At 45.6% G+C, this 60,999-nt stretch overlaps 5 protein-coding genes across 10 annotated transcripts in view; 4 read left to right on the forward strand and 1 right to left on the reverse strand.

The window, feature by feature from the left end:
- The window catches only part of LOC134448500 (NADH dehydrogenase [ubiquinone] flavoprotein 1, mitochondrial-like), a 13,954-nt gene extending 12,535 nt beyond the window's left edge, over positions 1-1,419 (forward strand). For both annotated transcript variants that reach the window (XM_063198172.1, XM_063198171.1), the window contains exon 11: positions 938-1,419. In XM_063198172.1, the coding sequence (XP_063054242.1) occupies positions 938-1,039 (102 nt within the window). In that variant the 3' untranslated portion in view covers positions 1,040-1,419. The remainder of the gene's footprint in view (positions 1-937) is intronic.
- A 1,611-nt stretch (positions 1,420-3,030) lies between these two features.
- khdc4 (KH domain containing 4, pre-mRNA splicing factor) lies at positions 3,031-15,241 on the forward strand. Of its 2 annotated transcripts, none has more exons than XM_063199196.1 (14): positions 3,031-3,194; positions 3,858-4,029; positions 4,218-4,343; positions 4,644-4,723; positions 6,246-6,298; positions 6,432-6,580; positions 6,824-7,035; positions 7,854-7,914; positions 8,664-8,721; positions 9,058-9,308; positions 9,666-9,806; positions 11,915-12,024; positions 12,282-12,376; positions 14,151-15,241. In XM_063199196.1, the coding sequence occupies exons 1-14, from the start codon at positions 3,166-3,168 to the stop codon at positions 14,411-14,413; spliced, it is 1,800 nt and encodes a 599-aa protein (XP_063055266.1). In that variant the 5' UTR covers positions 3,031-3,165; the 3' UTR covers positions 14,414-15,241. The 2 variants fall into 2 exon arrangements, with proteins under 2 accessions (XP_063055266.1, XP_063055267.1); XM_063199197.1 differs by having other exon boundaries at positions 14,316-15,241.
- Positions 15,242-17,382: 2,141 nt separating this feature from the next.
- On the forward strand, positions 17,383-25,251 carry LOC134448504 (uncharacterized). 4 transcript variants are annotated; one of them, XM_063198175.1, is made up of 7 exons: positions 17,383-17,467; positions 18,466-18,765; positions 19,122-19,433; positions 22,116-22,415; positions 22,870-22,950; positions 25,042-25,084; positions 25,205-25,251. In XM_063198175.1, exons 1-7 carry the CDS (start codon positions 17,386-17,388, stop codon positions 25,227-25,229), a joined length of 1,143 nt encoding a protein of 380 aa, XP_063054245.1. In that variant the 5' UTR covers positions 17,383-17,385; the 3' UTR covers positions 25,230-25,251. The 4 variants fall into 4 exon arrangements, with proteins under 4 accessions (XP_063054245.1, XP_063054246.1, XP_063054247.1 ...); XM_063198176.1 differs by lacking the exon at positions 17,383-17,467 and adding an exon at positions 18,141-18,349; XM_063198177.1 differs by lacking the exon at positions 17,383-17,467 and adding an exon at positions 18,141-18,349 and having other exon boundaries at positions 18,556-18,765.
- Positions 25,252-40,297: 15,046 nt separating this feature from the next.
- Positions 40,298-42,087, reverse strand: uts2r3 (urotensin-2 receptor 3). Its single transcript, XM_063198173.1, has one exon. It carries the CDS (start codon positions 41,555-41,557, stop codon positions 40,298-40,300), a length of 1,260 nt encoding a protein of 419 aa, XP_063054243.1. The 5' UTR covers positions 41,558-42,087.
- A 15,249-nt stretch (positions 42,088-57,336) lies between these two features.
- On the forward strand, positions 57,337-59,317 carry LOC134448502 (uncharacterized). The gene is made up of 3 exons (XM_063198174.1): positions 57,337-57,418; positions 57,528-57,893; positions 57,984-59,317. The coding sequence occupies exons 1-3, from the start codon at positions 57,404-57,406 to the stop codon at positions 59,193-59,195; spliced, it is 1,593 nt and encodes a 530-aa protein (XP_063054244.1). The 5' UTR covers positions 57,337-57,403; the 3' UTR covers positions 59,196-59,317.
- Positions 59,318-60,999: the final 1,682 nt, after the last annotated feature.

Consider the following 60,999-nt stretch of genomic DNA (forward strand, 5'->3'; position numbering starts at 1 on the left):
GGGTCCTTTTGGGTTGATTGAATATCAACCGTGCCGCCGCATTCTGGATCATCTGCAGAGGCTTTAGCGCACAAGCAGGTAGACCTGTCATGAGTGAGTTGCAGTAGTCAACGCGGGACAGGACCGTGGCCTTGACCAGTCGTTGTGTAGAATATTGTGTCAGCACAGGTCTGATATTCCGTACGTTGGACATCTGGAGTCGACAGGTCCGGGTGACCGAGTTGATGTAGTTGGAGCATGACAGCTCATCATCAATCATGACGCCAAGGTTTTTGGCGACTTTGTTTGGGGTCACGATGGTGGAGCCTATCTTGAGGTTGATGTTGTGACTGAGCGACTCTTTAGCTGGGATCACCAGGAGCTCTGTCTTGGCCAGACAGAATAAGTTATGCTTAGGTGAGGGGTCGAAGCTGCCTGGCCTGCACAGTTTGGGACGGGGACGAGAACTTGAGAAGGTGATGGTACACAAGTGCAGCAGGCAGGGGACGACAGGTTACAGGGTGTAGATTTGAGGTAGGCAGGTAGGTGAAAAGATGGGGGATGTGGGCTCAGTGTAGAGCAGATTGAGGGCATCTGTGCCCTGGGCTGCAGCTGCCTTTCCTGTTCAGGTGAAGGGACAGGGGGAAGGTCACATGAGGTTGGCAGATACCCAGGTGAGGGGATAGGGGGTGGTCAGGTGAGGAGATAAGGGGTTGTGAGGCGATGTGGGCAGGTATACAGCTTGGGGTAGAGGATAAGGGGTGTTGATGTAGGACCACACCATCTGTGCCCCGGAGGATGAAGCCACATGGCCCGTGATACACCAGTATACTGTATATAGACAGTATAGTACTGTATATTATAGTGTGCTATTGTATACTATACTTGTGCTTCACAGGTTGGTCATGATGTAATATACAGTTTTCACAATATGTCTTCCCCATGCGATGTGTTCCAGGGTCTGATCAGACACTTTAGGCCGGTGATGGAGGAGCGCATGGCCCAGTTCAGAGCTGCAGAGCCAGAGGCGGCCGAGCAGAGGAGACAGATTACTGTCTAACGCTTATGTGATGCAATATACTGCATTTAGAGTACTACTGTTATGCCATCTACTGTAGTACAATACTGCTGTAATGAACCCTACTGTATTTACAATACTACTGCAACTCAGTACAATTGTACTGCAATAATACTTTACTTCAGCAGTACTTCTGCTCTCCACACACGCACAAGCTCACATGTCCTTATTTCTGTTTAGATCATTATTAAATAAATTAATAGCAAATGAAATAGTAGAGTTATGTCTAAATTACAGGAACTGAAATGTATTGAACTCCTCTCTGTGTGGTTTATTTTTTGAAGGCTTCTAATATTACCTACTTACGATGTTTATTTTTGATGACTATTACCATTATAATTAAAAACCTGTGTAAAAAGGGATTGGCAAGGTTTTGTCTCTAATGTCTCTAATGGTCATTGAACTGCCATGGAGTTGTTGATAACTTGTAAAACATACAATGTTTATATCGAGGGCTTAGAGCCAGAGGGCGTAAGTGGCATTTTTGACAAAAATGAGTTCTATATATCAAATTAAAGGTCTTGATGAGCTCTATCTAACTGTACCAAAAAGACACATCAGAACTCAACCTATATTGGATAAAACAACAAAGACCTAACACAGAAGTGGCCATTGGTGTTGGAGGCAAAAGGGCGTATCTCCATTCACAACTATGGCTTAGATTAGGGATACAACGATATACATTTTTTCACTTCCGATCCGATCCCGGTATCTAAATTTGGATATCTGCCGATACTACTCCGATCCAATCGCAAAACCACATATATGCATGGGTGTCAACTTGAGGTCGACCCAAGTAGACTATGTGGTCAGAAAAGGAAGTCAGAAGAACAAGAAACCAAATAATAAGTAAAAAGTAGCGAGTAAAACATGAACAATCCCATCCTGAAAACTAATATGCAAGTGTTATGATTTCAAATTAACATTGCACCTGGCTATCAGGAAAATTCCGATACTTTGGGTAAATTCCGATCCGATCCGATCTCTGAATTATGTTGATATCTGAACCCGATACCGATACACCGATACCGATATCCCATCCCTAGCTTAGATAGGCTCAGAAGGCCTATGCTAAAGTGAAGTGCATACAAACTATAAAATTGAAATTGAACTGCTTGTAAGTACAGTAAATGTTACACTGTTCAAGTGTTTGACATTAAAAACATGAATGTGAGAAGTAATAAATGAAATTGGAGCACTAAATGGATGCAAAAACAGGGGTGAGCATTAAATTGTGTACTTGTATAGGATGGAAATGGCCAGGGTACATTGCATTTACACTAAATTGAGAAGTGGATGTACTGACACATCAGAATGTCTTTGTTGTATACAGTAGGGCCTATTTGAAATAAAAGGAAGAAATCATGACTTATTCATCACATTGTTTTTAACCAAGAATGAGCAGATACGTCATTTTCCCTCTCTTAACATTCAAAATGTTTGGTGCTCAAACGGCGTAGCGTGCATTTTTGGCCATATTTTTCAGTATTTTTAGCAATTTTCAAGATTTTAGAATATATTCAGTATGTCAATATGACATCATATTGTTAATTAATGACTGCCTCATTTAAGTATGTTCATGGCTATGATGTTGTGGATAAATAAATATAAATAAATATAGTAGATTAAATAGTGGTCAAATTTTTTTCAAGTTGGTCAAATGCCACCTACGCCCCTCTGGCTCCAAACCCTATGTAGGCATAGTTGATTATAAAATCTTGGCCTAAATCAGGGGGTGGGGATACTGGTAGGGCCTAGTGGCCTTTCAGATGACCGATGACAAAGTTGTTAGGGGCACTGCTTACATGAACACTTCAGAACTGATGAAAGAAGTGTAGAAGACTAAGAAGACAATGTTTGTAGGGAGTGCTCATATTTTTTTTCTGAGATGGGCACAAATAGGCCTACATCAATCTGTATTGTGTGTGCGTGCGCTGGCGCGCGCATGTGTTAGTTGCTGACCCGGAAGAAGAAGAGCCGCGATGTTTGACCTCAGCGGCTGGCTCTGCAGTCAGCGAACAAGATAGCGCCGATGTGAAGGATAAACCTCATATTTAGGAGTAGCTTATATTTTCTGCAGACCCTGAAGTGGAAAGAAGTTGACATTGATGTCATTTGGTGGGATGCCAAACGGCGGGTGAGTGTAGTAGCAGCGTTAACTTGTCAATCATCGTTAAATATCGCACCAGTGCTGTCAGTGAAAATCAACGCATAATGGCGGAGATAGCATTAGCTTATCTGCTAATACATAAACACTGGCAAATATTTCAGTGCTTGGCCACAAAAATGGCAAAGCGCAGAACGGATTTGTTAAATTGAATGTTCTTCATTGCCATGCATTATGCGTTATTTCAGTTATGCCTATTGAAGTCAGAATAATCTGTCTCGTATTCAGTTAAGAGTTAGCTGTTTTTAGCCAAACAGTGGGTTAGCCTCCAACACACAACAATAGCTAAACTAATCTGGGATTTTTTTATACAGCTGAGTCCTGTATCGTCACGCACATTTCCAGCTTTCTATTTCAGAACCGACAGCCGGTATCTAGCTACGCTTACCACTAGGTTGGGTTTTATGCAGAGTTCTGTAAAATACACTAAACCACACATTAAATCCATAACGTTAGAAAAAATGTTTCACATCTGTCCTCACACTGTTACATTATATTTCAGTGGAGCGTGTCACTATCAAAATGTAGCTAGCCGTCCCAATCCCATTGTCTGAGCGGCGTGAGTTGCAAGAGTTTTGAGTATTTATTTGGACTAGGGAATTTCTCATCTTCTGTCCTGTCCTACCACCCCAGTCGCCGCAGTAAGTGGGACCAGCCGGGACCCGGCTCCATGGGGGATGCCGAGGCAGCGCCAACCGGAGCGCTTGATGCAGCTGCCGCCGTTGCGGCCAAGATCAATGCCATGCTGGTGGCCAAGGGCAAACTGAAGCCCTCTCAGATCGGGGGACCAGGCCCGGTGGAAAAGGTAAGGGAGAGCATGCCATGCTTGCTGACTGGATGACATCATGGTCTAACAAACTGCTGGTTATTACCTGCTCTTCAACATTGCCAAAAGTGAAGGAAAAAAGTACCTTTAGGTTTATTGCCAGTATGATTGGATATCTATCGCCTTATTTATAGTTAAATGATTGTGTGTGTGTGCACGTGTGGCAGACTGTGCCTGGTAAGCCTCCCCCGCCTGCGAAGGCCAAGGATGACCTGGTGGTGGCTGAGGTGGAGATCAATGACGTGCCCCTCACCTGCCGGAACCTCCTGACGCGTGGACAGACTCAAGACGAGGTGCGTGTCTGTGGCATGCTCCTACTTGTCCACGCTCTTACCCTTCTACCTGGGACTCTAGGAGTGGACTTGCCCTCATGATAACTCCCTTGCATCTGTGAATTTGTACTAGCTGATTTATTATGTACTTTTCTTGAAATTGAGACGAGCAACGATGCTGGTCTGTTAGCCCAGGGTTTTATTCTACAAAATCTACAGCTATATGCGCTGTGTGCTGGTGTATGCTTCCATTGAGTGCATGGCATGAACCTGAGAGAGCCCTGTAATGACGTCCTTCTCTACTGAATTTTATTTTCACAGATCAGTAAAGTGAGTGGTGCAGCAGTGTCCACTAGGGGGCGTTATATGACAGTGGAGGAGAAAAACAAGGCCCTGCCAAGGTAGGTGTATGCGCGTGTGTGTGGTTGATCGCCCAGCAGCGTGGCTTGATGCATGACATGCACACAGGTGCAGCAGCCAATAACGGAAACAATGGCATATGATCAAACCCGTTGCTGCATCCGTAGAAATTACTTAATTGGCTGACACACGCATCATCTGCCAGAAGTCAATGTTCAAATCTTGGTGGATCCGCCACAACGCAAGTAAGACCACAGTTCAGTGCGGCAGAAAGTGGTGTAATCCAATGAAAAGTGAATGGAATGGAATGTGCGAGTTGACGAACGTGCGTGAATCCACCGTACCCAAGGCGGCCAATCTTGACGCTCTTAACTACATGTCCTGAAGGCATTGGCGAATCCTATTGCTGTTTACTCCATGCCCTAGCCCTGGGGCTGTGGGCAGGATCACACGGGTCTGCCAGCTACAGAGATAATATGGGAGTGCAAAGGACGAGCTGAAAGGATTTGGGGTAGATGATGAGTTGAATCGATAAAGAGGGTGTTGCATTTGTGTATTAGGTACATAACCGTACATTACATTTAGGTGTTTTGTTTAGTTTTGTCCAAAGCGACTTAGTTATTTAGGTTCTACAGGGTGTTGGTTACAGTCCCTGCAGTAGTGTGAGGTTCGGTGCCTCATGATGTCACTGACAACAGAAAATAATTTCAATATTGTGCAAAAGCGCAATTCTAATGTCATTTTCTCATTTGCAATTGGGATGTTGAATGAAAAACAGTCCCCCAAAAGTTGTTTTGGCCAGGCTGACAGCTGGGAAACATTGTTTTCTCCATGGAAGCAGGGCGAGGCAACAAGCACAAGTGGAGGACGAGAGTGTGCATATTGGAAGGCACAGGGTGTTGCATACATCAGATGACTGTGGATACATCTTATTTGCACCCATCCCTACCCAAATAAATTGCTCAATCACTGTCTGAGGGGGAATGAATGGCTAATCCTCTTACTTGTTTTCTATTAATGTGTTGCTTTTGCTGTTCGTTTGTTTGTGTTGCTTTTGCTGGGTGGTTGGTTTGTGGTTCTGCTGTCTGCAATGGTTACGTATGTGGGGGTTGCTGCTATGAGTCAGAACATCCGAGCTGGAAACCACCACACCAGAATGATAAAAGACGAGCAAGGGAGACTTAAAAGAGTACAGTGTTTCCCGCAGAGGGTTTGTTAGTCATGGTGGCAGGGGCTTACTCGTTTCAGAGGCACTGTCACTGCAATGATGACGGCCATGATTCGGAAGGCTATGTTGTGCAGTTTCATGTGGAATATATGAAACCCCTCAAAGAATAAAGCGCTTACGGTATACAATTTCTGCAAAGCAACTTTTAGAGTTTTTGTACGTGTGAAGGAATGCAATTTCTGAAGACTTTAGAAATTGCATTCGTTTTACATGTACAAAACATTCAAGTGACCTAGTCAAGGTTGGAGGTGGTTATTGTTTGTTGGTGTTTTGTTGTACTGCACTAATTTAGCACAGTAAAGTCTGGAGTAATTTGTTTGTTTCTTTCTTTGCAGTGAACGTCCACTTTACCTGCACGTCCAAGGCCAGACCAGGGAAATAGTGGACCGTAAGTAGACACACTTCTGTGTTTATCAGCTTATGTGTGTGTTGTGCAGTGGTGAAACCGTGTGTGTTGTGCAGCAATGAGACCACCGGCATAGAATATAAATAGAATGTGTGTTATGCGTGTGTGTCCACAGGAGCGGTGAATAAGATAAAGGAGATCATCACTAACGGAGTGGTGAAGGCTGCCACCAGCTCCAGTGCTCCAGTACCTCCAGTGTTCCAACAGCCTCCGCCCCCTGCACTGCCCCCTATGCCTCAGAAACCACACTACCCATCAGGAGGGGTAAGCACACACACACACACACACACACACACACACACACACACACACACACACACTGCCCCCCCCCGACCCAGACGCACGCACACACTCTTAATCTCAGTCGCACACAAAGGCACTATATATACTGTATGCTTATGCTTTTGTATCACATATATTTGTGTGCTATGTGCAGGACAAGTTGTTTCTGCAGGGCTTCATTCGTCTGTCTGTCTGTCTGTCTGTTTGTTCTCTCTCTCTCTCTAGATGCACTATGTGCAGGACAAGTTGTTTGTAGGCCTGGAGCATGCGCTGCAGGGCTTCACTGTGAAGGAGAAGGTGGAGGGTCCCGGCTGTTCCTTCTTACATCACATCCAGACGGAGACGGGGGCTAAGGTTTTCCTCCGGGGCAAGGGATCGGGATGCCTGGAGCCCGCATCGGGCAGAGAGGCCTTCGAACCCATGTACATCTACATTAGGTTAGTTATATGAGCTCTAAAACCATTTACATCTACATTAGGATTGGTATTGAAGCCATGTACATCTGCATCATGTTAGTATGGGTATTGAAATCCCAATCAAAAAACACACACATCCGGGTGCAGGTTCAAAAAAGTCATTCCATAAGTAATGAAGAAAACCGCACACCAATGAACTCCCATTTAAGCCATTTTTAATGCGTGACGTTTCGGGCCACCTTGTCCTGTCTGAGGAACGGCCAGGGTGGCCCGAATCGTCGCACATTAAAAATGGCTGAACTGGGCGTTCATCGGTGTGCGGTTTTCTTCATTACTTATAGTATGGGTATTGAACCCATGTCTTGGTTTAGCATGGGTATTAAAACATGTACATCTACAAAAAGTAAGTATGGGCTATAAAACCATCAGATCAGTATGGGTATTGAACCCATGTACATCGGCATTGGGTTAGTATGGGTATTTAACCCATGTATACTTTTTGGGTATTCAACCCACGTCCACGTATCTGTACCAGGGTAGAATGAGCATTAAACCCACCCATGTACATCACTGGGACCAAGGTCTTCCACAGAGATGAGGGATCTGGAACCTGCATCAGGAAGAGAGGCGTTTGAACTCCAGGTAGATTGACCAGGGTTTAATACCTATGCTAACCTGATGCAGATCTACAGAAGTTAGTATGGGGTATATTTACATTAGTAATGTATGGGTATTAAACAAGGGTGCATGGTTAGTGTAAGTGTTAATCACATACTGTACTGTTCTGTACAGCTCGTATGTGGACTAAATTCACATATTACTCTGTGTTCTATTTGCAGTCACCCCAAACCTGAAGGCCTTGCAGCAGCTAAGACTCTCTGTGAGAACCTGCTACAGACAGTGAGTACCTCCACAGCAGTGGTTCTCAACCTTTTTTGAAGAACACCCCCTTGTTCTCATCATAACGCTGCCAACACCCCCTTGATCTCATCATAGTCATCATCTTAGTATGAAATAATAAAATGGATTAATGCCTCCCAAGTGGCAACTAAACACCGCCAGGGACTGTATAAGAGATGGAACACTCAAAAAAACGTCCATAGGAATGAACGGGAGCATTTGGTTACGCGAACATGCCGTTTGCCGCCGTCCCTCCCACCTGTCCGGTAACGAGAGCCAATTGCTTGCTGAGCTGCGCTGTCTCTTATCCAATCATCTCGACACAACCTTTTACGACTGCTCGTAGTCAAGCAGCATGCCCTGAGAATCTGCTTCAGCCGGTCGGTCGCTGATGACCATGTGCGTTTCATATCGGGTAGCTACTCGCATTGGGTGGCAACAGAGTCCGCGGCCACTTCATCTCACAGACCGTGAAGCAGAACGTATGTCGTGAAATTCCGCGCATGACAAATCTGAAATAGTATCCCAAATAGTAACCCGGAAGCGTAGCCAAGATGGCTGCCGAGTGAAAGGACTTTAACTAAATGACTTTGACACCGGCCCCTCTCAGCTTTATCTTTCTCAACGCCCCCCTCTGGCTCCCCAACGCCCCCAGGGGGGGCTGTAGAGCCACTGTTGAGAAACATTTACTGTATTCTATTTCCATCTCTGGTTGTGGTGCTCACCACTCTCCTGTCTCCTCTCCTCAGGTGCATGCGGAGTACTCTCGCTTCCTCACACAGATGACGGCCATGGTGCCCACACAAGGTACACTACTCAGCTCTGTACGCTCTCTACTCACAAACCACAAACACTGATGCCGCCGGTCACATGAGCTTACCACACACCGAGGATGCACAGCGCATACCAGACGCATTGCTTTACACACGCTACAGAGAAGGATACACATGCCCAATGCACAAGATGCTCAATTAATCCCTGTTTCAAGTCATAGATATTCCAGTTGGTGTAATTTCAAAGTTGTCTTGCACACGTAGATCAAAGTTTAGTTGCTGATCCCCTCGTGAGGTTTCATAACTGCTAATCTTCAGCGTGAGGTTTAATAATCTGTCCACCTCCTCTCTCTCTCCCGCCCCCCTTCAGGTTTCATGCAGCCTCCGCCGATGAACGGGCTGCCTCCCCACCCCCACCCCCACCCCCACCCCCCCTACTGCCCGCCTGCACCAGGCTTCCAGCCGCCGGGCTACCCCATGCCCATGCCCCCTCCTCACCCGCAGCCCATCCCCCCTCCCTACATGGTTCCACCGCAGATGCCCGCCGTACCACCGGCCCCCGTGCCGCCACCGCCTGGCGCCCAGTTCTCCATCAACCCCGCGCCACCCGTCATGCCACAGGTAAGTAAGCACTGCAATGTGGACAACACATCTTAGTCGTGCGTATAGATCATTCTGTGGTTGACGCTGGGTAAAGTTAAAAGGTTAAAGAGCTGTTAAGATTAATAATCAGAATGGTCATAATCGGATGCAGATCATAGTATTGTGTTCTGTAAGAGTGATGATGCTGTAACATGTAACAGGTCGGTAATAATCGATCGTACCAGAAAACTTTTTTTTTAAATCATCAAATATATATTCCATTCATGATTTTGAAAGTAATATGAATGATATTTGATCAATTTCTTTCGTCCTTAACCCTGTTGCGACCAATAACCTTCTCTCTTGTGTTTTTCTCCCTCTTCTCCCAACATCCAGGCTCTGCCCCCGGCTCCTTTCCCTCCGATGGTCCCCGTGCCCCCTAAGCCCCCTCCCCCTGTCTCCATGGCCAACCCGCCCCAGAAGCGCCGCTTCACTGAGGAGGTCCCTGAGGACAACGGAGGACTGCTGGGGTACCAGGTGATCATGCGCACACACACACACACACACACACACACACACACACACACACACACACACACACACACACACACACACACACACACACACACACACACACACACACACGAACAGACATGCACCCTCTCTTTATGGAGTAACAGGTGATAACCATACACGCACACAGCCCTTCTGTGGGTACCAAGGTTATCAGCACAAACACGGATAATCCTTCCAAAATACCAGGGGAGGATGCCAAGAACCTGGCTAAATACTAATCCAGGTTGAGTTAACCTTGAGGAAGTGGTATATCATCTGAACCTGGAGTCCTTTTTATCTTAACCACCAGTAGATGGCACCTGAGGACTATCTAGAACAGTGGTTTTCAAAGTGGGGGGCGGGGACCCCTGAGGGGCCGCGAGGAGGTACTAGGGGGGCTGCGGCAGGATGGCAGGAAAAATATAGCACAACAAAAATTAAATAATCGAATAAACTGAATAACATACAACAAAATAAAACAAAAATAAGCTAAACAATATTCCTATTCGCATTCCTATTGATATTTTATATCCCAGTGGAACACTGCCTCACAGGCCCTCCACTATGGTTGTGAAAGGGGGTCCACAGAAAAAAATATTATGGCGGGACCCATGAAAGGGTGGCCTTGACTAGAATGCACCGGTATATGGGGGGCCTTGTCATGGTAAAGTTTGGGAACCCCTGATCTAGAAGTATTATCGTATTTACCAAGTTTAACTCAGCCAGGTTTATGACTTAACTATGATCTTGGAATATCCCTCAGGTGATTCACCAACAACTTTTTCTCTGCGAAAAACAGGGATATTTTGAACCTATGAACTAGTGACCCATGAATTCATGTATTCTCTTTCACAGCCGCACGTTATCTGCATCCCTGCTTCAGGGGCTGGGATGGGGGCTTCAGATAATGTCACACTGACAAAGAAAACTTTTTCATATATGTAAGAAGTAGAAGTATATAAGCATTTATATTTGTGTATACGGTATAACTGCAGTGCCTGCTTTGGGAAGAGAGAGTGTAAAGGTAGATATTTAGAGGTATGGCTGTCAAACAGCCTTTTTATTATTATTTTTTTGTAGATAAGACAATGGAGAAAGGATAGGAATTGGATAGGAGTGAGTGGGGACATCGGGCTGCATGGGGACCAGTGGCGTAACGGTTAAGGAGAGTTACAGGTTCAAATCCCACCCTTCCACTCCCCACCACACTCCATGACTGAGGTTTCGTTGAGCAAGGTACCTTTACCCCATACTGATCCAGGGACTGTAACCAATACCCTGTAAATTATGTAAGTCGGTTTGGATAAAAGTGTAATGTAATAATGTATCAGAAAATGAACTTGGGCCAGAATTGAATCGCCGTTTCCTGGCATAAAAAGGAAAGGCGTCTTACCAGTTTGAGTCACCACCAAAGCCAACAGTCTGCTGTATACCTGTATGTATGAACACAGAACACCTGACTGTGGGCCAGATTTGGCCTGCTGTTTGTTTGGCCTGGTGTATAGGGTTACTTCTGGTATGAGCATCAGTGATTAACCCGGATTGGTACACTTGGAAGCAAGCAGAAGCAGTGGCCAGCCCCCTAATAACAAAGTGACATGGCTTAAGGCTTCTGGGGGAAAACAAAGTTCTGTTTGTTTTACCCAGAAACGGTTAACAATTTTGTAACTGTCAGAAATAGAACAACAAGTACACTATGGCCTCCCAGTGGCTGATTGCAGTATAACAGTTATGCATTTCCATTCTCAAGAATCTCCATATAGCAGAACTCCAAATTGGCTGTGTGAGCTAATATGTTTGTTTTCATACTTAGAGCCAAACAAAGTCATATAGTGGGCATCTGAAATGTTTGCTCTTAGTTGATTAACCTAGGTACGTATGTATGTCCTTGAACTTGCTCTGGGTTTTATCCCCCTGGTTTCTCTGCGGGTTAGACAAGGAAGAACAGAATGTCAGGGGTACCGACAACCAGGGTAGCTGAAGGTAACGCCAGGGCAGCAGGGCACCTGTTGAGGGGGTATAGCTTAAGGATAGCGAGGGCCTCTAGACAAGGGTGTGTGCTAATGGCGTCTGTGTTTTTCTGCTCATAGCATGGACCCATTCATATGACTAATTTAGGTGCAGGCATCTCTGTGGCCACCCCCGAGCCTTCAGGACCCCTGCCGCCTGGTCCCTCCGGGCCCCCTAAAGAGAGGGACTGGTAAGTGCCAACACGTTTTCTCAAAATGTATTTCTTTAGCACATGTACATTTACTTTGTCAGAATGTTCAAAGTTTACAATGGAAAAAATGGCTACACTTAAAACTTTGCCACGTGTTGCTTTTGTAATGAAACGTCCTGATGCGTGGTCTTAAGTAGACAGCTAATGTAAAGGCTGCTTTAAAGTCAAGTGTCGTCTTGTAGACAGCTAATGTGTAGGTTGCATTAAAGACACGTGTCCTGTTCTGTGCCCTCCAGTAGGCAGCTAATGCCCCCGCCCCCCATGCCCGTGAACGGAGGAGTGCCAAGGCCGCCCAGGATGGAGGAGAGGAGGCCACCAGTCTGCAGCGTGGGTAAGCACCTCAGATAGGCTACAGTCTGCTAACGAGCCAAGCCCTGCCTATACTCTTCTAACGAGCCAAGTGCTGTCTATACTCTTCTAACGAGCCAAGCCCTGTCTAGATACATACTCTTCTAACGAGCCAAGCCCTGTCTAGATACACACTCCTAATTACCTCACACACGCACTCCCAACCCACCTTAGGTAGATCCCAATCCATCCCCCCCCTCTCTCGCTTCTAAATGGACCCAGACCCTCTCCCTGCACCACTGTTACTAAGCGCTGCAGATAGACACACACACTCTCCTAATCAGTCAAGCCCTTTCTAGATACAAGCTCCAACCCCTTCTCTAAATGCCCCTGTCCTTAGCCTGGTGAACCAGCGCCACCCGCTGGACGGCAAAATGTTTTGTCTACGGGTGGGTCTGGCCTCGCATAATGATTCAATGAAGCCAGAATGCCATGAATCTGGCAAACCAATTACAACGCAAATATGTGTTTTGAATCAAAGCGGGCAGGGTTTTGAGGGAAGGTTGTTCTCATCAACAGTCTTCGGATGTATTATGCATCGAGGCCAGACTAAATTAGACATCCACATTTAGTCTGGTTTATCAGGCTACCCTGTCCTGCCTCAGCCAACTCCTCCCAAGACATACAGCCACCCCTTCTCTAGATCTCCTCTTCAGGAAGCTACTTGCTTTCTCCAGTTTTAAGCCACACTTCGTGCCACCCCTACCCAGACTATTTGAGCGCCCTTCTTGAAGTCCATTAGCCTCCCCAAACACATGAACCACTCTCCTGATGGAGTAAAGTGATCAAATCGATGCAGCACACATGAAAAAATACAATTCCGTCTCGTTAGAAATTAGTCATTTGTGCATGTGCACACTACATTTTTGCTCCATCATGAACGCGGCCAGATCTTGTCCAGATCTGTGACGTCAACCAGTGCTCTAGTCTTGTCTTACGTAATTGCAGACTCTAGAAGCAGGTCGGCTTCTGCTTGTTCGAACCCAAAGCTAGTTGTGGTCCTGGCGCTTCTGTTACACAGAGCTTTTTTTGCAAAGTGGTACATGTCATTTGTACATGTCTCACTCTGACACTCCTAAAAAGATTACTCGTATGTTCCAGACTCGGCAGATTCAGGTGGCGAAATCTGGACGTCATCCTAAGCACCGTAGTAGACTTCTCCTCTGTGTTGGCTTGCAAAAGCCTTAGCAGCCAGCTGTGTCCCCCTCTGATGAGGTCATCATGAGGCGCGTCTCCTCTGTAGCAGCAGTGTTCTCTTTGTTGCTAACGAGCCTCTCTCCTCTGTTCTGTGTTTCTCTTTCTCTCTGTGTTTCTTCTCCTCTCTTCCATGTCTCTTGCTGCTGGCTGGCGCACGCTGGGTGGGGGGTTGGGTCCTCGGACGTCAATCACTCTCGTTCCGCTTCATGATTGGATGATTGACACTTGCTGTCCGCCTGCTGCTGACCAATGGCAAATCAACCAACCAACCAACCTCTGCATCCCCCCCGCCCGCCCGCCTGTCGCCAACCACCCACGTCATCAAACGTCTGTGCTCCTCAACCTGATTGATTAACTCTGTTTCTCTGTTCACCTACCTGCCTATTGGCCACACATGGGTCTTGGATGAGTATTGGCCGCTTGTTTTGGTGGTCTTGTATTCCTGTTTGTTCCCCTCTCTGTTTTTATGTCTCTGTCCGTCTGTCTCTTTCTCTGTTTGTCCGTATGTCTCTCTGTCTCTGTCTGTCTGTGTGTGTCCCGTCGTCCCCTTTCTCTTCCAGAGCCCTCAGTGAAACGCATGAAGACAGGCCTGGTGGCCTACGCTGGAGACTCGTCTGATGAAGAGGAGGACCACTCTGTTTCTAAAGCCCTCGGGGGGGCAGGTAACTCCCCAGCCCTCTTCACCTCCTCCTCCCTCACCATCCCCTCATCCTCTTCCTCCACAGGGTGGACGTTAGGGGGCCCGTACCGCACCCCAGCTCCCCCACCCCCACGCCCCAAAACGCAGCCGCCCCAATCGATACCTTTCTGGATGGCTCCATGAGGTGGGGGATGGGATGGAGTGCTGGTGAAGAGGGGGCGGGAGGAGGTAAAATGTATAATGTCCCGCTACAGCTGAACCCTAATTTTCCTTCTTCTACTGAGGCATCGGCCATTCAAACCACTGCATACCAAACCCCGTCCTGTACAAAAAAACACCTTGCAACACACACACACACACACACACACACACACACACACACACACACACCCCACTCACACACACACACACACACACACACACACACACACACACACACACACACACACACACACACACACACACACACACACACACACACTTTTATTACAGTGTGGGGGCCTGACATAGTTGTGAGGGCTCATTAGCAAAGAGTGAGATGAGAGTCCCTACCACACACACACACACACACACACACACACACACACACACACACACACACACACACACACACACACACACACACACAAAGAGGATTGAAGTGAAGTGTGGAGGGCTTGTTTCAGCTCTGGGCTGTGGTCATGAAATGGCTGTGGACTCTTCCTTGGCAGGAGACAAAAAAAAAGACTTGAGACAAAAAGACTGGAGAGACGAGACTGGATCTAGACATGGATAATAAAGGATTAAAAGGCTCTGGTGAAGAAGGCATGGATGGCGTGATTATGCCGTATCATGGACAAGGTGTTTCTGCTCCGTGCTGTACCGTATGTGCGGTTGGCACGCAGTCTCGTAAGGTGGTGACTAGCTCACCGGCTTAAACTGGAAAGTGAACTTTGGTAACTTTCTCAAGAACTGTTTTGGAGTTTAAGTGCGTAGACAACAATAAACAGTGAATCATTGTTTCTAATTGTATTGGTGTCTTTGTTGTGATTTGTGTACACTGTGTTTGGTTAGTTACACTTTTACACTGTGCAATGCACTGTAGGCAAAAGATGATTATCAAGACAATAGAGACGATTATGGCAGTGGTTCCCAGGAACCCACTGTGAAAAAAGGTTTGCTACCAATGTAATACACAGAATTGCTACAGAAACTATTTACCACAAACTGTTCCTACACAGCCCCCACTTTATTGCATTAAAATGTCTATCTAAAACAATTTTGGTCATTGTAAGTTGATGTGTGGTTATAAGGGGGTCCTTAGCAAATGTTCTGTTCCATTAGAGATCCCCTGCCCCCCAAAAGTTTAACAATCCCTGATTCATGGTGTCAGAATAGCATGATTGTTTCATGAACCCCTAATCAGAAAAAGTTTATGTTTTCGTAAATGTAAATAAATAAATAAAAAAATCGTAGGCCTACTACCCGTCCAAATTAAAAAAAAAAAAAAAATGAAGTCACCACCAAAAACATTACATGCTCTGTGTGTGTTGTTGGAACATCTTTGATTTTGGCACACACTTTTTCTGTGGTATTGTTTTGATAAGTGTCTGCAGTGACGCAAGATTTATTTCCATCCAGTGTTGCACTCATTTTGCAATAATGTTTGGTGGTGTTGATGTTAAGAGTCTGACCGCTTTGCAAAACCTTCTCCAGCATATGCCACGCTGTCTTTACAGGGTTAAGGTTTGGACTCTGTGGTTAAAAGGATGCCTCATGCTCCCTCCCTCAAACTTTAAAGAGTGAATCCTGGCATTGTAATCTTGGAATATGCCTGTGCCATCAGCAAAGAAAAATCCACTGATGGAATAAACCTGGTCATTCACTGTATTCAGGTAGTCAGCTGACCTTTCTGTGTGAGCAGACTGAGCACATAGACCTACTTGCTGAACCTAAAGCTGGCACCAAGTCGCTGCAGATGCCAATGGTTTCACCCTTCTTGGACTGACTAACTTGTGTTCTTCACATGGCTTATGACATGGTTTGGTCAAGAAATTAAACAAGTCATTGCAGTAGGTTGGTTCAAGGACCACGAGACATCATTTGCACTTGGGCCATCACAGAGTCTAGACCATACAGTAACTATTGAGAATCTTTGGCATGAGCTTGAGGAGGCCTTGCACAGCATTCTGATTCCATGCTCGTCAATACAATAGTGAAAAATGCATGCATCACTCACTGGATGGAAATAGATAATTTGACATTGCAGACATCAAAACATCAAGACTTCATGGGCAGTCATGGGTGAGCGGTTAGTGCGTCAGACTTGCATCCCAGAGGTTGCCGGTTTGACTCCCGACCCGCCAGCTTGGTGGGGAGTAATCAACCAGTGCTCTCCCCCATCCTCCTCCATGACTGAGGTACCCTGAGCATGGTACCGTCAGGGGCGGTTCCAGACATTTATTCTTGGGGTGGGAAAGGGGTGGCGAAGTGTATTTCAGGGGGGCATGCTCCTACACTAAGGGTAAATTATAAACACTATATAATCGACACACACACTTTTGTGATACAGTGAATCCCTTAAAGTGAAACCCTGAAGCCTAAAGTTCTATGTCTGAAATGATGTCAAGCATTAAGGCTATTGGTCACAATCAGGGCTCTTAATTGGGGTGGCAAATCATATTTCTGGGGGGGCAAATGCCACCCCTTAGAACCGCCCCTGGGTACCGTCCCACGCTGCTCCCCATGGGGCGCCACTGAGGGCTGCCCCCTTGCACGGGTGAGGCATAAATGCAATTTCGTTGTGTGCAGTGTTCACTTGTGTGCTGTGGAGTGCTGTGTCACAATGACAATGGGAGTTGGAGTTTCCCAATGGGCTTTCACTTGCTCTTCGCTTTCACTTCAAAATGCAGGGTAGCCTACAGCCACTGTGTGCCACGATTAAAAAAAAAAAAAACTTCTTTCACGCTTTCAACAACATTAGCGTGTGAAATATTTTGTTTGTTTTGTTTTTTAAACGTGCACTATGGTGGGAGTGGACAGGGACAGTTAGGCCTGTGAGGAGGGCCAAGACACTGGCAGTCAACCCCGTGAGCTTTTTTTTTTCCTTTTCATCAGATGGTAAGTTGTGCGCAGCTAGTGTCGCGCCGCCAGGAGGAAACAAACATTTTGAACCCATGTTTTGCAGACATCCCAAGTTGCAAAAACTCATTTCAGGGAGATGCTTACCGAGCCTCGACACCCCCGACCAACAAAACGGTAGTGTTTAAACATTTGTATGTTCATGTTTCTATCATCCAGTCTACCTACTATTTTTCCTGGGACTTTTGCAGGGCTTCCTGAAGTGGGCTCGTGCAGTCTATTTGAAGTAGGCCTATTCCACCCATGCCGCACTAGTTATAGCCTATCTTTCTCTGTCCTGCATCGCCCAAAAAAACCCTTTCTTTCTTTTTTTAAAAACCCTGCTGCTAACTTCCTAAAATCAGATTTGATCTGACTCGCGGTCATCAGGGAGCCACTATCAATATCAGGGAGACTCGAGACTTGATGTCTGTGTAGTGTAGGCTATACGCCTATGCCTACTGAGAACAGGGAGAATTTGGTGGGAAATAATTTAAAACCATCTTCCAAATCTTCTGAATATTTGTATGATTATTTGCCTCAGTGCCAATTGACAAGAAAGGACATTTTTGGGTTGGTCATTATCAAACCTGATGAGCATCCTAAAATGTCTGTTAAGCCTACAACAGCCAAAAACGGTAGCCTACATACATTGTCACTATAGGGCTACATTTTAACACGTTTTAAATGGCTATCCGACGGCATGCTTTGACGAAGCTGATGTAACAGGCGCGCATATTTTCTGCTGAACTAGGCATTCGTCACGCTACTTGAAATTAGGCCTACGTCACTTTAGCGGGCGTCCGTTGACGTTAGAACCCACGCAGTTGGTGTTGAAAAGATTGCCGTTGATACAATGTTTATTGTTTCGCCAGATCTACTTTAGTGTTTGCATGTGAATCACGTTGTTCGTCAGAACTCAGAGAGACATTGTTGACTAAGTCGACATGTCCTCGTCGGTCAGACTGATGCCAAAATGGCTTGTTTTTGCAGCTGCTACTGTACTTTGCCTCTCCAGAGGTGGGTAAGGATTCATTTTTACACGAGAAAACTCACTAAATTTGCCTGAATTTAACATGAGCCTGTGTGTGTGTGTGTGTGTGTGTGTGTGTGTGTGTGTGTGTGTGATGCTGTAGTGTTTGCTGAAGTATCCTCCACAGTGCTCCTGTCAGCCTACCCAGCAAACAACCTCATAGTGGGAGAGACACTTACTATAACCTGCACAGTAGTTACAGATGGCGGCTCTTCCCCTGTGCTGACCTATGAAGTCTGGAGAGGGAACTCCACCGTATCCACTACACCTCCTACACAAGCAACATCCCAGACACTCTCTCTGGGCGTAGTGTCCACTGAACATTCTGGAACGTACAAATGTGTGGTAACTCTACCACCAAGCCAGCAGTGGGAAAGTGCCGGCTCGCAGATCACAGTGCAAGGTGAGGGTCATTACCCGACCAATACCACTTCTGCTGCTAGTAGTGCCAGCAAATTATTTATGACCTAAATGAATTACCCCCGTTAGGGTGAGGCCAATCTGGTTGGTACAGGTAGGTCCTACTACCAGATGATCTGCCGAGGCTAGGTGCGCCATCTGAAACCTAACGGTGACCCCTTGACCCCAAGTGTCTGATGTCGAGACATGGGACATGCATTGGCTGCCTGCTGCTGTGCCCTCTCCTCCTGCACTGTTTGATTGCCAGCATCGTCTTCTGTGCTGTACTACACTGGGCTGGGCTGGGCTGGGCTGTGTTGCACTATACTGTACTGTGCTGTGCTGTGTTGTGTATCGCAGATCAAAAGCCCACCCTGAGCGTGAGTCCAGCAGGAGGGCAGGCGTACACTGAGGACACCGTGCTCCTCCCCTGTGGACTGCAATCCAACCAGAGCCAGAACCAGAACCACGAACGATGGAAGTACTACTGGTACCGGGGGTCTCAGAGCGCGTACCCACTGGAGCAGATATGGGATGGCGGGGGAGGGGAGGCCGTGCTCAGGCTGTGGAGGTCCAGGGCGTCTGATACGGGCCAGTACTGGTGTCGAGCGGGCCGCGGGCAGCCCACCTTCTACACAGAGTTCAGCGACCCGGTCTATGTGAATATTACAGGTGAGTCTGTGTGTGTGGAAGAATAGCTTTTATGAGGGGTGGAGAGAGGGGAGGAGCAGAAGAGAGGGGTGGAAGGAAGGGCACAGAAGGAGGTGTAAAGAGGGGGTGGGGGGGTTTGGTGAAAGAGAGATGGTGAGTAGGGGGCAGAGGAGTGGATAGGAATGTATCGGGAGTTCAACGACCTGATCTATGTGAATAGAGTATCACAGATGAGTGTCATGGACTGGTTTTTAATGATGAACATGTGCATTCCATGCAATGACCAGAGACGTTCTAAATGCATTAGAATTAAAGAATCTTTGCAATGACCATGTGCAATTGACATAGTCCCTGATTCAACCCCCCTGTAGTGAAGAGGAGTAGCGTTGAAACCCAGACCTTCTCTTGTGGCTCTGACCACTGTGTCTAAAAGCCACGCTTGTTGGTAAGGCAGGCAGAGCACGCCCACAACCCTAGTGATGGTCACACCATCACAACGCCTTTACAGGCGATGTTTGAGAACATTATGTGTTGTATACTGTATCTCAGGTGAGCGAGTGTGATAATCAGGGGCATCAGCTGACCTAATTCTATAGAGGGGAACAGTAGGGCACCGGAAAACAATGCAAGCATGCAAAGCGTGCAAGCAAAAAAAAATCCGGTTATTTATTTTTTAAAAAGCACAACACATACAGTAGCAAATACATAATAAAAAGCATACAAAGCACAATAAAGCCCATGGCACTAACTAGAAGGAGCACTCAGTCATTCAACTGCCCCTCACTGAACATCTTGGAAGCCAATAGCCTTTCTAACACTTAAATAGCTGCATGTATGGCTACTTTCGATTGCGATTTCGTGAATAAATAACTACATATTGAGTAGCCATGTGGCATTATGGACCAAATACAGTAGGGAAATGAATTACAGTACTGTTGCAAGTAGTGCATGTGCACTATTTTGTGCCCATTCTGATTACTCCTTATGCTAAAAAGGTTGTTTTTTTGTGTGTGTGAAACTCATACTGGGGCACAGCAGGTCAATACCCAGGCATGTGCCCCTGTAAAATAGGTCTAGTGACGCCCCTGGTGATGATTTTAATCAAATAGGAGTATGGCTGTGCCTTTCATTGCCATCACAAGTACAGTAATGTTACAAGCAGCTCCCAGTTCAGACATGCAGCGTGTGGAATAATTAATGATGGCCGTGTGGACATTGACCCTTCAGGGAGGATGGAGTGCATTCTGAAATGTGGTCTAGAAGTAATGTATTTACTGTCATATTGTCGCTGTCCAGCAGACACCTCATAGTATCTCTTCTTTTTATTATTTTATATTCATTCTTTATTCAGTACAAAATATATTCTCACTCTCCACAAGTATATACTGTGTTTGTGACTGGGGTGTTCCTGGGGTGCTCCTGCGCTGTCCGCCGCTCGTGGCTCGAACCCGCCACCTCCTAGTCAACACATCGGTTCGGGCATGGGAGGCACAGCACAAAGGACCAGTCCGATAGCTCAGCCCTACCGATACTTTATGAGGATTCGGGAGGGAGGTTTGCTAACGTTCCACACCACACTCTGCTAGTTGGCCTCTGTTACACTCACCCCTCTAAACCTCACTCCCATCCCGGGTCAACGGCACGAATGTGACTGAGTTGTTCCTGGCAGTCCGCCCCTCGGGTCTCAAACTCTCCAACTCCTAGTCAATGGATTGGTTCTGGCATAGGAGGCACAGCACGATACCGCTGACCTTAAGGACCAGTCCGAGAGCTCAGCTCTACCGATACTGTATGAGGGAGGGAGGTTTACTAACATCCAACTCCACACTCTGCTAATTGGCCTCCGTTACATATGTAGTGTATGTAAAAGTATTTAATTACCAACTTCAATGCTGAAATGTGGATTTATTCAGAAAATAGTGATTTAAGAAAAGTGGACACACAAGGTTTCTGCTGGACAGCCACGATATGAGATATGTCAAGTCAAGTCAAGTCAAGTTTTATTGTCAATTTCTTTACATGCACTGGTCAAACAAAGAATTTGAAATTGTGTTTCTTGCTCTCCCATGCAGACATAGACTAATCTAGGTAAGGACATAGACAGTATAGACATAGACAGTACTCATACATGGACATAAAACAGTATGGACATAGACAGTGCTCATACAGACATTTAAAGTGCAAGACTGGACAACAGAAGACTTGTAGAGAACATACATTAAGAGGAGGTATTTTGTTGTGCTTTTCCTAAAAGTCCTTTATAGCGTTCTGACATAGTAATAGTAGCATTTTAAGAAAATAAATCATTATAATAGGTTTGTCAAATACACCAGCAGCAGTATGTGTGTGAGTGTGTGTTTGTATGTGTTTGTGTTCGTGTGTGTGTGTGTGTGTGTGTGTGTGTGTGTGTGTGTGTGTGTGTGTGTGTGTGTGTGTGTGTGTTTAGTGCAGGTAGAAAGTGCGGTGTGCGTCTGTGTGTGTGTCTGTGACTGTGTTTGGAACTTTCGAATGACTCTGCAGTTATTTGGTTGAATAAGTCCTTGCGTTGTCCAATGATTCTACAGTATAGTGTCATGTTTAAATGTATTCTGGAACTGTATAATTGTTCTACACTTGTCTAACTCTATGTTGGAATGGTGTTCCAGCATTGGTGAATAATAATGCACAGTGTCATACCTTCGTCTGTGGTGCTTGTCTGCACAGATTTCTTCCGGAGTGTCACCCTGTCTGTGAGCCCAGGGGTTAACTTCAGGGCCAACCATCCCCTCCGCATCACCTGTCTCGCCCAGGTGAGCCAGCGCCACGCACCTGCCAGCGCCTCCAGGCGTGCCCAGAAGGTTACCTACACCTTCTACAAGAACGGGCAGCCCTACCTCTCTGACACCCCCCATTACGTGGTGACAGCGGAGCGGGCTGTGAGGGGTCACGCGGGCAGGTACGCCTGCTCAGCAGCCTCGGGACGAGCACAGAGGACCAGCCCAGAGGTGCACCTCACTGCCGACGGTAACAAACATATTTAATTAAATTTAATTTTGAAAATGTCATGTGAATTTTATTACCTGTATGGGCCATTGAATAGCCACAGCTGCTTAACTGCCAATAAAGAAAAACAAACATTGTTGATGGTATGGAGAGAACATCACGTGTGTGTGTCACCCTTGTGGAATCGTAACCACCTTGGTGGAGGTACAGCTGAGCTACAATACAACATGGTTATTGTGAAATCCTATGTACCGGTAATGCGAATGATGTCTATGAGTCTATGTTATAACTGACACCAAAATTGTAATGACCAACTCTTAGTCATGTTACTTAATGCTCCCGGTAACAATGTGGTTATGATGTAATTGAGTCCTTTAAGCTATGAGTGAACAGGCCCGCTGGCGGGCCCATCTGCACCAACAGGCTAAGGAATAGAAATAAAGGTATAATATGAGTGTGGTTCTTGTGTTGATAGACACATCTATGGTCCTGGTGATCTCAGTGGGCACATCTCTCCTCATCATCATCCCACTGGCTGCATACCTCATACAAACAGGTACAGCAACAGCAATCTTTAATCTTAGATATCCGCTCATCTTTTTACTTTACCATACAAGTACTCACCCACTATGGTACAAACCCCAACTCCGGTGAAGTTGGGACGTTTGGTAAACAGTGAATAAAATCAAAATGCTATCATTTTCAAAACATTCAATCTATTCATTAGATGGAGAATAGTGAAAAGACAACATATTAAGTGTTAAAACCGAGAAAAAGTATTGTTTTGAGGGACATATGTACTCATTTCTAATTTGATAAATCCAACACGTCTCAAAAGAGTTGGGACGGGGACAATAAATGGCAGCAAATGTCGAGGAAGTTTAAAAACAAAACAAAAGACAACACTTAACAGTTAAATACATTAACCGATGAGATGATTTTACATAAAAAAACAGTGTTAATTCCTATCTTGGACATGATTTCACCAACTTAAATGGTGGGTGTATTCCTTGTCATGTTTTGCAATGTTTTCCTTTCTGTAGTGCTTACAGTGTGACAGGTCTTGACCAAAAGCCCACCATTTTATCACCTGCTGGTCCTTATGATGGAGCCAAACTGTTAAAACATAGTAGAGAATGCAATTTGACCTTAATATGTGGCAGTAATCGAAGATCTCCCTTCAAAATATAATGCATGAGTGGCTTTTCATGCTGTTTAAAACCCATTTATACCATTCAGCACTGTATTTAACTCTACAGATGAGTGAGAACATCTTAACCAATGCACTACTGCACCCGCATGCCATCATGGAGGCTGACTTTTGAAGTTAGCACTAACACAAGTTGGATGGTCCATTTTCACTGTAGCACAGGATGTGCAATGCTCTATTATTGTCAAAAAGAATGGACTTCTACAACTTCTGCTGACTTCTGTAAGCAAAGGACAGTTTCCCATGTCTTCTGGGTCTATTTCAAGTGAGCTCAGGTGCTTAGGAGAATGTTACACCCCTGTATCATTTGCACGCATTAAGCATTCTTAATATGGTCAATTTTCAATAGCTCTAATTCCTGGAGTGCTAGAGTGAGACTACAGCCAATATATATTTCATGATGTCATGAACCTATACAATGATTTTAATAACAAAAATATGTCTTATATACACTCAATCGTGGTAAATCAAAGGGAATTCAAAAATGTATGTAATAACTATGGTAATTATTCCCTTTGCATCTTTAATTCTGAGTGACTCAGCCTCTCTGTGATGATCTTATACCTGGACACCTATATTGTCCGTCAGTACAATTCATTTTGAAATGTTCTTCTTTGTTGTTTTATCTTATTTGGATGTTAACTAAATTTCACTGATCCCCGTCCCAACTTATTTGAGACGTGTTGGATTTATCAAATTAGAAATGAGTACATATGTCCCCCAAAACAATATTTTTTCTCGGTTTTAACACTTAATATGTTGTCTTTTCACTATTCTCCATCTAATGAATAGATTGAATGTTTTGAAAATGATAGCATTTTGATTTTATTCACTGTTTACCAAACATCCCAACTTCACCGGAGTTGGGGTTTGTACTACTTTACAGCAGGGATGGGCAACTGGAGCTCCTGGGGCCACATACGGCCTGCCTCCTCGCTGAGTGTGGCCCATGGATAAAACACATACTTTAAAAAAAAGAGACCAGAATGGTAAAAAAATTACCATACTAAATTAAATCGTTGAAATTATACTGGCTAATAGAGAACATACCTATTCCTTCCAAACAATTTCAGCAGTCAGTGAGCAACCAACTGCACCTTGAATCTGCAAGTTCCAGTCAGATCCTCCTCATCATGAAAGTTGCCCAACCCTGTACAACAGCATTGTGTTTTAGATGTGTTGTTGTCAAGTTATCTTGGTGTATAAATTGTGATTAATACAATTTAACTTTGATTGTGAGTATAATGGCCATGCTTTTTTATATTTTGTATGTCATGTGACAGTTGACATTTCATTTTTTAGACAGAATTTCAGCATTTTACTTCTGATCACATCTGAAATACTAAGAAGGAAGCATATGTGAGTGGATATATTGTGGGATTCTGAATTTCTCAACATTAATGGCTGATTCATTTTGAATACTTTGTCATTGTTTAGTTTTTCCCAACGGCTTTGGAACACGGACAACTGGAAGGGAAAGGTATGTCTGGTTGTTGACGTATATGTTTTAAGCCACGTCACTACACATCATTAAAGATGATGCTTTTGTCAAAACTATGCTGCATGTCAAAACTATACTATATGCATATTATTTCCACAGTGTTTACCAGATCACCCCAACCTGACCCAGATGCATGCAGTATATTGGTAAATAAAAATACAGTTTGCAACTCTGGCTTCTGTGCATGACTATCAGATGAAGACTGAGTAAGTACTGTAGTATTGTAGCAATGACAAGCTCGACCAGCAGGGGGCTCTATAGAATCACTTGAGAATAGACGGCTCAGAGCGCTGTATAAGTAGGTAGCTGTGCATATGCTCAGGGAAGCAGACGGGGGGGGACAAAGGCATCAGTTGTCCCAGGCCCTGGGAAATGAGTGGCCTAGATTTGGGTTTTCAATACATTTCATTTGTTGGATTAGGGGGGCATTCAAATTACTTTGTCCCGGGCCCACCAAAAGCTGTCATTGGGCCTTCATACACTGTGCAACTAAGCATGTGTGTGTGTGTTGCTCTGTGCGCAACTCCGACTTGTGTGTGCTGCTTGTGTGCCTTGTGACAGTGTGTCTGTGCAGTGAATGCAGTAAATGTGGAGTATATTGTATAAACGTACACCTCTGAGTGCTCCTATTCATGGTGTTAGAACGTGACCCTGTCTGAGAACAGGGCCAGATGTGCATTACTAAAGGACTCTGGCACAGGAGTACGCTGGCACATTAATACAATACTGTAGCTAGAGATCACCTGACACATTAATATAACACTGTCTGCAGCTAAAGATTATCTGGAGTTGTTCCATTGAGGTTAAAATCGTTCCATTGATTTGGAATCGGCCCATCGATTTGGAATCGTTCCATTGATCTGCGGCCAAGAGGAGAGGAAAGGAGAGGAGAGAGCAGCTTTACCGCAAATGTCACTTCTCGTTAGGGCTCTACTCACCCTGGCGGTTATGGAAGCCAGATTGGAAGAATGATACAGCCACTTCACTTTAGCAGGCTGCACGTTTGTGTGTGTGAAATGAGATAGAATGAAATGGCCCTTTAATGGCAGACTGTGTGTGTCTGTGTGTACGTGTGTGTGCATGCATGCGTGCCTACGCAAGTGTGTATTTGTGTGTGTGTTCGCACGTGCATGTGTGTTTGTGTGTGTGTAAGTGAAACTTTGACAGTGAGACGACCCTTTTAATGGCTTTAAGTGTTTGCTTTGAGTGCCATGGAGGCCCAGAGTTGGCGATACACACACACACACACACACACACACACACACACACACACACACACACACACACACACACACACACACACACACACACACATACACACACACACACCAGTGATCCCCTATCAGAGCTCAGATTAATAAGCCCAAAGTCAGCTTCAGCTTTGGGGGTTGGCTGACTCCGACGGGAAGCCATGCGATCCCTGAATGCCTGCCGAGAGTCTGAGAGTCTGGGGTTGTCCTGGAATCTCACAATCTCTGCAAGACACATGTGCACACACACACACACACACACACACACACACACACACACACACACACACACACACACCTAGGCTAGCAGAGTGGCGTGCAGGATCACCGGGCTAACCTCTCAGTACACAGTATAGCGTAGAGAAACAGTGGGACCTGGTGGCATGCTGAGTACACACACGCACACAAATACAAACACACACCTACACCCCTAGCATTGGGCCCTGGCGGCATGCTGAGTGTTTGGGGTCAGAGGCCAGTTGTGTTTTAACCCTCAGCAGCCATTAGCTGACGCTAGCTGTCAGAGGAGCAGGGAAGCAGGGAGACAGACAGACTGTGGAGAGGAAGTGAGAAAAGAGTGAGAAAGAAGCTGAGGCACAGAGAGAGAGAGAGAGAGAGAGGGAGAGGGAGAGAGAGAGAGAAAAAAAAAGGCTGACAGAGAAATAGCGAGGAGGGGGAGGTAGGGTAAGTAAGATAAATAGTGAGAAATAAAGGAAGACAGTGGAAGGGAGAGAGAGAGAGACTGAGAGATGAAGATATACTGTAGACAAAGAGAGGAAGGTGGACAGACAGAGAGAGTCCTGGAGGGGCGCAGTCTGCAGACAGGGCATGTTTGCAGTCGTGCCAGTAGTCGGAGTGTGTGTGCGTGTGTGTGTGAACGGCGGTGTCATGCTAGTCAGAGCGTGTGTGTGAACGGCAGTATGTATGTCCGTTTATGTAACCTTGCGACCCAGCAGGGCCCCCAAGCCGGGGCCTCGCCTGATCTGGGCGGCTGACACGGCAGTGTCAAGGCTGGGTGCGGCGCGGCACGCAGCCTGGCTGGCTGGCTGGCCAGACCTGGGGCCCCCGGGCTCCACAAAGGCACACTTGTCTGGTATGGTATGGTCTGGGGCCAAATCGTGTGTGTGTGTGTGTGTGTGTGTGTGTGTGTGTGTGTGTGTGTGTGTGTGTGTGTGTGTGTGTGTGTGTGTGTGTGTGTGTGTGGAGATGCATGTGTGTGTGAGAGTCAGTGGGCTTTGTGTTGGCATTTGTTTGTGTGTGTGAGTGGGGTTTTATGCTGGTGTCGTGTGTGTGTGTGTGTGTGTGCGTGTGTGTGTGCATGTGTGTGTGCTTGTGGAGTTTCACTCGACCTTGTGAGCTCTTGTGTGCACCACAGGGGTGTCCTCGAGAGACAGTGATAATCTCACCTTCGGCCGTAAATACGTCTATAAATATGACCGCTTGCGTTTGAGGGGGTTTGTGATATCGGAAACACGCATACACGAATACTGTACACTAAATCACACACGCACGCACACACACACACACACACACACACACACATTCTCAGAAGTGGTATGTGGAGTTGTACTGTCGGTGCACTTGTGATGATTTCACAAGATAGCTAGACTGCAATGACTCAGACTCAACACCCATCCTCACTCGTCTTCCCTTCAACACTAGCATGTGGAGTTCAAATAGAGCTTAAAAAAATGAAACAAAACACCAACAAATTGGCGGTCACTGTGGAGTTCTACTTCACGGTTTTCCTCTAAATTAGTCACTTAAAGGACAATTTCGGCTATTTTACAAACATATCTCATCTTTAGAGGCAAAAAAAAAATGTGTTTGGGATGTGCTTGTAAAATGGCCGTAATTCTCCATGGTCAAATCTCAAACGTCAATGGTTACTGTTGTGTAAGTGAAACTTTTTTTTAAAAGATATTGTTTGGACTTTTTATGCCTTTATTGTGACAGGACAGTTACACAGGAACAGGACGTGAACGGGGAGAGAGAGACGGGTAAAGTTCGGCAAATGACCCGGGCCGGAATAGAACCCGGGTCGCCAGCATAGTAACAAAGCGCCCTACCGTTAGGCAACTTGACCATATTTTTAAAAGTATAAGCAAATTCAAAATGCTTGGAGACCTCCCAACACCAACATCGTATTGGTTCCACAGTTTATAATAATGGGATTGTCTAATTTGTCGAGATATTGGCAGGATTATGATTTGCGATTCCAAAGTACTGTGTCAAGTCAAACAGGGTGGGCAGAGAAAGAAGCACAGAGACTCAAGAAGTCTGAGGAAGAGGGAGAAAGACAGATAAATTGAGTGAATAAAAACAGATGGGGAGATTGGATTCTGCAGCAGGATGGGTGAGAGAGAGAGAGCGAGAGAGAGAGAGTGAGAGAGAGGAGGTGAGGTACACACGTTAGTTGTGAGGTGAATCGTTTGTGTACAGTGTGTAAATAAGTTTTGTCTGTGTGTGTGGTGGGAGGTGTGTTTGTGTATGTTTGTACGTGTGGCAAGGGAGGTGGTTTGTGCGTGTGTGTGTGTGTGTGTGTATGTGTGCATGTGTTGTGCGTAAGAGGTGGATTCTGTGTGTATACATGAGGTGTGTGTGTGTGAGAGAGAGAGGGGGATGGTTTTCATGCGTGTCAAAGAGAGAGGGGGAAGAGAAGAGAAAGGCTGCCTCTCATACGCTCCCAGCAGGCGCTTGGCCCAGAACGCGGCCTAGTCTCGTCGACACAGCAGGGGACTTTCCTGAACGGCCGGCCCCAGGGAGGGGCACCTGTCCCAGCTGCAGAACTCGGCTGAGCTGGGCGGATGAGGTGGAGGCGGTGGAGGAGGAGGAGGGGGAATGGTCCGTGTGAGCTGACATATTAGGGCGGGGGTATGGAGAAAGAAGACAGTTTGGGGAGGGTGTCGGGCAAGATGAGAGGACAGTTGGCGGTGGGTGATGGGTAGTGGTGGGTGGGGTGCGGAGGGGCTTCTGGAGGAGGATGAGAAGACAGTCGTAGAAGTTAGGGTCTAGGGGAGGAGTATGAGTGGATGGAAAGATGGTCAGGATTCCAGGAAAGGGACACGTGTGTGGCTTATGAAACACACACTCACACACACAGGTAACACTAAACGATACGCTGAAAGGAAAAAACACCAGCTCATCCCACCTACCCACACACATCAGTCAGGCTAATACACCCTCCATTCTTTAACCCCTTCGCGCCACACACCCTCGCTCCACCCTCCACCTCTCCAATGTACGAAAATGAGCATGTCCCACCCACACACACCCTTTCTGAGGAGCAAAACCTCTGTTAATCACACCATCTCAAGAGTCACGATTTCAAAATACTTCTTATTCATCTCAAGGGAAATTTGTCTTGGACATGTATATTGCTGCAAATGTCGCAGTTCTGCCACACACAAAACAGACATTAGGTGCCATCATAGACATGCATAAAGTGCATAGTTAAGAGTGCATACCTTGTGCAGCCTCATGCATACAGTACATAGCCTACATGGCGTTAGAAGGATGGTCGTTTTTTAACAACCTGAGTTCAGTAAGTTGACAGACATTGGAATAAATGAGAACTCATACCTGTTCTCCTCAACACATACGTATACCCTCTGTCTCACCAACCCTTAAGCCCTCCACCCTTTTCTTCTACCTTTTCCACCCTCCACCTCTATTCCAGACACCCGCCCCATGACTACCACTCCATTCCACGAAAGCGAACACATGCACTCATCCACAACCTCCTGTCTGTCTTACCCTCCACCCATCTTACGCCCCTCTTTTTCGCCCAACCACCTTCCACGTATGTGTTCCACCATTTTATTCCCAACACTCCTCATTCCTCTCCTCCACTTCACCCAACCACCTTCCAGCGTTTCACCCTTCTTCCCCTCCACTTTTCTCTTCATCCCTGCTCTCTGTTTACCCTCCATTCCTCTACAGTATTCCTCCATCCTCCCCTCTGTCTCTCCCCTCCCATACCCCTCCCTTTCCCAGCAGACTATCAGCACCCAACCCTGCTCCACCTCTCCATCTCACCCCATCTATCCCTCCGTCCTCCCCTCCATCTCACCCTTCCGCCTGCCTTTTCCCAGCGGCAGTAGAGTAGTAGCGCTTACCCATCCTACACCCTTCCATTTCACCCAAGCCTGTTCCACCCCTCCATTGCACCCGTCTACTCCTCCATGCCACCATGCCCTCCACTCCTTCATTGCACTCCTTTTCTGCCTCCACCCTCCTCTCCTCTGTTCATCTCTCTCTCTCCCTTCCCCTTCTCCGCTTCCCTCCAGAGAACATCAGCGTCTGCAGTCCGGGGACAAAATGAAAAGTGTCTGTAGCGGCGGGCGGCGTCTGGGTTATTGTTGGAGTTGGAGCGCTCCTGTGTGTGTGTATGTGTGTGTATGTGTGTGTGTGTAGTGTGTGCTTGCTGGGTCTGGTACAGTAACTACCAGCGCTCAGGGTGATTGTGACAGCATATGGATGATCTGGCCCTGCAATAAGACACACGGACACACACACACACATACACACACACACACACATGCACACACACATTCACGATATGGCTTGCCTGTTCTAAAGGCCCATACTTTCCACTGTTTAGCCTCGCCGCACAAACACACATGTGTGAAGTTTATCACACACTCAATCACTTGAACAGGCCGCGGGAGGCGTCCGGTGTGTGTGTGTGTGTGTGTATCCCCGGTTGGTTTGATGCCGGTAATAACACTGCAATACATTTCCAATATTTAAGACTGGTCCCCCACACACGGACATGACGAGCCGTTCACCACTCTTGTGGTGGAGGGCCGACGTCCAAGAGACAGACCGACCGCCGAGAGGAGAGCCGCACGCCAACTCGCTCTAGCGAATAGATGACGTTCATAACTGGCCAAGTATGCGGTGGACCAGAGCTGGTACAGACAGTGCTGCTTGCATGAATACGGCCAGTGGCTCTCACCAGCACGCTCAGTACGGCCAGTGGTTGTCAATGGTACGCCCAGTGGTTAACATATGGTCAGTGGATTTCACTGGAATACCTAGTGGTTCACATGAATATGGCCAGTGGATTTCACTGGAATACCCAGTGGTTCACATGAATATGGCCAGTGGATTTCACTGGAATACCCAGTGGTTCACATGAATATGGCCAGTGGATTTCACTGGAATACCCAGTGGTTCACATGAATATGGCCAGTGGATTTCACTGGTACGGCCAGTTGATCTCACTAGTATGGTCAGTGGGCGGGCCAACTTGGCAATTGCTCGCGAACCTTTGCGAAAATCACCAATTAGTGCTATTAACATGTTATTTCTGCGCTGTGCAGACTATTGCAATAATAACATATCAGCAGTCAAAAGTGTTTTTTCACCGATGTTGCATTTTTTTTTCTCTGGGGGGACAGGGGCACGGTTAGGGATGGGACGGGCAAGGGGTCACTGTAGTGGCTCACATGATTGTCTATGGTCAGTGGAGTTCACTGGTCCGTTGGTTCACATGAATATGGTCAGTGGATCTCTCTGGTACGTCCAGTGTTTCACATGAATATGGTCAGTGGCTGTCAATGATATGGCCATTGTTCCACATGAATATGATTAGTGGATTTCAGGGTTGTTGGCAGCTTTGGCAGGGTCGGGGACAGACATTTGAAAGGACGCCCTCTTCAATACATACAATGAAGGCTCAATTATTGTCATTGTTAGAAATCACAACCTTGTGCAAAAGAGCTTTACTGGACGGACTGCAAGCTTCCGGTCTTAGACCTTCATCAGGCAGAGAGAGGGCCGAGACTAGATGTGCTGCTAGGTCAGTCATAAGCAGTACGACGGCAAGGGCATCATTGTCTGCAGAGTGGGGCCTATGCTATCTGTCAGAGGGCGTGATTACACAGACACGGTCCGTCATGAGTAGCGGGGAAGTCTCAACCAACCACATGTTGTAATTTTGTTTTTTGTTTTTCCCGCAGACAGTTAGTCGTAAGTAGTAGCACTCTGGGTTTTTGCCTTTTTTTTCTCGCTTGGGGCAGATATTGCCAGAGTTTTCACTTGGGGCAGACGAGAGTCTTCGTCTGGTGCCATTTCTACTTGCCAGCAGTGCTGCTTGCATAAACACGTTCAGTCATGATTAGCGGTGAAGTCTCAACCTGTAGTTTTTGCGAAAACAAGTCGTATTGAGCCGTCCACCACAGAGTTTTCACTTGGGGCCGATGTTATCTGCCAGGGATCTTCATAGCAGGACCCTGGTGGGAGTTCTGCCTGAAGACACTAATTTCATCCAGAAAGTTCTGCCATGGGTTTGGGTTCAGAGTTATGACCGGTGGTTGGGTGGCTGTGTGTGTGTGTGTGCGCGCATGAGCACGTGCATGTGTGTGCATATGTGCGTGCCTGCGTACATGCATGCGTGGCATAGGGTGGGTTCAGAATTATGACCATTGGTTGGACGTGGGTGGAGGAGTGTGTGCGCATGTGTGTATGTGCGTCTGTGTGTCTATGTGTGCATATGCGTGTGCGTGTGTTGGGGTGGTTCTGGAGTTGAAAGGGAGGCTCATAACAACTGGTATTGGATCTGCAGCTTGCGTTAGTGCTAGCAGGAGTCACGCATGTTGGACATGCACAGCACTGCTGGTCCCTGGGGTAACTGGAAACACATGGGCCAATGTGTGCGTGTGTGTGTGTGAGGGCCCTAGCGCTCTCTCAGGCGTACAGGGGCCCGCCATGCCGGCAGTGGCCCCCTGTGGCTGCAGGGTCCTGGGCTAACCTCTCAGGATCTGGTAGGCCAGCAGTACCTTGGCTGGAGCAAATAAACCTATGGAGTTGTGTTGTTTTGTCCGTTATACTCAACTAAGGTTTTTCTGTTGAAGACAGATTAGCTGAGGCACTCTGAAGTACAATTAAAAGTCCTTTATTAATAGGAACAAAAACAGACATGCTTTGGTCATGTGCATGCTTCTTCAAGCCTTTTTACTAAGCCCTGAAGAAGGTTGCATGTGAATGAACGCATCAACAGCTGTGTGTAATTTTGTACAGGGTGGGCACTTGGTTTATATACTGTATAGTATAGTATAGTATATTATACTATATAGTATAAAACATTTTAGCCAAATAATTGATAAACCTGCAGTCACATCATATGTGTACAAGGCCCCCAAGTGTACAGATACAGTACACACTTTGTTTAAATGAATTATTTTCATGACATCAGGACTTTTTCACTCACCGGCCAATATGGCTAGTGGTTTTCCGGACTCACTAGACAGTTAGCTGGTCTACTAGCCACAAATTTGATGTTTTTTTTTCTTTGTCATGACATTGTACATTTAACCTCAGAAGATGAGGTGCAAAAGAAAGAAGATGAGTGCCTAGATTTCTACATGGAAATACATCAAACAACTAGAGTCACTGAGCTTTTCTTGAACTTTAATACAAACAATTAATACACAAGTGGCAAACAACAGAATATAGGCTACTCTGATATGTCATACCAAGGAATAAACTACAGTAGTTGCCAAGTTGGCTGGTGACACAAAAGTTATTACTAGCCACAGCCAAGTTTTACCAGCATTTGGCCAGTTTGTGCCTGCCACGGGCAAATGCATGCCACACGCCACAGACAAATGAACTGCTTTATTTGAGCGGTAAACCATAGGTGCCAAGCCGAGGCCCTCTTTATCAAAACAGACGGCTACACTGTGCATTAGCTACACACACTGACAGAGACGGACTGAGGACAGACAATAACATCTTAGTATTATATCATTAAATGAAATTCATTATTAAACAGCTGACTGATGAAAGGCAATGACTTCTTAGTGTTATTTTATGGTGATTATTCACCCATTTGTCTTATCTACAGGTAGTACGTGCGTACACCTGAAGAGGTTTTAATTGATAAGAAAAACAGCATGTGAGTGGGTAATGCATGTGGACTGATCCTTGGAGCTGTCCTTCGAAGGTTGTGGAGACAGACAGGCAAAGTGTGGCAATAGAATGCCCCCCATGCCCCCCCCCCCCCACTTTACTGCACACAACAACACACTCTGTGAATCTGATATCCCCCTTCAACCATACCCTATCTTTAACACACATGCACACACACACACACACACACGCACACACGCACACACACAAACTCCACTCTTCTCCTCCCCCATGTCTTCTTCACACCCATCTTCACTCCTCCACCACCACAGCTACCCCCCAGCCCCCAACACACAAACGCACACACTTCTCTTCGCACCCATCTTCACTCCTCCCTGTTAAACAACAATATTTGTACATGTACGTCAGAGATCAGCAGGCAGCCTACCACGACAGGGCCACTATTCACACTGACACAGACAGGACGGACACACACACACACACACACACACACACACACACACACACACACACACACACACACACACACACACACACACACACACACACACACACACACACACACACACACAGAGTCACAGTCGCACAGAGACATACAGACAGAAGACTATACACACCATGATAGATGTGTATGTAAACTTTGAAGACACTCTCTCTCTCTCTCTCTCTCTCTCTCTCTCTCTCTCTCTCTCTCCGAGTCCCAGGTACACAGAGACAGACAGATACCGCAACATGGCAGCCACATGTAAGCTTGACAGACGTGCAAACACAGGCACAGGCACAGGCAAACACAGACAGTCAGATACACACACCATGACAGGCTTGGAATATTTTTTACAGGCACACACACACACACACACACACACACACACACACACACACACACACACACACACACACACACACACACACACACACACACACACACCATCGTTCACACACAGTATCATACAATGATTTAGATGTACACGACAAAGGATAGATGTACACTCAGTAAAGCATGTCTCCACGCACGCACACACACAATGAGGATGTACTGGTCATAGTAGTGGCAGCATATGGTGGCACCTGGCAATCTAACTGTCTCTCTCACACACACAAACACACACACGCACATACACACACACACACACACACACACAATTTTGAAAATCTCAACACACACCATCAGTTGAAAATGTTGACCGAAAATTAAACTGTTATTAAGTCATTATATATCCCACAGCACACTAGTGTTCTACGTAACAGTGGTTGACTATAGGATACTATACACTTATAGCAACACTTATCTCGTCTCTCTTATCTATACACTGGAGCAGAGATGTCAAACTCAAATTTGCTGAGGGCCAAAATCAAAATCTGGAACGAAGTCACGCGTCAAAATAATTTATTTTTAAAAATGGACTAGAATTGTTTGTCCATGCACTTTATACTCATAGTTAATTTTCATACACACTCTTTCCAACATACAGTATATGGGAGGTCAAATGTGTCTGCATGTCTTGTGACACACTAAATTTCATGTTCAAGTCTTGTTACACTACACATTAACCCATTGGCGCCTAAGGCACCTGCATAAAAAGGGTGCTGAATGCCTGAGCCCTTTTTAAGAAAAGCTGCCCTCAGCCTATAAAAACCTAAATATCTCAGCTTCTGAAGCACATAACAATATGCACAAAGTTGCATTTCAACGCTAAGACCCTCATCTTTCTCTAGAATGTGTTCATTCATCTCAAACGAACAGAGATGTTTAATAAAGTTGTCTCAAATCTCATGAGCCTGAATGTTGCGTAATGCAGCTCCAGGCGCCAGGGCCAATGTTGCGCAACGCAACATCAGACATCAATGGGTTAATGGTGTACATGGGCCAACTGTAACACACATTTGAAATGATCCCGCCGGCCGAATAAAATGGCTCCGCGGGCCAGATTTGGCCCCTGGGCGTGAGTTTGACATCCCTGCACTAGAGCATCAGACCAATAGCCTGGGAAATCCCATGCTGATATGCACAATAGTTCGGATCTGAAAGGCAGCACGAATTACATCCCTCAGCGAAGGTACCAGATCTTGCACTCCAATCAGAGAGTGGGGAGGGATGGAAAGGTGATGACTGCAGTTTGTTTGACTAGGTACAACTGACAAAGTTGGCTACGGCCTGTGTAGTAATGTATATGCCCAATGACCTTATTTTGTCACTTTAGCCCAATAAACGGCCATGGGCAATCGTAAACCACACGAGAAATTGCATAGGTAGCTTCCAGGCTATCGAACTTGTGAGATTGTCTGGTGTCAATATTTATTCGAAAAATTGGAATTAACACTGCAATGTATATCATGTAGTATGGAGAAAATGCCGCTTTGAAGAGCAACATGGAGAGTCATCCCATTGCTCCCCCCAGCACGTCCACACAAACATTCTCTGTCATACTATACAGTACGCACACAATTTTTTCTCTCTCTCTCTTTCCCTCCCTTCCTCCCTCTCTCTCTCTCCCTCCCTCCCTCTCTCTATCTCTCTCTCTCTCTCTCTCACAGACACACACACACACACACACACACACACACACACACACACACACACACACACACACACACACACACACACACACACTCATCTGTTAGAATCATAACCACTCTCTTTCCTGTTCTTTAACAGATCCTGTTCTGTGTAAAAGTCAGGAAGGTTTTCTACTGCTGTCCAGGCCAGTATAAAATACAAGATACTGATTTAGTTCCATGAAATACAAAAAATACACACATTATAAATACATATATTTGCAACATAGCACAGTGCACGAGTGTGAGTTCTTTGGGAATATTTTAATAATAGATAGCAAGACGTGGACATTCAACACACAAACATGCAGCTCGTGCCATGGCTTATGAAAAACAGACATACAAACAAACAAGCATGTGAAACCCATGCAGACGTTTCACACAAAATAACATCGTCTTCTCGTTTCAAATGCTTTGAGGGGTCAGCAATAAGGAATAAGGCACATTTGAACCCTTTTCAAATTATTATTATTATTATTATTATTATTATTATTATTATCAACAAAATTATATTTAGGTAAATTAAATAAGCAACAATCCAAAATAATAATTGTTAATAATAATAATTATAATTATTATCAATAATCATCATCATAATCATCATTCTAAGTTCTGGAAAAAATACAATTAAGTAAATTGCACAAAATAAGATATTTGGCTTAAATGCTGTGATAGTTGTCCATGTAAAGTGATTGTGCCTCACCATTAGGGATGCACAGTGCCCCAGTGCTGGAGAATTGCACTATGTGTGGAGAGGGCAACGGGGCAACATGTCCAATACACACACTCCTCTGTTTCTGTGCCCAGAGGCCATCTTAGAATCACGCCAAGCATAGCCTATTCTCTTCTCTGGTCAGACCATTATCAGAGTTATGCCCAAACTACACACACTTCTCTGTTGAGAGACCATTTTAGTCTCACAGTCATGCCCAATTTACATCTCTTCTCTGCCATGAGTCCGTTTTAGGTGAAGAGGAAACATTCATCTCTTTACAATTCAACACTCTCTACAAGTGCCCCAGGCTCGACTACTTTAGTGGGTGCATATAACACTCACCATAAGTTCTCCAGGGTCGACTGGGGGTGTGCATAGATCCATTTCTGTCAGTCAACTCATGATGGAAAATGTCAGCACTCTCATCCCACACTCACCCACACACACTGTGTGAGCTCTGCCCAACGGCGGCTCTTCCGAGTCCATAAAGCTTCCTTAAAGTCTTTTTCACATTTGCGTTGGCCCAAAGCAAGCTGGGCTTCGACTTCGTCATAATACGCCCTCTTTAACGTCTCTTACATCTTTACACCTGTCAACAGCTGTCACCCGGCAGCCCTATCAGACACACACACACACACACACACACACACACACACACTCACACACACACACACACACACACACCTGCACAGTCACACACATACGTATCTGGCCCGAAGCTCCACATGCCCTGCCCTGCCCTGTGCTCTGAGGAGGCTCCAGGCTGGTCACATAAGAACTTAAGTGCTGTGGTATAACACTGTGGCTGAGTTAGCGCTCTGATCGCCGCTGATGTTTAGATATCGAGATGCGATATGCGGCCAAGGTGTTGGCAGGTCTGGATCAGCAGCGATCCCATCTCTCTCTCACACACACACACACACACACACACACACACACACACACACACACACACACACACACACACACACACACACACACACACAGGTTTGTCCCTGGTGAGAGTTGGGGAACACACAGTACAGTCCTCTGCTTTCAACAGATCGGTCCTGAAACACATCAAACCCAGACAGTGGGTGCGCTATGGATGGAGGGAGTGTATGTGTGATGTCGCGTGTGTGTCTACGGGGGTGTGTGTGTGCGAACGTGCGTGTGTGCTTGCGTGCCTGGCAGCCCAGATCCTGCGGTATTTCTCACCTCTGCAAGGATAACCGCATGCAAGCAGAGCTCCGGCGATGTTTTCTTTCCAAGCACATGTAAAAGAGCCTCTGTTGGAACTTTGAGAAAATCTGTTAACGGCACGAGTAACCGTGTACAGATGTTGCGGTTTCTGTGCACCAACACACACACATGCACACTCACATCCTCACACACACACACTAGTAGGTACAGTGCACCAACCACCCAGCTTGTTCTCATCAGCAGCTGTCCCCCTAGGCGGTGTGTGTGTGTGTATGAGTGTGTGTGTGCGCGATAGGTGATACTGAGCCCTCAGTAGCCCTCTGCTGCAGGTTGATTTCAGTGTTTCTTTAGTGGGTTTTGCTGATCAGCCCCACTTTATGGCTGCACAGAGACGATCTGTTCAGCACCACTGTATTGACCCTCTTCCCTCACCGTAGACATGCTGAGCCAGACGCTTCTCTGTTTGCACATGGGCCCGGTCAGGGGCATAGCAGAGTGTGTGTGTGTGTGTGTGTATGTGTGTGTGTGTGTGTGTGTGGGTGGGTGGGTGCATGGCCGTGCACTTGCATACGTGCCTGGGTCAGTGCCACAGCTATGTGTGTGTGTGTGTGTGTGTGTGTGTGTGTGTGTGTGTGTGTGTGTGTGTGTGGGTGACATTGTACTGTACAGCGATGGCCTGGGATATGACTTAAGCATACTGTATGATTGTATCATATCACTACATTGTATAAGGTGCTTGCCTTTACAATATAATTACAAGTCTGCTCTGTTTGGATTATCATAAAGTGCTGGATAACTCTATTAGCGTGTGGCATGGCGCTACATAGCCTATTATACAACACTAAGTGTGTGGAGCTAGTTCTTTTTCTCACAGCAGACGCTATGTACAACACTAAGCTGGTCTTCTTCAGACAGTGTGAGGGGCTAGTTTATCAATTGGCATCTGCAGTACAGCTGGTAATCTGTGTATTATAATATATTGCTTCACTTTAAGCTGTGTGTTTTGGGATATACCATAGTTTTGCATTGTGTGTGTTGGAAGGTTCCATGACATCGGTCCGACAGCCCATTAGTCCGAAGTCCCACTTGTCCGACCATGCACAGTAGAGATGCATGTAACTGGCTCTGAATACCCCATTGGTAAATCGGGAGCATGGGTGGAATTCTTGTTTGATTACAGAGACACACTTTTGGAAGCATATTTGGGACTCCAGAAAGAGCAGCAGAGTGTGGCATTAAGGTAACTAAAAACTTTTTTTTTTTTTAGTAAATCTGAATTTATTTACGAATTAAATGCTGAAACAAATCTGCCACGCTATTTGCAGTGGTAGGGTACCTAGCCCTCTAAAGTGACAGACCCCAGACCTAAAGGCAGTGACATTCGGACCAATGCCTTGTCGGACCAATCTGCCCATCCCATGTTGGAATTTACAACTGTGTATTTTGTATATACTGAAGTAGGTATTTTACTAAATGTTGTTGCCTGTCTTGACATTCACTGGCACTGCCACTAGCACTTAGCATTAGTTACTCTATGGAACTGGTCCTACACTAACGTTAGTGTATGAAACACTGCCACTAGCCTCTTAGCGTATGGCGCCACTGCCTCTGCTAGCGTATGGAGCTCGTCTTTTGACACAAGGGGGCGCTGGAGCTGATGGTCTGCCTGTTCCTCCTGCTCCTCTTCCCTGTGAGCAGCGTGTAGAAGAAGGGGTTGACGCAGGAGTTGCCGTAGGTGAGCCCCGTCAGGATGCGGTTGACCGTCACCTGCGTGCTAACGGGCACCGAGGGCAGGAAGTCCTCCCTGTAGAGCGGCAGCAGCTGCCAGACCCAGAAGGGCAGGAAGCAGGCCCAGAAGGCCAGCACGATGCCCAGGATGAGGAGCAGCACCTTGGGCCGCGGGGCGCGCTGCGTCACCCTGTCCTGGCCGGAGCTCCAGGCCGCGCTGCTCTGGGAGCGCCAATAGAGGATGGCGAGTGCCGAGTAGAGTCCGCCGATGGCCAGGCCTGGCGCCAGGATGCTGGTGCAGAAGAGGATGGTGAGGTACGTCTTGGAGCTCTGCTCGTCCCACGCCGGCACGCACAGCATGCGTGTCCCCGCATCCACGTCACCACCAACGACATCACCGACCGTGCCGCCGTCCGCAATGCCGCCGCTGTCCTCCAGGTGGAGCGTGATCATCATGGGCAGGCTGAGGGCCACCGCCACTCCCCAGGCCAGCACCACCTTCAGCAGGCCAGAGGAAGGCGACACCGAGGCGGCCAGTGGGTCAGCCACGGCGCGGTACCGGTCCATGCTCATGGCTGTGAGCGTGAAGATGCTGGCGTGCATGGTGAGGAGATCCAGGCTCAGCAGTAAGCGACAGCCCACCTCACCGAAGCCCCAGTCCGGAGTCAGGCTGTCGTAGACAATAAACGGGGCAGTGGAGAGGTACAGGAGGTCCGCCAGGGCCAGGCTCAACACCTGGAGGTGCAGGGAGGAGGAAGAAGAGGAGGTGGAGGAGGAGTAGGAGGAGGTGATGGGGGAGGAGGAGGGAGAGAGGGACGGGGAGGAGAAGGAGGAGCCAGGCAGGCAGCAGCAGCAGCATGGAGACGCAGACGACGGAGCCCCGCCTCCCCACAGCCGTCTCCTGCGGCCCGCCCTGGTGCCGCGCCGACGCAGCAGGAGGAGGCCGATGGTGTACAGGTTACCCACGATGCCGAGCAGGGAGAGGAGTGAGAGCAGGAAGCAGAAGAGGGCGGTGGAGGCAGTGCTGGGGGAGGGAGAGAGAGAGGGAGAGGAGGAGGAGGAGGAGGACATGTTAAAGAGAGGCTCGGAGGAGGAGGTGGGAGACGGGGAGGAGAGGAGAGACACTGAGCCCAGGAACTCCATAACAGCAGGAGGTGATACAGCACAGTACAGTCTTCAGAGTTCTACAATTTCGTTGTCCGTGTCAGAAAGAGCTACAGTCACAACGGGTCCGTGATAGGCTGCAGTCTTGTCTTTCATGAAGAGCTACAGTTGCTGCTTATCCTTTTTGCAGTTTTGTCTCTCAGCAAGAGTTAGTCACCACTGGTCCCTGTTAGGCTGCAGATTTGTCTGTCAGCAAGAGTTACAGTCACTGGTGGTCCCTACTTACTGTTGTCTTTCTGCTTTTGTGCTGCATTCACCACAACTCGTCCAGTAAACCAGCTTTCTGTCACCTGTGTGACAGCCACTACTAGTCACCACTCTGGGTGTCCCTCTGGCACTAAAGTGGCCACTGACAGACCGCTCCACTAGTCCACAGCTGCCTGTGCCCACTAGTTGGTCCAGAGCTGTCTGTCCCCCAGTGTCACCTCTCGATATTCAGAGATGTCTGTCCCCTTTGGTGTTCTGTGACGTTGGATCTGGGTCCGTCCCCAGACGTGCGATTGTCCCCAACCTCGTTCTCTTATCTGTCAACTCCCAGAGAGTAGCATGGTACCAGGTGCCGTGCTTACTCGCTTCCCCCAAGTGGCCGCGGTAACAGTCACCAGCCCACCTTTTGTAAGAGCCAACCTTTAGTTAGAGGTAGTGATGGGTCAACAGGAGACCTGTAGAGGACAAGACAGACAGGTGACAGGTTAGTCTGTCATCTCCAAAAAAGACAGAGAATATGCACACGCATATCAGTAGTGCAGGTGCAGTTTAAGAAAAAAAGTTAATGATTAAGGTCCGCAACACTAATCAATGCTCCAAACGGCACTTAATGGCACTTAGTCCTTTATCACAGCTCTTATCTCCAAGAATATTATTCTCTATATTCTACAAAAGGTACTGTGCTGGTAGGCTACTGGCTATGACTATGGATTTAGCAGACATGACAGCTAGAAGACCTCCACAAATGAAAGGGACACGAGAGTGAGAGAGGAAGAATTTGGCATGGCATAGCCTACTGTTCCTTGGAATTACCTTCAAAATATATAAAGGTTATGTTTATGATTGTGAACTCACTGGACATGGTTAAATGTGATAAAACAAATACCCTATGTCTGTGTTATTTCAACAATCGTCTGGAATATAGGATATACTTTTGTAAGATATATTGTGCTGGGCCCACGCGTCTCGGGTCGTGTTTATTGCGGCTGGTGTGTGGTGTCTGCGTGGATACTCGTGCGTCAAGCTGTCACCACATATTTAACGAATCTAAACACCGTCTTCCCTGCTTTATGAAATTCCTCCAACTCTCGACACCGCTGTGTTGCAGATGAAAGAGAGGAGTCCGGCGCCGTTAAACACTTGACTGGGAGTTGGACAGCGAATTGTGAGGGGGGGGAATACAAAATATTGCATGACAGACGAATTAATGTGCTATTGTGTTGCACTATAAGGGGCGGTGTGGTCATATTTGCATGATAGTTTTAATAGCACCAATGCTGTCTTACAAAGCTTGAGTTTGTGCGCTAAGTATTAATTTCACGCTTTCAGACCCCTGCCTGGATTAGCCAATCGTCGGGGTTGAGCGATTAGTTGTCTGTAACGTTATACGTGTCAAGATCAAAGCCACATCACTGGTCAGAGCTGGGTCAAGTGGCTGACCCCTCTGTGCGGGGTTAAGCGCTACTGTGAGGCTATGCGCGACCAAGCCGTCCCCTACTGTGCCGGGGTGACCGCGCTTTAAAATAGCCCCTTTAAATAATGAGTGGCACCACGGAACATCACACACTTGATTTAACTACACACCACGTTCCAACAGTTGGCGCGCAAAGCGCAACAGGGAACGCAAATAATATCGGGTGGCCTATAGGCTATGGGCCAGGGGTTAGCCGTTGTAGACCGACAGGCTCAGAAGAATTGTATTTGTAAATCTATTGTAAAACAAACTACGAAGCATTTTTTTGTCAGCGAAATATATTGCAATGTATTGAAGCGAGATGTATTGAAATGTAGTCTATATTTTTGTCGTAGCCTACATAAATGAAATAATCTTAGTTCCCAAAAATACATGTGCATGATGGGGCAATGCATACCTTACGAATACACTATTAAATTGAGCCTGTTTTCTGCTACAAAACAAAACAACGCAGGGCCGTGCACGCGCATATTTTATGAGTGGAGAAATGTAAAAAATATATTGTCTAATCTGTTGGGTCTCTTTATGTTGCCTATAGGTAGGCTAACGTTTAGAGCAAAAAATATATCCTTACATGAAGATAGCAGATTTTTAAACTCACCTTGTAGGTTAATCCAACATGGGTGTGTGCCATCCACTGTTTCTCCACAGAGACGGCAAAATCAAAATACTCCAGTTGGTATTCATGTTCACATAATCGGAAAAAATATATTTTTAAAACGTTCAAAATGCCTCTGTCCATTTTCTTGTCGCTGTCATTTAGGAGAAATAGACATCAAAATGCTTTCAAAATAGGCCTGGTTTAAAGGTTGGATAACTGGCTCACTCGGAGATGATCTCTGAAACTTCCTTCGCGATGAGTGGCGGGGTGCCGCGTGCGCTGAAACATTTCATCTGTCTACAAGTCTGCCGAGGGAGGAGAGAGAGATGAGGAGGAGGAGGGGGGGCATGTTCCCAGCAGTCAGAGAGCATTACTCTTTTTTTTTAATTGCCAGCCACCTGACATGGCAATTTGGTCATATTTTTCCTGAAAGTGCAGATTAAAGGGTTGTGTCGTCGATTGTATAGATTTTGGATGAGTTTGAGCCCAGCATCAATATCTTGGAGTGCGTTATTTTTTTTTGTGAATGGCGCACAAATGTTATGCCTACCAATGTCCGTTCTCTACCCGTCCAAGACCAACTATGGGCAGACTGTATTTAAAGACTAGTAAATGTCAAAAATTACTGTTTAGCCTACCTCATTTCTCCACCTAAATAATTTGCTTCCCGCTACTCACACAGGCCTACAGTATTTGCTCACTTGTTATGTGAATTCTTTCAATATTAGGAGAACAACTTTATTATTTAAAATGTCTGGGCTTGCGTTTTTATAATACTACAGTGTGAGAGATTTAAAAGTTTGGGTAAATGACGCAAATGACCATTTAAAGATGTTAAATATCATTGAAAAAAATGGAAAAAGGCAAAAACAGGCCCATATATAAGACATTTGGCCAAGAGACTGCATTCATCTGGTTTTGCATTTAATTTGGTATGCTCTATATGGCAGCTATACATTGAAGTCAGGCCTCTATAAAGTAGACTATACGCTACAAAAAACATGGACAACATTGCATTCTAAACTAAAGGCCCTACTAATCATATTAGGAAGGACATTGACATGGTGGTGTTATGGCACATGGCAATGCACCGTAGCATGTTTGGCCCCTTTACTTGCTGTTCACCCGTCACTATCATATCCAATAATCAAAGCTCAGCCAAGAATTAAAAAAAGAAATTGTGTGTGTGTGTGTGTGTGTGTGTGTGTGTGTGTGTGTGTGTGTGTGTGTGTGTGTGTGTGTGTATGTTGACAGATAGACACTAATTGGCATTCTGTCAGTGGGAGTTGACTGAGACCCTCAACACATCTCAACTGTGACATCCCAGACTAAACCCACCTAAACTTCATACTCTCAGTGGTAAATGCACCACAGCAGATAATAGTCAATTAATTAGGCCAACAATATACGTTTATAATGCCAACATACTGGATTACATGCATCAGAGATCTCATCTGAGACTCAGTATAACTTTAACAACAATTACTTCCATTTTAATTTAAGTTTTGTTATTAATGCTTTTATGCAGGCCACTTCAAATCATTGAAAAACACTGGGATCTACACATTAACGGGATTGGACAATTTCAAGCACGCAAAAAAAGGTTTCAGCAATGTGGTGCGGCGTTCCTTCTGAGGGTTAGGCTCTGTGAAGATTTAGTCGTAATGTTTTAGCCAGCCATGTACAGTCCATCATGTGTAAATCTCTGAAATTAGACCTCCTTTGAGGTATTTTTATTTCAAATAGTCGTAAAGTGCATCAGCTGGCCAGTACACACACACACACACACACACACACACACACACACACACACACACACACACACACACACACACTTGCATGCTGGTTCCTGTAATCCTGTAAAATCGCAGTGAGTCACAGCGCTGGCGGTGTGGCGGAAAGCTTCATGCGGTGAGACCGTACACACACACACACACACACACACACACACACACACACACACACACACACACACACACACACACACGTGAATGGACCAGAGAGTTACGGCGCCGTCATTTCATGAGCGGCGATTATTACACTCCCACCCGACTTCCCTCTATGCCAATGGCTACACACAAACATAAACATACACACACACACACACACACACACACACACACACACACACACACACACACACACACACACACACACACACACACACACACACACGTGAGAGCCAGAGATGTTCTGCAACAGAAGCAGAGTAGCCAGCACTCCGCTAACACTAAATCTCTACCCTCCCTCTATTCTCCCAGCTCTAAAACCACACACACACACACACACACACACACACACACACACACACACACACACACACACACACACACACACACACACGCACGCACACGCTCTCTCTCTCTCTCTCTCTCTCTCTCTCTCTCTCTCTCTCTCTCTCTCTCTCTCTCTCTCTCTCTCTCTCTCTCAGCTCTTTATGGGAGAGAAGCTGCCGTAGTAGAGTCCCAGCTGAGCTGAACCAAAGCCCCAGATGTGCAAAGCAGAGTGCTGGAGAAACGTTAGAGGCCCATGCACTAGCACCTTCCTCTGTGAAGCTCCGGAGACGACCATAGGCTAATCTGTCGTGAAGGACAGGCCTCTGGGGAAGTTTATAGAGGGCTCATCTGTAGTACTGTATGTGGGATTATAAAGGTTTATCTGTAGTGGGATCATGACAGTTTATCTGTTAGGCCCATACATTGATACCACTGCGGTCTTTAGATGCCATCTGTCCCAAGATGTCACCTGTCAACTCATCTGTGCACCTCCCCTCGGTTCAGAGCCTCCCCTCGGTCTTCAGACATCTGTAGATGGAGGAATGCAGTTCATCTTCACACTCTCATAAAAGAAGTTGATCTGCAATGAGAGATATCCTGCTTTACTTTTTTGCTCATCTTTGAAAAACGTTTATGCGCCCGTCGTTGCCACAATACACATGCTAAATGTCAAGTTCGGACATCTGCAGATGAGTGATGATTGATCTACACTAGAGATACATCAGCGCCTTCGCCTGACTCTGCTTTAATGGAGTGTGTGGTGGTTTTTTTTGGCCTTATTCTCGTAAGAATGTTTATCCAGAGGGTCAACACACCCTCACTCTCCACTTAAGACGCTTATCTGGAGTGATCAAAATGGACCCACATCAACACCTTCTGCTGCTGCTCTAATGGAATCTGTGGTGTGTGGAGTCTGTGTTGCCTGTGTGTGTGTGTGTGTGCGGGTGCATGTGTGTGTGAGTGCGTGGACAAGTTTTTTCTTCATTCATTGTTGTGTAGATATTTATCTGTAGTAATATAAATACAGTTCACTGGTATACATTTAACATGCATACCTTTTGTAGTTGCTGGTCTAATGTCTGCTCCTTTAGCGATTCAATCAGTAGGCTGTCAGCATGGAGGCTGACAGACGGACACACAGGAGCCAAGCAAAGGTCACAGTGTGTGTGTGTGTGAGTGTGTGTGTGTGTGTTTTGTGTGTGTGTGTGCGCGTGTTCACGCTTGTCTGTACATGTGCGTATGTCTGTGTGAGGGAAAATGTGCACACCACTGTTCATACTGTATGTAAGTATGTGCTGTATTTTTGTCTGTGTGTGTCTGTGTGCTTGTCTGTGTTTGTAGTGAGAGGGTATATGGGTGTGTGTGTGTGTTAGTGTGCGCGAGAGAGAGAGACCTTGTGTGTGCAAGCGTGTGTGTGTGTGTGTGTGTGTGTGTGTGTGTGTGTGTACATCTGTGTGTTTGAAGCTTGAGCATGAGATGGACAGACACAGGCCGTAAAGGGGAGGCAGGAGCAGCGGTGGCGACGGCAGCAGGGGAACATAACATACCTAGCACCACGGGGAGCGCGGAATGTGGACAAATACCTGGCACACGCCGGCCAAAATAGGCAACCCAGGGAGGGAGGGAGGGAGAGAGAGAAAGATAGAGAGAGAGAGAGAGAGAGAGAGGGATAAAGGGAGACGGGAGGTATAAAAAGACGGGGATTGAAGGAGAGAAAATGAGAGCAGTGGAAGGAGGAAGAGAATGGGAGGTGGAAAGAGGAGGAGAGAAGATGGTACGAAGAGAAGGAATGAGAGACAGATAGAGGAGGTATGAAATGAGGGAGAGAGTACCGGAGGGAGGGAAAGAAGAATCAGAGAGAGAGAGAAAGGGGTACGTAAAGAGCGGGGCAGAGACAAAGTATGGAAAGAGGGATGAAAGAAATGATGGAGGGAGAGGGGGCTGTAGAAAGAGGGAGAGAAAGAAGCAGAATGACAGGAAGACAAAAGAAGTTAAGGAGGGAAAAGAGACGGGAAGAGAGGATAGACAGGAAGATGGAGAGAGAGAAGAAGGGAAAGAGAAGGGGAGAAATAGAGAAGCAGGGAAGGAGAGGGAGAGAAAAGGACAGAGAGGGGGAGGGAAAGCAATTCTTGCCCACTGTGGCCATATGATTGCCGTATACTTAAATAATAACACACACGCACACACACACACACCTCTAAGGGGAGAGTAGCCATTGAAACATCACAGAAGTGGTGTCTAAATTGGGAATTGGGTGGTTGGGGGAGCTGGAGAAGGTAGGATTGGACAGACATGTGACAGCAGGGCTGGACTGGTAGTCTGGCATACAGACCATTTTCCCAGTGGGCCACTGGTCCTCAGGGGGGGCTGATGCTGTTTTTTGGTCTTAGGGACCGGCCTTCAATTTAGAGGTGGTGGCCCATTGGTCCATCTTCAATATTGAAAGTAGACTGAACCAATTACTTTGTATCTTTGGCTGCGGAGTGATTATTAGATGTGAAGTCATTCTTAGAGTGTTGGGGGATACCCTCACTCCTAGTGACGTGTAGAACGCCTCTTGTCCAATCAGAAATTGTGAAATAATTACACTGGATCTAACTATTGTATGAAGTATGACAGCAGCCTTTGGACAACCAAATGCCCGGGTTGTTATTGTGGTCCCAGTGCAGCCCTGTGTGACAGAGTGAATAAAGGGATGAGTGAGAGCTGGAAATGTGTGTCAGTGAATTGGCCGTCATACAGAAGAAGAGCGGAGAGAAAGGGGAGAGAGGAAAATGTGACCCAAAAGAGCCGAAGCTGTTGGAAGTCATGTCCAAACCATGAGCTTACACGGTGAGGTCAGCTCAGTGGAGAGAATAGAGCCAGCGGGATGTCCACAGACAGCAACAGTAGCATATGTGGATGTGGACGGGGAATGGGCTGGGACACAAGACAGACACTCGTAGCATATGTGGACTGGTGGTGAAATGGCTGAAACAGAATAGCCTAGAAACACTCGGCTAGAGAATAGTATGGGACCATGTAGGTAGGTGATATAGAGCAGTGTTTCCCAACCTTTTTTATCCTGCGTACCTTCTAAGCAATTTTGTCATATGATGAGTAACCCCTCACTCATGCTCTACATCGGTTCCTCTATCCCAATGTGACTACACGCCTATATTTGTTATCATTACATGTTTTCAAAGTACCCATTGAGGTATGCTTGTGTACCCCTAGTGGTACACGTACCCCTGATTGGGAAACACTGATATAGAGCACAGAATAGAACTGAAGACAAACACTATGAGCCCTATGTGGATCGGTGGAGAATAGTTTGGGACGAAATTGAGATGTTAAGGTCAGATTAGACTTCTGCAACTGCGCTCGTCAAAACTCGTGTGGGAGTGGCCACGAACCAACATTGTATTCATGCATCTTCGAGTTCTGAGAGGTCTGAGGTCTCGTCGCGAGCCACATTTGAAATTGCGCGATTAGGCTACTTTCACTACATTGTAAGCACTGCGGTCATTATTAAGCAATGTTGCTTTCTATCCCGGTTAGCTAGGTATTTTCACACAAATTGCAAAGGCAATGCACTGGTATCATTATTTGACATACCTAGTCTGTTTTCACGAGCAGAAAATGCAAGCACAGTTGATTCTGCCGATGTGTGTTTACATTCGGTGGAGGAACGGTAGTAAAACTGCAGGCATTGTGCCACGAGTGTTCAACTGATGCATTGTTTGTTACTTAGCTTGTAGCTCCGTGTATTTACACACATGTACACACAAGGCATTAATAAAGTTTTTAACAGAATACAGCTCTGCTCTCGCAAACTACTGGCATTGCGCTGCCACAAGAACAGAACAAGGAAGTAGCGAGACGACCAATCATAGCGCCTTTTTGTCTGCGTACTCCGCGTCCGTCCGACGGATAGTTAGAATTTTTTCGAGGCACTCGACGACGGGCGCAGAGCCTCTGAGAGGGGGGCGTGGACTCGCATAGACAGAAAACGGACGGACGCAAAGGCTATGCGTCCGAAGCATAAATCTAGCTTTATATGTCCAATATAGTTAACCTGTTGATGCTGGATGCTGCGTATATGCTGCATTGACCTGGGCGCCTGGAGCGACATAGACGCAGATTTCAGGCTCATGAGATTTGAGACTTTTTAAAAATAAAAAATGTGGGTATGTTAGAGTTGAATGAACACATACTAATACAAGAGAGAAGCCAAAGACTGGCTCAATAGACACACTCCAGAGACCCACATTTAGCTGAATTGTTTTTTACGGTTATGAGAACTTGATTAGTACACAGTGCATTCCTACTTGACATAGACAGAAATGTGCTTTGTATTGAACACCACAGTGCGCTTTGCATTGAAAAGCTGATGCTGCAATGCGTGTAAAGCACCAAACAACCACGTCAGCAGCCGTATTGGGTTTGGCGTCTAATACTCAAGGACACACTGACCTACCCAGAAGCAGGTGTCATAAAATCAGAAACCTTTCTGTTTTTCAATGGAGCAACGGTCGCCACTACCAGTCAGCTCAACAAAGATGAGATATATAGACATCTCTATCTGTGTGTGCAGTCAGTCATCTGTCAATACCAACAGTAACAAAGTAGATTTACTACTATTCAGTTAGGCCAGTTCTATAGAGATAACTACTATGAGTGTATGGAGTTAGGGTTAGCTCAATAGACACTATGATTGTTTCCCATGAGGTGAGCTCAATAGAGAATAGAGACAGGACAAAACTCCCATCTTCCCATCACCCCATAGTCACCTTGGCCTATAGGCCACTGTCCTTATCTCTCTCACACACACATACACACTTTCTCCAGCTGTGTGTGTGTGCGTGTGCGTGCATGCGTACGTGAGTGTGTGTGTGTGTGTGTGTGTGTGTGTGTGTGTGTGTGTGTGTGTGTGTGTGTGTGTGTGTGTGTGTGTGTGTGTGTGTGTGTTTGTGTGTGTGAGCGGGAGTGTGTGTGTATGCATGTGTGTATAGGTGTGCGTGCGTGCATGTGTGGGTGCACGGCTGCACGCTGTATTTGCATGTGTAATCAGTACAGTGGCGTCTGTCAATATGCACCCTAATGAACCAGATATGAGTTATGGACCGTCACGCGTTCTTCCAGCCCTCATTTCACTTCTCCTCAACAAACATCCTCTTCACTTAATGAAGACACTCATCTACTCCCTGCTAGGCAGAATACCCACACAACCCATACGTGCCTGATACTGACATCACAACCAAATACTATATACATGTAAAGAGGATTTGTATAATAGAGTGAGCATTTGTACATTGATTTGTACTTTGCTTGAAGGTTTATTATTTTAAACAGGTGGAATACTCGTTGAGCAATGTTTTATATATTATATAAGATAGCCCTGCACAGAGTAGTGCATGCTGCAGAAAAATCACTGGCTCCATCCTTCCAGGGCTGCAAGATATATATGCAAGAAGGGCAAAGACACGAGCACAAAGGATTATGAAAGACACATTCCATCCTAGTCACTCCATGTTCGAAAGGCTGCCCTCAGGGAAACGACTACGTTCCATAAGATGTAGAACAGAGAGACTGCGTAAGAGTTTTTTTCCCTCAAGCCATCCGCTTTTTGAATTAAGACAATAACTATTTTTAATTATTTTTTTATTTTATTATTTTTATTTTTTACCATCCACAGCACAGAGCAGTTGCAATCCCCATTTCACTGCCAATTGTGCTTGCACAAGGAAGCACGTGACAAATAAAAAAATCTTGAATCTTGAATCTTGAATCTTGAACGTACTGAACGTTTACAGCAAGGTTATAATTTTCTATTGTCAATTTAGTTAGTAAGGCACGCATAGGCTATTTATTTGTACAGTTGTATGCACATGTAACCTAGGCCCATAAACATTGTATATAGTGTGGTATATAGGACTATGTGTCCCATGATCGCCCAGTGTTTGGACAATCAATGGGAATTGGGGTTTGACCTCAGGGGCTTGTGGGTAGTTAATATAAGTTTGTAACAGGTTACAGCACACACAGATGTTGATGTGAGTTTTATCATATAAAAGCTAAGTCTTATCCAGCTGTCGTCGCGTCCGTCATTCACTGCACAAAACTGGGACTTGACACATGGAATGTAGAGTATGTATGCTTACTTGCAGTATATTGACATATGCTATAATAGTGGCCTATAATAGTTTCTTACAGTATTGAGGTTTTATGATTGGGCATAGCCATGTAAGTTTTTAATTATCTTTTTCCTGGGTTGTATTCATCTGGGTTGAGGCAAGAAAAATGTATTCTATCGTATTGAAATTACGTTTCTGTCTGCATGGGAAAGTAAGAAACGTAATTTCAATTCTTTGTATGACCAGTGCATGTAAAGAAATTGGCTATAAAACCGACTTGACTTGACTTGAATAAACAAAATGTAATTTGTCATTTGGAAAAATGAGATCAACATTGGACTTTTTCAGCCACTATTAACTTCATTTGAAGAACAGTCAACATGGCCTATGATGAAAGATACACCATCCCTACTGCGAAACATGGTGACGGACCACTGATGTTATGTGGACATATGAGTTACAAATGCACTGTACTGTTGGTCCATACTCAGAGAACGATGAATACATTAACTTGTGAAAAATACTGACGGAAACTTGACAGCCATCAGCCTTGAAGCTGCACATAGGACATTTTTTGTGTATGCCAACATTACAGTAATCCAAAACAGAAAGAAAAGTCAACCTGTCATTAGCTTCAGAAAAAAAGGGTTGTTGAGTGACCATCTCACTCTCCTGATCTCAACATCATTGAGCCACTCAGGGGAAACCTCAAACATGAGATTCCAGCAAGACACCCAAAGATATTATAGGAAACAAATATTCTGCCAGGAAGAATGGACCGTTTTGCCATCTGAGAAAATTAATAGCCTTATCCACAACTACCACAAACGATTTCAAGCAGTCATTGATGTTTAAAGGGGCAGCATACAGCATCAGAAACTAGGGTTTATAAACTTCAGGGTAATTTGGGTAGTTGGTGTTGTGATTATGATTTTGAAGGATTAAACAGAGGGGATTGCTAAATAAATGTCTTTAGCCAGTCACAAGCAATAATTTAAAAAAAGGTTTGTATAGGCCTAATCATTCACATTCTATGAGAAATAGGTAACAAATACAGTCTTCAAGTTTTGGCAAAGGACGCGCTCAACTTCTTGGAAAAAACTAAAGTCTTTGGGTGCGCGATAAAATGTATCAACTTCAGGAAGAAAAATCTGCACTCACAAACTGCGTCTCATTATTTATTTATATTACCACCATGTGCAAAAACCAAACGGAGTACCACGCACTGATGAAGGCTTGATAGCCAAAACGCGTTTGCTTTTTGGATATGGTGGTAATATAAATAAATAAAGAGATGCAGTTTGTGAGTGTGGATTTTTCTTCCTTAAACAAACATAGTCTGCCAGGGTGTATACAGTAAATATATGGCCACCACTTGTAAGTAGTCAACTGGCTCTCTTTCGGTCGAATGACACACACACACACACACACACACACACACACACACACACACACACACACACACACACACACACACACACACACACACACACACACACACACACACACACACACACACACACACACAAACACATGGCTGCTGACAGCTTTTGCTGGGTCTGGGACAAGTGGGTCCCCCCACTCACTACATACAATGTAATGACATCCCAATTCTTGGCCCTCAGTCAGCTTTCCCACATGCACGCGCCCACACACACACACACACACACACACACACACACACACACACACACACACACACACACACACACACGCAGGAGCATTGATTAGTGATCTCAATGCAGGTAGACTAACAGCGTGATGGCTGGCTGTCTCATAACCAGGTCTGTAAGTCGTACCGATGAGGGACCAGAAAAGGGGAGAGTTACTGAGAAGAGACAGTTACTGGCAGCAACATAAAGTCTGAGCATCCGCCTCCTTCCCTCCCGCTCACAAAGTCTCACAGCAGCACAGCGTCCTTGGACTCTGCTGCTGCCTACATTATGTTAATTAATTCTTGCTTCTGTTTGACGCACGGTTGACAAACAGCCCACCTGTATGCCCGTACGCCTGTACGTCCATGCCCCCAGAGCCTTCAATTTTAATTAAATGGGCGGACGTTTTTGCGCGCATAACAAACGGTCGTGTTTTTCTCCCCATGCGACGCTTGATTAGTGTGACTGGAGATGAGTTATTGATCCATGTTCGCACGCACGCACGCACGCATGTGCGCGCATCGATTCATCATTTCACCATAGGGAAGCTAATCTGTGTGCCGCTTTCAAGAGCTCCTGTAATACAACTGTAGTAGTACTGCAACAGAACACACACACACACACACACACACACACACACACACACACACACACACACACACACACACACAGTCAACACCCGACTTGCGACTGTAACTGGGAAATTGACTCAGAAAAGAGTCTTAACTAGGGGATCGATTAAAGCATTCAGCCATTTACGGTTAACATACAGGTTACTCATCTCTGACATGTAGGGATGTTGGGGCACTGCATGCACATGGGAAGCATGAGGGGTTTTCCTCAGCTCACTGAGTCAGTGCTGCAGGCCTGAAACCAATGCAGGTACCAAAGCCCACACTTTACTTACACACTGAGCTCTTGAACATGGCTAGGTGAATGAATGAATGAATGAATGAATGAATGAATGAATGAATGAATGAATGTTGGTGCTCCTCTTCTCTGCAGAATCTCAAGTGCAGGTGTCCCTGTACATCAGTGTTTTTCAACACAGGGTTCGGGATTCCATGTGGGGTCACCTCAGATTAAAATGGGGTCGCCGGAAATGTCTTGGTCTGAAAAAAGAGGTGTTATAACATAACTACACAACATTCTGATAAACAATTGTATATATACCACATAGAAGTTAGGGACCCCCACCTGCCAGCGGGCCACTGATTGTCCAAAAGTGAACAGTTACAGAATTGTGACACAATGAAAATGTTCATCTGTCGTGTTGAGTACAGTTGGTAGACATGTCACCTTTAATTCCTATCTCCTAATTATGACACAGTCGATGTAAATCTATCAAAAAATTTGCTGTTACTGGGGGGGGGGCACAGCAACCTGTAGCCTAGGGGCCCCAGGACATGTTAATCCGGCCCTGCCCATCAGCTGTTATGAAGTACTTCCTCCACTCTATAGTTTCTTAGGAGTAACCCAGCCGAACACTTCCTTCATGGCTATGTGTGAGACTCAGAGCCTATGTTGTGTAAAAGCGTCTGGGAACTCCTCTCCCACACATCAGACACTTATAGCATGAGTCATGACGTATGCGGTATGCAAAGGTTTGAGCACCCCTTTGAACATCATAATTTACTGCAATTGTCTTGGGGTTTGCGAGCCTCTGGGACCTCCTCTTTGACTCCCACGATGAAACACATCAGACACACCTCCTCTATACATTGTGACTGAGTCACACACATTCTCCATACACTACATTAGGAGTAAGTGCTGTGGTCTAGGTGTGTGAGTTGTGACAATCTTCATTGTGTACAGTGTATATTGTTAAGTCTTTGCCTATTCTCCTATGCTGTTGCAGAGTGTCAAGTATAGTTAAATGTTGACAAATGTATAAACAAAGGAAAATACATTAGAGCCTCTGGCCCAAGTCCTACTTTGTTAAGAAATACACAACAAATGAAAACATAAATTTATCAATAAGTAATAGTTTTAAGCTGAAAGACTCACAAATGTGTTTTTCCCCCCGGCTTTTGTGGGTTCTGAGGGTGACGAGCAGTAGACACATCTGTGCTGCAATGATGCCATCTTTGGCCAAGTGGCAGGCAAGGCACACACACACACACAAAGGCACACACAGGCATGCATGCATGCTCAACAACATCAATAATAATAATGATGATAATAATTATTATAATAATAATAATAACAATTAAGAAGTGCTTTGTGAGAGTGTATTTTTAATAATCTGGTTCACTATGAAACATGACCTACAGCTGTGAGACACGTCCCAGTCAGCTGTGGAACTTCAGTCAGTGCTCTGCTTCGTCAGGCTGGCGGTAGCCCCCTGGTACTAGACTCTCTCAGCCTTGATACTGCCCTGGTGTTAATGAGCAGTTTAAATGGTCGTCATCAGAATTTCAGAACACAAACAGATTGGAATAATTTTGTTGTTCCAGTCAAGTTTTTGTTTTCTCAATTTTATTATATAAGATGAATCCCCCAACAGCCATCCCAACATTCAGCATCAAGTAGGTGTAACCTGTCAGAGAAGAAGGTTATTTCTCTTAACCATACAAGGTTTATGCTTGACCCAAAATCCATCCCTAACCGTAACCGGTCCGTAAGGAAATGCAGGCAATGAGCAAAGAAATGTCTGCCTTGGCACTTTAATGAGCAGAGTTTTGCAGATTTGCTGAGCAGAGATTTGACTGGATACCTTGATCATGTTATTTTACCTATCTCGACACTATCGTCCAATGCAAAAGTTGTGCACACTTTACAAGTAGGACTCTCATTCATTTATGGGTTGCCTATACTGTGGGATATACATGTACATACTGTATTATACTAATAAGTAAGCAGCTCCTTTAGTGATTTGAAAATGTGAGATTTGCAAATGTGTAGGTAGGCTACGGGGTTGAGGTATGATCAAAGACGGTCTATTATGAATTAGAATTAAAAGAATATTTGGTATGATCACAACCATTTTGACAGGCAACAGTCAAAATGATGCTTCCTCACTTCTGCCACCTTTTACTGTAATATAATTTCATTTTAATTCCCTTTTAAAAAAATGTACTATGAAAAACTACATAGGCCTTGGCTACTATTCAAATATTTTCCATTTACCAGTAGGCCTAGTTAATAATAAATCCTATTGCTACATTTATTTAAACGAAAATATGTTTACTTTTCTTTATATGATATACAAATCCTTATTGATTTATACACATTATATGATTTGCTTCAGAAAAAAACCCTTGATCTTGTATTTGAGCCTAAAAATATATCTGTTATTTTTTGAATTTGTACACTGACTTGGCTCCCCAAAAATCAATGACATCACAAGCATTCTAAATTCTAATTTCCAAAGTTACCATTGGCAACCCATTCTAAACAATTAGAATTTCATCTTTTGATGAACTTGGACAGTCAGAACTCCTGCTTCTCCTGGCAAAAACACAATATTTTGGACATTTATTGGTCAAATTCTTCAATGAATCTTCTAAGGGTAAGCCACAATTTGTAACTTTCAAATATTTTTTTAATTTTAGAATTTCTTAGATTAAATTTTGTCAATTTAAATTTACTTTAACAATCCCTAATCATTTTTCCTGTAGGGTAGTAAGTGCCATTCTCTGAATGGCTGCTATGGCCTTAGAAGGAATGCTGCTCCATCCAAATGCTTTCAAGATTACCATGTCGAAGGCCTGAGCTTGTCTAAAAAGAAATGTACCCAAGCCTTGACTGCTGGTGTGAAAGGCGACAGATCTACTGCACAGGCTCCTCACCTACCTGTCTCTACTGAGGTTACTACCAACATTGGTCGTGCCCCACTGATCCTGCGCATAAAAAGAACTGGGCTTCCAGGGTCCCGCTGTGAATTCATCTCAGAGCTTGTTTTCCCCTCCATGCAAGAGGGATTTATTGGTGGAAGCAAGCCAGCTCAGCCACTGATTTCAGGAAAAGAACAGGCTGATGTACAGGTGAGGTGAAACTGTTTGGTGCCATTACATAATCTAAAATGTATTCCATTTGCACCACATACCCTAACATCTATCTTTATTTCCCTCTAGGAAATAAACACTGGAGAACGTCCACTGGTGGCCAAGGAGAAATATGGTGTGTCAAAGACAGCACTTGAGGAGACACTTGAGGTTTCTTCCATCTTACTTGGCCTTGGACCACATGCTCCCCAGCAGAACATCCAACAGGTTGGATCCACAGTCCAGGGAGCTCCAGTAGTTCAAAAGAGGAAAATCAGAGAACACCAGGATCATACCTACTGTAGAGTCCATACCCAGGGAAGTGCCATCAATGGCCATGTGGAAATCTGTGAGACCAAAGGTCAGAGAAAGAAGCAGGCCAATCCTTGCCATGTCATTCACCGTGAAGTGCAGATCCAGGCCCTGCATGTCCAACAGGATGGGGACCAGAGAATCTCCAGATCAGGACTCGATACCCAGCCAGGTGACAGAAGCAGCCACACTACCAACTGTGAGACCCAAGGACGAAGGCGCAAACAGGCCAGCCCTCGACATGCTATGACGGATGCAGATGGCAGAGTGTGGATGTCAGTGGCCTACTGCAGTCCTGTCCCGAAGCCGCACGCACCTGTCATTGATGCGAACTCTGCTGATGTGAAGACTGTCCAAATGGCTGGATCCACAGCCCAGGGAGCTCCAGCAGTTCAAAAAAGGAAGTTGAGGGTGCATGAGGATCATACGTATTGTAAAGTTCGTCACCAGGAAAGTGCCATCAACGGCCGTGTGGAGCGCTGTGAGATCAAAGCTCAGAGTAAGGAGCAGGTCAACCCTTGCCACATTGTGTGTCCTGAAGTGCTGACCCAGGCCGTGCGTGTCCAACAGCCTTGGCAGCAGAGCATCTCCACATCAGACCATACCCAGGCAAGTGCCATGTATGGCCATGTGGGAAACTGTGAGACCAAAACACAGAGAAGGAAGCAGGCCAATCCTTGCCGTATAGTGCCCCGTGAGGTGCAGATCCAGGCCCTGCATATCCAACAGGTTGGGGACCAGAGAATCTCCAGATCAGGCCTTGATATCCAACCAGGTGACAGCAAGGGTCACGTTGCCAACTGTGAGACCCAAGGACGGAGGCGCAAACAGGCCAGCCCTCGCCACGCTATGACGGATGCAGATGGCAGAGTGTGGATGTCAGTGTCCTACTGCAGTCCCACCATGAAGCCGCACGCACCCATTCCTGATGTGGACAATAGTGAGGAGCTCATGTCTGGACAGCCAAAGAGAAAGAGAGCCAGGCGATGAATTCACACAATATAGATAACAAATAATACAATATCATCATGAACTGGTATGATAGTACCCGACAATAATAAACACAATTTAAAATAAATACACTTAAAATAAAATAAATATTTTACACTGCACTGAATTTGATATTGGCCTGTTGATTAACTGTTAACTTTTGGGTGTTGTACAGTCAAGGTATAAATTGGGCGATTTGGTAGGCATTCTTAAAATATAGGCTACTTTTACATGTCAATGTGCACCGTGTAGGATGGTGGCCAGAGTAGGTATTGCAGCTATGTTGATCATTGAAACTGTCCTGCCCATTGTCAAATTTGATATTTTCATGAATATATACTAAATAATAAATCCCTATTTACTAGTATGACCAAAGTACAGCAGGGTTTTGCCGCTTAAAATGCCTATTTCTGGAAATTCAAAATGGCGGACCATGGAGAAGATCCCCTTTTCATGTATGAGAGCCCTATCTCACGCCTTTCGTAAAGTCTTCACGAAAAAATAGAGTAATTTTTGTGGTGCATTCACGTTATTGCCCGCCTTTCGTAAAGTCTTCACGAAAATAATAGATTAATTTTCACGCTGCCTATTCACTTGAATTGCCCCACTGCTGCTATGGTTATCCAAACGTCTGCAGGAGCGGGGAGGGGGTGCTGACAGAACACTGCTGATACACTCGGGTCTCACTAATTCGACGCCCTTTCGGTAGTTACGCCTTATGTCCCCTAAACCTAAACCTAAACCTTAACCCTAACCTTAACCCTAACCTTGTCCCTAAACCTAACCCTAAATTGCTTGTTTCAAATGTTTGATTACCATGTGACGGTAGGCTACCGAAAGAGCATCAAACTAGTGGGTCGCTAGGCAACAGTCGGGCAATTCAAGTGAATAGGCAGCGTGAAAATTAATCTATTAATTTCTTGAAGACTTTACGAAAGGCGGGCAATAACGTGAATGCACCACGAAAATTACTCTATTTTTTTCGTGAAGACTTTACGAAAGGCGTGAGATACGGTTGGGTATGAAGAGTGTAATTTTCCCAGTCTTAATGAATACTTCAATGTAATGATGGTGGTAAGTATTTGTTTAAAAGGTAATATTTGTGAATGGGCAGCAGGAATTCTGGAAATGAACTACTAAAACCATTACACGGTGCACCTTTAAAGGGTTGGTCGCAGCCATTTAGAAAATGCAGGCCTAAATGGTTCCTCACGCTCATTCTCACACTGATTGCAAAGTCTGGCATCCAATGTGCCTATCAAGCCCACTAAGGCTGGTGTGGGATTCAGGATGAATTTGCTAGGTGAATCACTTTGCTACGTGGACCAACCACATTTCTACTGCTGTGCGACTTCTCTGTGTATTAATCCTCAGTCGCCCGCTAAAGAGACAACATAGGCTACAGTAATACACTATTAGATCTGCATCTGGTCTAAAACCTAAGGTGCATGATCAGGGGTGGCGACGGAATATGAATCTCTTCTGCCCTCTACTGGTGTGTCTGTGTCATGCACTTTCCCCTTTTATTTTAGAGTTTACCTCCATTATAGTAGCTTTCCTTACCAAAGTTAAATCCAGCCAGGTGCTGTAAGTAGGCCTAACTGAAGGATTCAAGAAATACTTTAAGGTCGTTAAAAATGATCGGTGATAGTTTTAGTAGGCCGAGTAGCTACACCACTCAGTCTTCCGCCATAGTTGTTTACAACATTGTGATGTGAGCTGAGAGTGCGCCTGGTGGTCAACGTGGTTACAGAACATTTTCCACCGATCAATCACGCAACATTTCCTTCCAACACAACCCTTT

Source organism: Engraulis encrasicolus, chromosome 5, assembly GCF_034702125.1.
Source record: "Engraulis encrasicolus isolate BLACKSEA-1 chromosome 5, IST_EnEncr_1.0, whole genome shotgun sequence".
NCBI lineage: Eukaryota > Metazoa > Chordata > Actinopteri > Clupeiformes > Engraulidae > Engraulis > Engraulis encrasicolus.

Excerpts from the sequence above, each read along its gene's own strand:
- khdc4 (XM_063199196.1), top strand. The coding sequence starts at position 3,166 with ATGTCATTTGGTGGGATGCCAAACGGCGG. Across the intron at positions 9,309-9,665 it reads CGCCACCCGTCATGCCACAG|GCTCTGCCCCCGGCTCCTTT; the intron begins GTAAGTAAGCAC and ends CCCAACATCCAG. Across the intron at positions 12,377-14,150 it reads GCCACCAGTCTGCAGCGTGG|AGCCCTCAGTGAAACGCATG; the intron begins GTAAGCACCTCA and ends TTTCTCTTCCAG.
- LOC134448504 (XM_063198175.1), top strand. The coding sequence starts at position 17,386 with ATGTTTTGCAGACATCCCAAGTTGCAAAAACTCATTTCAGGGAGATGC. Across the intron at positions 17,468-18,465 it reads CACCCCCGACCAACAAAACG|TGTTTGCTGAAGTATCCTCC; the intron begins GTAGTGTTTAAA and ends GTGATGCTGTAG. Across the intron at positions 22,416-22,869 it reads GGTGCACCTCACTGCCGACG|ACACATCTATGGTCCTGGTG; the intron begins GTAACAAACATA and ends TTGTGTTGATAG.
- uts2r3 (XM_063198173.1), bottom strand. The coding sequence starts at position 41,557 with ATGGAGTTCCTGGGCTCAGTGTCTCTCCTCTCCTCCCCGTCTCCCACC.
- LOC134448502 (XM_063198174.1), top strand. Across the intron at positions 57,894-57,983 it reads AAGAACAGGCTGATGTACAG|GAAATAAACACTGGAGAACG; the intron begins GTGAGGTGAAAC and ends ATTTCCCTCTAG.